This window comes from Pogona vitticeps, chromosome 3, assembly GCF_051106095.1.
Source record: "Pogona vitticeps strain Pit_001003342236 chromosome 3, PviZW2.1, whole genome shotgun sequence".
NCBI lineage: Eukaryota > Metazoa > Chordata > Lepidosauria > Squamata > Agamidae > Pogona > Pogona vitticeps.
The window spans coordinates 5,071,562-5,143,073 of NC_135785.1; the positions used below are offsets into that span (position 1 = coordinate 5,071,562).

A 71,512-nucleotide genomic window follows, 5' to 3' on the forward strand; every position below is an offset into this window, starting at 1 on the left:
CGCTGGGAGGAGTGAGGAAGCAGACAGGCACCGTTTTCACTGGCCAACAGTTAACGGAAAGTTCAAATTTTGCACTTTCCCTGCCTCCCACGTGGTTTTTTTTTCAGTTCTTAACTCAAATCTAAGTATGTAAGTCAAGTCAATATTTTCCTATGAGAGTGGTTTGTAAGTCAAAATGTTCATAACTCAGGCTGTTCGTAAGTCAAGACCCCACTGTAGTTAAGTCAACACCTTGGTAAAGCATCCGTGGAGTCAGCTGGTCTCCTCTAAGTGCTGCACAGGACCTGCCTGTTCAAGCTGCCGGTGAACAAGACACACAGCCGGCTTCTTTCTGGATCCACCCCTCGCCCGGTTTTTAACGTCTTCCAACTGGCAGACAACATTCTGTAACCAGGGCGCTTCCTCGGTGCCGGCTCTCTTGGGATCTCTTCCATTCCCCCCTCCCTCGAAAATGTGTTTGCTGGATCAATATTTCTGAGCGGCTCCTCAGAAAGAGCACAAAGTCTATCCGCCGTAACCAGCCGTTTAGGGATCCAGGCCCGAGTCATTGCGCTCGGGTCATCTGAGACTGGCCCAACCTTGAGTTCACCCTTGTTTGGCATTGCCCACAGGCTGGCTTACACCCTGCCAGGAGCAATTCATCATCGTAATCTCAGAACCGCCAAGCTGGGAAAGGGACCCTATGAGGTCATCCAGTCCAGCCCCTGTCAAGGATCCCTCTGAACTGTGGGGCTGACAACATCTGACATGGCGGGGTTCTCATCAGCTGCTCCCCTGCGACAGGGGTTGTGGCAGCAGACCGCATGGCAGGGCTGTTGGGCGCCACCTTCTCAGCACAACTGTTTCCGTGGCGATAAAACCAAACCACTGGCCCAGAGCTGCAGAAGGAGTATGTCCTCCCCACCAGCAGTTCATGAGCCCCTAGGAGGAGTTGCCCTCTGAAAGCACTCTCTTATAATTTTAATATGTGGGCTACACCTTGCTCTTCCAGTGAGCTGGTTTGTTTGTTTGTTTGTTTGTTTGTTTGTTTGTTTATTTATTTAATATCCCACCTATCTGGTCGGTTACGACCACTCTAGGCGGCTTCCAGCAAACAACCAAACAGAAATATATATATATAAACAATTTCTACATAGTAAAAACACATTTCACAAGATGGGAGTAAACAATGGGAAAAGGAAGGGAGAAAGCATCTGGTTTCTCAGTTTCCTGACCTCGGAACCCAAGTCATGAGCAGAGTTTGAGATGCACTACTGCAGTTTAACTGCCGTGCCTTGAGGCTCCTTAGGTAGCTATCCCAGGAGGATCAACTCGTACTCCACATCTCATGCAATGTTTTCTGAATGTAAGGTAAAAGTAAAGGTTCCCCTTGACATTGAGTCCAGTCGTGTCCGACTCTATGGCACGATGCTCATCCCCATCTCCAAGCCGTAGAGCCAGCGTTTGTCCGAAGACAGTTTCCGTGGTGACGTGGCCAGCGCGACTAGACACGGAAAGCCGTGACCTTCCCACCGAGGTGGTACCTATTTATATGCTTTTGAATGGCTAGGTTGGCAGGAGCTGGGACAAGCAACGGGAGCTCACTCCGTTGCTGGGATTCGATCTTACAACTGCTGGTCTTCTGACCTTGCAGCACAGAGGCTTCTGCGGTTTAACCTGAAGTGCCACCCATTCCTTTTGAATGTAGTCTGAGTCTTAACGAACAGGCCTCCAATAACTGTTCTGTTCCAAATGGTCTCACATTCTGTTCCAAATGGTCTCGTGCATAACCAAAAATGCCAGGATTCACAGCCTCGCCAAAACGGGATACTTTTCCACCATCCTTCCGGACCGAATAAAGATCCGCTTCTTGAAAAGGTTGCAACCATGCAAGCTGAGAACCAGAGGAGGCTTTTAAACAGCTAATGGCTAAAGAGGCCTCCTCTAATGGGCATCATAAGCTGAGTCCCTGCTTCCTCAAATAACCGCTGATGGTTAGTCGTGGCTATTAGCAGCCGCAAGACGTCCTCCCGGCACAGGGCAATTTGAACATAATCCGAGGGGAATAAGTCGAGACTCTTTGCAGCTGGCTGGCACAGAGGCGGGCAGAAAAAGGCCAAGGGCATGCCATGAATTACTCCTGTAAGAACAGATTCTACCCCAAAGCCTCTCCTTTTGACTATTCATCTCCCTCACACAAGCATGATCTATTTCTTTTTTTAAATAATATTTTTATTTTATTTTAACTACAACATAAACACACACATAAAATACATAAACCAAAATACGAATCGACTGTGTTCTCCACCACCCTAGTCGGGACCTCTTGCAATAATCCTCCTCCTCCTCCATCTTTATTCTTCTTCTTCTAGCATTATGTATTTCTAAATGACTGGACGTTGCAGGCACTGGTGGGGAATATTCAGTCTTGTTTTGCATGTTTTGGACTTCAGCTCCCATAATCCTGTATAAGGGGTTGGGTGTGGCTGATGGAGCTTGGAGTCCAGAGGATCTGGAGAGTGGGGGGAAGGTCACATGTCTTTGCTTAGTGCTCTCATTTGGATAGAGGACCAACCCCGTAAAAGGTATTCCACCCTGTCTGGAAAAGGGAAAGCACGTCTCTCTGCCTTGTCATTAAAAAGCTGGCAACCTTATCAGCTCGAAAGAACGCCAGGAGCATCTACAGGTCCGTGCTGAGAAAGCCCATAACTCACCAGGATGTGGCTTTCTCCATGGCTTTTGAAGCAATTGCATTTCTCCTCATGCTGGTGTACTGGTGGAGTGAAGGAAAGACTCACCACCCACCGCCCCCACTCCATGTCTGCTGTCCCTGTTGCTCTGCTTTCTATTTGGCCTGGTCTTGAACAACATATTAAGATCCATTAGCTTTACAAAAGACCCGTTCCAGAAGGAGATCATCAAAAGCTGTTACCGCTGGCTTGTGGGCGTAAACGAACACAGAGATCTGAATGTTGAGATTCTGTTTGTGAGTCTGCCTAGGAGGAAGGACAGGAGACGTGTTTTTACCAGCTCTTGCCATTATGCCACCGTCTGTGGTATCGGTGGGGCTGTCACCTTGTTAATCTACTGTGCTCTGCTTATCCTTGATAAGAACCAGCAAACACCACAGACCGGAGGAGAACGCAGACATTTGACTAGCAGGGAGTCTGTAACTGGGGCAAATCCCCAGCTGAAGGTTGCTAGACAAATGTAGGGCATGTAGAAAGCACCGGAAGTTTCTCTGGCTTCCGAAGCAAACAGCAGAAGCGAAAAGAGACCTGTGTAGCCACGTAGCTGATTCTGTGTTCACTCTCCAGTTGGAGCCTGAAAAATCACTTTTTGAAAACGACACTTCCCAAGTCCTACAGAGGCCGCATTTCCAAGCTTTGACCGCTACTCAGAGCAAAGCTTGGAGGTCACTTTTTATCAATGATGTGTTACTTGCAATTTATTTCTTCCCCCCCTAACAAAAAAAAAAACAAAACCTGTCTGTTACAGCTGTAACTTAATGAAGGCTAACTTCATTCCAGTTGTGGGATAACTGTAATTTTTTAAGTTACTCTTGTCGTTACAGCTGTGCGGCTGGACAAAAGGGTGAGGGAGGCATATCTCACAGATCAAGGACTGGCTTGTGATGTGCGACAGGATGGCCTGAGCAACCGAGGCACCAGTGAGATGAAAGGCAAGAGAATGTCTTTGGTACCAAAGGGAAAAGAGTAGTAGCATTCCGCTTGGTTTTTAAAAAAGTAACTAACACTACTAATTCCTTTTGTAAAGCAGGAAAGCCTTCATTTTTAATTGCCGCTCTACAAAACTGCTGGAAACAGAACAGTAACTAATTAGTTTTGAGGTGACTTCCTAAACTTCGGGTCAGGTCTGAGAAACAGAGGTTATGGACTTAAGCAGGAAAATGAAAAAGTGCCTTCACCACAACCTCCCCCCCCCCCGACATAGATACAGCTTTGGAGGTTTTGGTGCTATAGGTACATTTGATTTAAATGGGATAAATGGTGTTTTCTAATTCCATCATTGCTACACTTTTGAGTTCCAGTCTTCTTCTGATTTCTCGGCTGCCGTCTCCCTTTGGATTGATTCTTGAACTAAGATGCACAAGCTCTCTAAATATTTCAGTTTCTTCATTCTTCTGCTAATAGCATCAGTGGAAAAACCCTATAAATGAGAGGTTTGTGACGGTCTTATGGGGCGACTGCTGTACTGTAGAAAAGGGCTGCCCCAAACCTTTAAAAAACGGAACGGGAATTGGACTCTCAGCAAAATTCAGCTGGAGGCTTTCTTCTTTTTGAAATTTTGCCTGTTTTCAGGGCTGGTCTCCCCTCCGGTGGACCCTGAGGGTGCAACGGCAAGCGTCTACATTGCCCATTTTCCTTGTGGCGCCCCTAAGGGCTTCATTCGTTTCTTTTGGGGGTGATGGAAAGAGTTTTGCAGCTCCTGGTTGCTTTGGTTGCTAGCATCTCGGAACCTGGAAGATTTGCGGGCAGAGAGAGAGAGCTCTCTGGTGGCCGAGCGGTTGAACCGTTTCCACGAGGGCCTACCGTCTCAGTTAATGGATTAATCAACCAGTGACTCTAAAGCAGGTTCAGAGACAGTCATAGTACACTAGCAGTGTTAATCCCTCTGCTTGGCATAGTTTTTTTTTTCCCAACCTGGCAACCTCCAGATGTGCTGAACTGTAAACCCCATCACGAGAACCAACAAGAAAACAGGCTTAACATACAATCCCACCAAAACAGAGTGTGTGATGCTACCACCCTTTGAACCTCTCGCAACCTCGTCTGAACGGCTTCACTCATCTAAAGTTTTATTCTTGGTAGCTGTCACATCGGCACGTAGAGAATCCGAACTTGCTGCTCTTCGAGGGGATTCCCCATTCTTGCAATTTCACCCGGACAAAGTCACGCTCTACCCTGATATCTCCTTCCTGCCTAAAGTTGTTTCTGATTTCCGTGTCCGCCAGCCTATCATCTTACCTACCTTCTTCCCGCAGCCATCGGCAGATCTTGAACGATCCCTCCATCTCTTGAGTGTCAGGAGAGCCCTAGCATTCTATGTGCAAAGCACGGCGTCTTTCTGCAAGGCGAACAGACTGTTTGTTTCCACGTAGGGGAACTCAAATCTTCCCCCAAACTATCTCACGTTGGCTTGTCCACATCATACATCTTCCTTATGAACTTGCAAAAAACCCGCTTCCTCCAAACATTAAGGCACACTCCAACAGAGCAGTGGCTACTTCTCCGAGGCGTACCCGTTCCTGACATATACAAGGCTGCTATTGGTCCACTCCGTCCACTTTTGCATCCCACTATTGATTGGAAATGTGGGCCAAGTTGGATGCTGCCTTCGGACAAGCAGTTTTGTCTTCTGTTCTTCCCTGACGTCCCTCCTCCTGCCAGGTAAGCTTGTTAAACACCCATTAGTGTGCATTCACAGAAGCAGAGACCTCACCTTGTCGACAAAGGTCCGCATAGTCAAAGCTGTGGTTTTTCCAGTAGCAATGTGTGGAAGTGAGAGCTGGACCATAAAGAAGGCTGACCACCAAAGAATTGATGCTTTTGAACTGTGGTGCTGGAGGAGGCTCTTGAGAGTCCCCTGGACTGCAAGGAGAACTAACCTATCCATTTTAAAGGAAATCAACCCTGAGTGCTCACTGGAAGGACAGATCCTGAAGCTGAGGCTCCAATACTTTGGCCATCTCATGAGAGGAGAAGACTGCCTGGAAAAGACCCTGAAGTTGGGAAAGTGTGAAGGCAAGAGGAGAAGGGGACGACAGAGGACGAGATGGCTGGACAGGGTCACCGAAGCGACCAACATGAATTTGGCCCAACTCCGGGAGGCAGTGGACGACAGGAGGGCCTGGCGTGCTCTGGTCCGTGGGGTCACGAAGAGTCGGACATAACTTAACAACTAAAAAACAAAGTGTGTATTCACAGAGACCACGAAGAAGAAAGAGGGGTTACTTCCCTGTAACTCTGGTACTTCGAGTGGTCCCCTCTGAATTCACACTTTCCGCCCGTCCTCCTCTCTGTCTGTCACATCTGTTCATTTTATACAGTGGAAGGCTGTTTGGGAACTGAGGCAATCTCCAGGACGGGCGGACCACGTGTATTGGGGGGGCAGGTCCTGGCGAACGCATGTTTGAGTTCTAGAATATTCCGGAGATCTCTGTGCAGGCGCAGATTAACCCATTAGTGTGAATTCACAGAGGACCACTCGAAGAACCAGAGTTACAGGTAAGTACCCTCTCTTTTTACCTACATTCCCAACTCTTAACCAAAGTAGTCAGTTACTGTCTTAATTAGAAAGTTATAATTATATTTTAAAGTTGCCTTTCTTAATTCGGAAAGGAAACCAGACTCTGTGTGTTTACACTTTCCTCCTGTCTGCCTTGTCCTTCTTCCAATACTCGAAAGAGAGCACAAAGCAACAGCATAAGCCGGCACTTGCCCCGGGTGGTGTTCCTCCTCCAACGTTTAGCAAAGCTACTCCCCTGTAACGATAAAAGGAAACAAACAGTTTGCACAAAAGAGTGACATGAAGAGAAACGAACGGATGCCTTATTATGTTTAAACGTAATTTTATACCTTTCTCACTGGGGAAAAAAGAATTAATGACAAAGAACTTCTAAATAGCCACGATTTGGCGGAGCGTCTCTCCCTACGTGACCAGATCTCCCGACGCCACCAGATCCTCACAGCCATTGATCCCCCAGGTGGTCACGCCAAAAGAGGCCAAGAAAAAAAATCAACCAGAAGCAGGGCCTCTTCCGTGGTAGCACCAGTCCTCTCGAACTGACTCCTGGTTGAGCTACATCTGATGTCCCTCCTGCCCTTTAGAGATGCATTTGACACCAAAGAAGCAACCTAGATTGATCACCATCTGCTGATCTATGCGTGTGTAAGTGAAATCACAGTGGCACATTGCCACTAATTAACAAGGTGCGGGTGGCACTCGTGAGTGTCAACCTGGTTAAGTAAGGGGGTCCATATTCACAAATGCAATTAGCACTTTTTAAATAAGTTGCACATTTCCACCCCAACTTAGGCTATTCCACTTATGCAGGTGCAAATCAGCAATTAGATTCTGGCCGTTTCGAGGTATCGTTACTTCCAAACTTGATTTTTAAGGTCTCGGGAAGGTCACAATCTTTTGCAAAGTATTTTCTGACGAGTGCCACTTCTCACGCCAGATTGTGCCATTGGTTCACGGAGAGATGAATGGGTTTCTGCTGTGTAGATGCCAGAGGGGGCATTGAAGGCAGCTGACAGCAGAATATATCACACTGGCAGATGGTAATCTCAAGATGCATATTATTAGGGTGCCTGCCGGGACCTTGAGCATGTGAGAATTCCTTCAGTTTTTCTTGCATTTCTCTGAATTATCTGAAACCCACCGACATTTTCTCACTCCTTGTGTCAGATTATGAGACTTAGCTTGTTTTCTTCCTGTACTGAAGTTTGTGTGCATTTTATTAAACATGTGTTCCCAAGGTGCAAACTTACTTGTTAATTTTTGCCTGGTTTATGCCATGTTCCCCCTATTGTCTGAAGCCTGCTTTGTTTCCCCTTTCGATCGTGGCCATTTGAGCCATCTGTATTTTACATTGGGTCCCTTTACGGAGAAAGGCCGGGCAAAACAGCCAGCCAGCCAGCGCATGGCTTTGTGTGTGAAATATTCCTCTCACATGCCCTGTGCTGCTCCCACATGGGCGGGTTTCTCGCGGAGGGGCACATTTCTTCTTGAAACAGGTTTTAAGAGGTATTAACACAGCTTTGTTTGAGGGTGTCCGTTCCCAACAAAATCCCACCTCTAGAAAAGATCGAGGCTCAGCCTCTGGGAATCCTAGGAGGAGGTCCGGTCTTTATGTGTCTGTGCACCTCTGACCCGAGGCCTTGGAGGAGGAGGTGGCCTTTCCTAAGAGACGCTCTGCATCACCGGTGATAAATCAGAGCAGCTTTAGCTGGGAGCTCCAGGGGAGAAGCGATATCGCCTGTCATTTTTTCTCTAGCACTCTCGCCAGCTGTAAACACACCAACGCCTCATCAGTTTAGCGTTGTCCCTCCCAGCCTTCCAAATATTTCAGTTCAGGGATGGTGGCGGCTGGGATTAGATTTCGTCCCTTTCCCCATCAACGAGGATTCTCGCTGCCACTTATCATGGTCCACCCAAGACATTTTGCTGCCTGAGGCAGGAGACAAGCGGACACTCCCTCCTCTCTATTTCATGCAGACGTGCCAGCTGGTCGAGCTTCTCAATCATAATTCAAGAGTGGTAAAGCAAAGCCAGCTGCTTATATACCGCCTCACAGCACTTTCTCTCTAATGATGGAGGCTACACATCCCCCCCCCCCACTTCTGTCCAGCAAGCAAGTTGGGTTCTCAATTTATGGACCTTGGAAGGATGGAAGGCTGAATCGTCCTTAATCTGGCTACCTGGAACTGAACCCAGGTCATAAGCAGAGTCTGGACTGCAGTACTGCAGTTTAACCCCTGCGCCTTGAGGCTCTAGGCATGATGGAGTTGTGGGTTTTTTTGTTTTTTGTTTTTTAGAGCAGAGCTTTCTCAGCCACCAAGTCTGGCTGCAGGAGTTGCAGTCCAACCGCCCCCCCCCCCAATATTATTTATTTATTATTTGAGTTTATATGCCTGCACCATCTGGCAACCAGGCCACTCTGGGTGGCTAATAACAATATAAGGGAGAGGGGGGGGGATTAAAAACACAATAAAAATAAATTACGTCCCTAATATAATACATAACAAATAGGGAAACTAAAACAGATGGCAGTAAAGGCGGTCAAAAGGGTGATGGAGGAGATGGCAAAAAGAATGGTAAAAAGGGTGGGCGAGATCCTAGTGCTCCGGGAAAGCCTGGCGGAAGAGCCAGGTCTTCAGTGCTCTTTTGAACCCATCCAGCAAGGGTGCCAGGCGGCAATCTCAGCAGGCAGGTTGTTCCATAGGCAGGGGGCAACCACCGAGAAGGCCCAATTTCTTGTTCTCTCCCTCTGGGGAAAGGCCCTCAACCGCCCTGCCTGTGAGGAACGGGTATTACGGACGGATCTGGCCAGGAGCAGGTGTTCTGATCGGTCCCGAGGTCCTAGACCGTTTAGGGCTTTGAATGTTATCATCCTAACCTTGAAGTCCATGCGGAAACAAACCGGTAACCAACGAAGGGCGGCAAGAGTTGGGGAGAGTTGCTGGAATTTCTTCACCCCGGTTATTAATCTGGCCGCCGAATTCTGGACCTGTTGAAATCTCTGCATCAGCCTCAAGGGTAGCCCCATGTAGAGAGCACTGCAGTAGTCTATTCTTGAGATTACAAGAGCATGAATCAGCGTCATGAGTGCCCCCACGTCTAGACAGGGATGCAGCTGGGCAATCCTCCAGAGATGGAATTGGGCTGCCCGGACCACAGAGGCCACGTGGGTTTCCAGGGTGAGATTCCGGGTCCAGGCAGATGCCCAAGCTGCGAACCTCACCCTTCGTGGGAAGAGTCCCTCCCTGAAAGGAGAGGGAGCTTCCCAACCCACGGACGCCGGGGCCGCCCACGCGCAAGATTTCCGTCTTGTCCGGACTCAGCCTTCAGTCCATTGGCCCTCATCCACCCCGGAACTTTCCCAAGTGTTACACCTAATAGTGAAGTAAGAAATGGAGAACACCAGGCTCATGGGCACGTAAGAAAAAGATGCAAAGGTACTTTTGGAACATCTGTCTGTCTGTCTGTCTGTCTCTCTCTGCAGAACCATCTTTGAAGCTGATGGAGCTGAAATTGTGAAATCTTTGGGTACATTTATGGAGCGAGAGTGACCCCTGGTGGCTAGAACGAGACCTGCTGGAGCAATTCCTTGTTCCTTCCAGCACAAAAGCCTTTCACTCGTTTCCTCCCTCTGAGAATTTATGCTCAAATGTATGGCTTCCCCTCTATCCCAACCCGCTCCTTCTAAAATATAATAAAGGTCTGTTCGTGCTTAGAAACAAGCCGGCCTTTCCATTGCCTTTCTGTTCGGTTTACACAGCCAAGGAGTTTCCCCAACCAAGGAAGGGGGAAAGCCATCCACTCGGCTCAGAAAGAATCAGGATAAGGCCCCGGGGGGGGGGGTGTGTGTCCCCAAAAACCAAATGAAGGCAGGAATGGATGGTACCTTTATTGAACCATTAGGAAAATAATGAAATAAATAAACAAAAATAAAGCAAGCTTTCAATGATAATTCATATTCTTCAAGCTGTGCATCACGTTTTCATGGGTAGCTCTAAAATGTGCATCCGTCCGTCCTTTCTTCCTTCTCCATCATCAGCTCCTTCTCCATCATCATCAGCTCCTTCCTTCTTTTCTTCTCCATCATCAGCTCCTTCTTTATTTCTCCACCATCAGCTCCTTCCTTCTTCCCTTTTTCATGAGCTCCTTCCTTCTCCATCATCAGCTCCTTCCTTCTTCATCATCAGCTCCTTCTTTTCTTCTCCATCATCAGCTCCTTCTTTATTTCTCCACCATCAGCTCCTTCCTTCTTCCCTTTTTCATGAGCTCCTTCCTTCTCCATCATCAGCTCCTTCCTTCTTCATCATCAGCTCCTTCTTTTCTTCTCCATCATCAGCTTCTTCCTTCCTTCCTTCTTTCCTTCCCTCTCTCTCTTTCTTAAATGAGCATCCGTCTATATTTATCCTAAAGTTCCAAAAGTTTCAGGGCCACTGATGGGGGCCAGGTGTACCTTTTGAGATGGAGACCGCTGTAGGGGAAAGGTGTCTCTCTGAGCAAAAGGTGGCCAGCATTCTAGCCCCTTTCCTTTCCCCCCCTCTCTGCCTTCATTTGAAATGCAAAAAGTTCCAGACTCAGAGCCCAGGGTCTCATTTGCTTATTGAGGAAGCTGCCTGGGTCGTCCAGCGAGTTATATCTCTGGCTGCACGTCTGGAGGTTGGGAGTTCAAATTCCCCCCGCAGTGCCTCCAGGGAGAAGAGCCAGCCTGGGTGGCCTTGGGCCAGCTGCACACAGTCCCCAGAGCGCCCCTAGAGGGAGGGGATGGTAATACACCTCTGAGTATTCTCTACCTAGAAAACTGTGAAAAGACTGACCATAAATCAGAACGGACTTGACAGTGAATGATGATGATTATTTGTTTATTGCACTTCCAGATCCCAGAAAGAGGAGACACCCTGGAATAGCATTCTTCCCATCTGTGGAGTAAGCGGGGGCTCCTTTCACCGTGGATAGATGAAGGAGGGGAGGTAGTGGTAGCTCATTTGAGGTCACATACAGCTTTAGGAGGACCAGCATAAAAGATTTTAAAAAATGGGAGGAAAGCAAAACCAGCAGCTCTTCAAAGACTAGTAAATATATTATGTTTTAAAAGGTAAATAAAATCAAGACTTAAAACACATTTAAAACCAAGAAGGCCCAACCATCCCATGTATAAACCCCTCTCAAAGGACAGCACACAAGGGATCCAAGAACCAAAAGATGCTCTCTCCTTAAAAAGATTAAACATCACGATCATGATCATCCTCATCTTAGAACCGCAGAGCGGAGGAGGGGACGCTATGGATCTTCAAGCCCAGCCCCTGTAAAGTAGGTCCAGTGGGGGCTTTGAACTCGCAGCCTCTGGATCCTCGGAGTCCGTGACCTTGCACTGGATATCATGAAAAGGTCAGAAGATTAAGGGGAATTTTGCTCTTTAGCACTAAGGTCCTCTTTCAGGTTCAGAAGACCCCTGCTTGGAGTTTACAGAATACAGAAATGCTGTATTGGAGCGCCATCTTGTGGTTACGGAGGATATGGGGAGAGGGATCCTTGAACCACTGGAGGAGCAGCCGGGATGTGGGGGGTGGGTGGGCTGCTTCCATTCAATTTTCCGCCCAACGGGAAAAGGGCAGGAAGGCAAGGCCAGAATTTTGAAAATCTGGAAGGTATGTTTCCTGCGATGGAAATGTGCTTCAGATGGTTGAACGCCATGGCGGGAGGAGAAAGGGCATGCGCTCTGCGTGTGGTTAGAGGCGCTCTTTTATGTTCCCCTCTGTTCGGCAACGGAAAGGCCTCACCTTGAGCAATGTGTCCAGTTCTGGACCCCACACTTCGAGAAGGATACTGACAAATGGGGACAAGTTCAGAGGAGGGCAAAAAGGAGGATCAGGGGGGCTGGAGACCAAGCCTTAGGAGGAAAGGCTGAAAAAACTGGGCATGTTTAGCCTTGAAAAAAAGAAGACAGAGGGGAGACAGGAGAGCACTTTTCAAATACATAAAAAGCTGTCCTACAGAGGAGAGGGCAGGATCTGTTAAGCAGCATGCTCTTTCTCAACCAGGAAGCCAGATTTCTGTTGAATATCAGGAGAAAAAAAAAACTTCCGCAGTGTTTTAGCAGTACAACAATGGGACCCATTGCTTGGGGAGGTGGTGAGCGCTCCAACTTTGGAGGCCTTTAAGGGCAATTTAGACCACCCCCTGGCAGATACCCTTTGATTTGTATTCCTGCCTCGAGCAGGGGGTTGGACTGGATGGCCTTTAGAGGCCCCCCTCCGACTCCGTTGTTCTCTGATGCTGTGAGTCTTAAGTCTTGGCACTGAGGGTCAGGTGCCAAGGCTTAGATGCCAAGGCTTAGACTCCAGGATCCAAGTGTGCCTTCGCCTGCTGAGTTGGGCGAGCGGATGTCCTGCGCGGGGGCGGGCGGGCAGCGGCATTTCTCTGTCTCAGCCATGGCATCAACCTCGCCAGCCTGTGCCAGGGCACCCGAGCTGCAACAGTCGCTGTGCGGGCTGCGGACATAACGTGCCCATGGGCAGTGCAAAGACGCCTTTTGTTCTTTGAGGATTTCCACGTTGCGGATCATTAACTGCATTAGGAGGCACAATTTAACCAGGGTGAGACTGATCAGGCAGGACAGGGCTGAGGCTGGCTGCCAACCAGCCAACCAACCAACCAGCAGACAGATACACAGGGCTTTGGCTTTTTGGCATCGGTGCCAAGACGGAAGGCAGTGGCTGCTACCGGGTGCCTGAGACCGAATGCGGAAAAGCGTGCCGTTTTGGATCACCCTTCCCCTCAAATCCCCCACCCAATACGGCCAGTGGGGATGCTGGCTTGAGCATGGCAAGGAACTGGAATCCAAAAAGACTCATTTTTCTAAACTTTGGTCTGAGAGGGCAAAGTAAGTTGAAAAGTAGCAGATTGGATAGATTGCAGCCCCTGGAACCCATTCTGATCTGTTGGACTACAAATCTCATCCTCCCCTTGTAATGATTGGAGGTTATAAGGTTTGCACTCCAACAATGAATGTTAGGAATCAGTGTGGTATCATCTGCATATCTGAGGTTGTTGGTATTTCTCCCGGCAATCTTACTTCTGGCTTGGGATTCCTCCAGTCCAGCTTTTCGCATGATGTATTCTACATATAAGTTAAATAAGCAGTGAGACAATATACAGCCTTGTCGTACTCCTTTCCCAATTTTGAACCAATCCGTTGTTCCATATCCAGTTCTAACTCTTCCTTCCTGTCCCATGTATAGGTTTCTCAGGAGATGGATAAGGTGGTCAGGCACGCCCATTTCTTTTAGGACTTGCCATAGTTTGCTGTGATCCACAAAGTCAAAGGCTTTTGCATAGTCAATGAAGCAGAAGTAGATGTTTTTCTGGAACTCTCTGGCTTTCTCCATAATCCAGCGCAAGTTAGCAATTTGATCTCTAGTTCTTCTGCCCCTTCGGAATCCAGCTTGTACTTCTGGGAGTTCTCGGTCCACATACTGCTGAAGCCTACCTTGGAGGATTTTAAGCATAACCTTGCTAGCGTGTGAAATGAGTGCAATTGTATGATAAACATGCTAAACATGCCCAATTCTTTCAGTTTTTCCTCATAGGGCTTGGTTTCCAGCCCCCTGATCATGAGTGGTCCTCACCGACCAGATAGGCGGGGTATAAATTAAAATTTAAAAAATCCTTGTTGCCCTCCTCTGTACTTGTTCCTGTTTGCATGCATCCTTCTTGAAGTAGGGTGTCCAGAACTGGACAGAATACTCTAGAGTAGGGGTCCCCAACCTTTTTAACCCCACGGACCAGCTGGGGAAGGCGGGGCACCCCCTCACGCTCGTGCTCATGCGTGAGGGAGCTGGAGGGTGCTCATGCGGGTGCACACACATGCTCGTGCGCATGCGCAAAGGCAGCACAGTGCTTTTGTGCATGTGCAAAAGGATGAGGGAGTGGGCGTGCGCATTTGCAAAGGGGCTGTGCGGGGGGGGAGTGTGTGCTGTGTGTTGGTGGGAGGTCTGTCTCCACGGCCCGGCCCGGCTCAAGCCATGGACCAGCACCAGGCCGCAGACCTGGGGTTGGGGACCTCTGCTCTAGGGGAGGCCTGACCAGTGCCGAACAGAAAGAAACCAAAAACCTACAGTATTTGGAGACTACACTTCTATTAATACAGCCTAAAATCGTATTTGCCTTTTTTGCAGCCATATTGCACTGTTTCATCAGTATCTTCTCCTTGGTAGTAGATTCCAACTACCACATTGCTTTCATTTTTTGTACTAGTTATATTAATCCAGATGCTTTCCACGGGACAACCAAGCTCATCCTCCTGTATTTTTATGTAGGAATATGTATTTTCCATATATAGTGCGATCCTAACTTCTTTCTTTCTGTTCTTTTTGAAAATTTTCTGTCCTTAAATTATTCCAGTCATGGGAGTCATCCCACCAAGTTTCGGTTATTCCTACCAAGTCAAATTTACCGCTCCTGAACTAAGATTTCTAGTTCTTCGTGTTGGCTTCCCGTCCTCCTGTTTTAATTCTTCCATAATTTCAACAATTGTTTTCCTTTCTGGGTCATATATTTTGCATAGTTTGGCTTTTGCTTTTTCATTTTAAAGTTTTTTTTAATCTTTGAAGTGTTTTAAGTTGTGATGTCTGCATATAATTTGTTAAATTTTTTTCCAGCTGAATTTTCTATTTTGGGGTCCCATGATTTTTCTGGGGTTTTGGCATCTTGTCACCGAGTTCCATGGTTATTATGGTAGCTGTGCTATACATGAGCTGGTTTGTTTCCTTTAGCGTGTTGGTTGGGATTGTTCTGATGACATTTGCATCACTCAGTAGATCTTCTACTGATTTAGTTTGCAATTGGTGCAAATTGGGGAGCCTTTGGCTTTCTGTGTTCTGGCTCATACGGGTTACAATTTTTCCCCCTCAGTGATGTCTGCCATTCTGTCAACTCATAATCTCTGGGTTGTCCCATAAGTTGTTCCTCTATTGATACATTTTCTTCCACTATTGTGCCTACCTCTACCCTACATTTGTCTTCCATATTATGGTCATTGTCTTGTGTTGGTTTTGCCACCTTTTCTAGTTCTTGCAATTCCAGTTCTGAAGACAAACCTAGGACGGGCTGTTTCTACAGTTGCCAGAGGAGGGCAGCAAAACACATTGCCAACTTGGAACCGCTGGAATGCTGGCAAATGGGACTTAATTTGCATTTGGTTGCAAAGCTCAGAGTCACTGAAAAAGCAGTGAAGTAGCCTGCAGGGGTTGGCCCCTGAAAAACAGCAGCCGCTCTCTTACTCCAGCATGAAGCTGAATAGCTGGATTGCCTTGGCATGCCTTGAGCACAGTGAAAGGAAGCCCGCGACTATAGATACAGTTGGACTGGGGCTCCCATCATCCCTCACCATTACCTACCTTGGCTTGGGATGCTAGAAGTTGTAGTCCAGCAACATCTGGGGGAGCCCACCTTCCCTGTTCCTGGCATTAAACCCCAGCCTTATGAAAGTGAAAGGAGAGCCGACTGTCACGGATGACTTCCAAATAACAGGGCTGAGCTCTTCTTTATGAGTTGTGCCTTCCGGGTGAAAAATGACTCTTTCAGGCGGCAATGCCTGCTCTTCTGCATATCAGTTCCTCTGCGTTCTGCAGACATGGAAAAGATCCCGTGCTCTGGGTAAACAGAGAGAAGACTGCCTGCACAGTTTGTTAGTAAACCTGACAGCAACCCTGCAGTGTTGGCCGGCCTTATTGCCACTGTTGGCGTCAACTGCCTGGAGGGCAAGCTTGCGATTTTTTTTTTTTTGTCCTTGTGGCAGGCAGGTGAGGGGAAGCCGCCTTTTCCAGCCAACTTTATTATTGCTGCAGTTCTGAATCGATGGGGACGGCTTTTATTATTTACTAGTGTTCTAATGGATTCTGGGCTTTGTTTTCAACATGCTTTTATGGTTTTTCTTTTGTTTTTAACATCACAACAGTCAGCGGTGCTGAGTGCCCCCAACCTGGACTTGGGGCCATATTGGGCCAAACACGAGTGGGTAAGAGTGTTATTTTTTTTTTTAGATGGATTGTTACACATTACTGTTTTGACTGGATTTTTAGGACTGCTTGTGTTCTCCATTTTTGCATGTTTCATTTCTCAGAGTGGCAGTGTTTTTTAAAAAAAATATTTTTATACTTATTGTAGGCAAGAAAGTCTGAAGGCAAGAAGAGAAGGGGACAAGACAGTTGGACAGGGTCACCCATGCGACCAAGATGAATTTGACCCAACTCCAGGAGGCAGTGGAAGACAGGAGGGCCTGGCGTGCTCTGGTCCATGGGGTCACAAAGAGTCGGACACAACTTAACGACTAAACAACAAAATACTTACTGTTCTTAGCTTTAATATTGCCTTTTAATGGTTTAAGATGCCTCTTTACTCATTGTTCTTAGCTTTAAATATTATTGTTTATTGTTGTATTTGTCCTTTAATGTTGTAAACCTGCCTTGGGTTTTTTCCAAAGTGAAAGATGGGGTAAAAATGTTTTTTAAATAAGTAAAACAAATTAATCATCACACCGGCTATGTAGCAAACTAATGCTTGTCAGCACCTGAGGAAAAACCTTCTGCTTAACATAGGAGTGTGAAGACTACTCACTGAATTCATCGCTTTTCCATTACGGTTCCTGCAATTTGTGTAAAACTAGCTTTTTCTAGAGATCAAGCGCAGACAGGCCATCGGATTGTCAGGGAGGAGGTGAGAAACCTATCCAAGGCTTTAAATTGCCTAAGATCCATGAGTGTATAGCACCGTTGTCCCAGTTTTGCATGCAATGCATGCATGCATTGCTCCAAAAATTATACATGCAAGGACAGGATTGAGAACAAGAGGAAAATCTCACACAGCCTTGCTTGCAAGAGGGAAAAATGATACAATCCATTGTTCCCTCCTACAGTATGAGAATAAGACTGTCCCCCTTGCTTAGTGTCACAAGTTTTTCCCTTGGCCACTATCCTCCTTAATGACCCTTCAGGTGGATTGACTTAGCAATACAGTACCTCACTTTGGGAGAGATGTATGTGCGAAGTGGGTGGGCAGGTGTCTCCAAGTCTGTAACTAATAGAGAGATCTTTACGGATCTAAAATCAAAAGCGGTTTCTACCTTCTGTCCAATTCACGGGACTCTCCGAGGCATATGAAATGTCACATGATTGATTTGGAACCTCCCACCATGGTTGGAAATTGGAAAGTAAAATTTCCAAGCTTTGTCCTTTAAAAAAAGAGAGAGAGAAATTTAGCAATACTAGAATTATGGAAGAATTGAGTAGGAAGGGGCCTATAAGGCCATCCAGTCCAACCCCCTGCTCAAGGCAGGAATCCAAATCAAAGCAGATCTGACAGAAGGCTGTCCATTTTTCTCTTGAATACCTCCAGCACTGGAGTGCTCATTGCCTCCCGAAGTCATTGTTTCCGTTGTCGTACTGCTCTAACAATTAAAAAGTTTTTCCTGATATTCAGCCGAAATCCGGCTTTCTGTGACTTGAGGGCCCCTTGTGCAGTCCTGCACTCTGGGATGATCAGGAACAGATCCTGGCTCTCCTCTGTCTACCTTTCAGCTCTCTGAAAAGTGCTCCTTCAGTCTTCTTTCCTCAAGGCTAAAGAGGCCTAGTTTTTGCAGTCTTTCACTAGATTGAGACGGAAACGCTGAAAGACACAAGACGACAGTTCCCCTTGGCCAATTTTTGGGAACTGCACCAAAAGACTTTCACCATCTCTTAAGGTTTTAAGTTCACCAAAAAGGGTGCCTGCTGGAGTTTTTTTTGATCATAAATGAAATGTGCCAGGCCTGGAATCTCCCTGAAGTCCAGAAACATAACTCTTTTTTTTCCCCTGGAGGAATACCTTTGCTCCGGTCACAAAGACGCCATCATGGTCTACTTCTGCACCGCTCAGTCACCGGGAAGTTCACCCGAGAGGACAAAAGGGTGCCGAGAGCCTTCTTTTCCTTCTGCCCTCCATCTTCCCCTCTCTACCCATTCCCTGACCGCCCCAGGCTTGCAACCACCAGCTGCTCCCGGGCTGACTCCCTTCTGGGGGCAATTTCGATGCAGCGCCATGGCAACCGTGTGCAGAAGAAGGCAGCAGCCCTCAAAGGATGTGGGTCTCTTGGGAGGCAGTTTCTATAGGAACTGAGAACACGGCAGGATGGCAAGGCACCTATAGAAAAATCCTCGAGGAGGCCACATCAGGGACCTTGGCGTCGCTGCGGCAGCCACAACTAGCGTCCAGAGGGCTCTGGAAACAATAAGCCAGCTCCAGAGGCTGAGCGATTCTTCCCCATTTTGGTTCCCTGCGTGGGAACAGAGGAGGGGGACAGCTAAAAGCACAGGCTGGATGGAGCCCCTTCGGGTCCTCCTGCAGGGCCCCCTTCTTTTCCTGGCTGGTGCCAGGCAGGCACTCAGACCCCCACCCACCCACTCACCCACCCAGTCCCCCACGAAGGCAGGATGCACATTTAATAAACAGAGGTCCCTGGGCCGCTGGTTCTCAACTTTGGGTCTCCAGAGGTTCCTGGGCTGCAACTCCCAGAGTACTTGTCCAGCACGGCTTGTGGTGAAGGCTTCTGGGAGTTGTAGTCCTAGACCCTCTGGGGACCCAAGGGTTGGGAACCGCTGCACGACAAGGTCTGGTCCCTCCCCACGAGGTCTTTTGACACCTTGAGAGACCATGGTTGCAGAAGGAATGCCTGGTATCTCAGGTAACGAATGGCTTTTGTGCAGCAGGATAGCACTGGCTCAGGGTGTGTGTGTTTCCTAAGGTTCTCACATGCAACGGTATTTAATCTGCTACTGGGGCAATGCTGTTGTAAGCCACAGACAAAATTATGAAAGCATCCCCACCCCATAGAATAAACGTGGAAGTCTTTCACACCTCAGAATGCCTTCCTGTTAAGGGGAGGCAGCCTAAATGTCTCTGTACGACGTCCAGTTCTGGCTCGGGTTCTCTCCAGACAGCCTTCCTAGGAAGTCAAGAATTCTATGACTCTGCCTATGCGAGTCAGATTATTTCACTGCTTCTGATTCTGGATAAAGGCCAAGAATGTTTGGCTCACATGAATGGCTGCGTGCTGGACGAAGCAGGTTGTGACAGGCTTGCCACACGCGCGCACGCGCGCACGCGCGCACACACACACACACACACACACACAAAGCGAGCAGGCACACAAAAGTTGCAAGACCTCAGAAGGGCCACTCTGAGTCTGACTCAAAGGCACCCTTGCTGATCCATAGCAGGAGCTTCAAGATGTGTTGGGCTACGATTCCCATCATTCACAGCCAGCACAGGACGATGGGAATAAGGCAGCAACACACCTGGAGGGCAAGACACGTGGAACCACGACACCGCTTTTAATGCCGTTGAAGGTTCCGTCCCCATCCTCTGGACCGTAGGAAATGGTTTTGCACATCCATGAAGCCCGGAAGGGAGCACAAGGCAGACGGACGAGGGAAGGACGAGGACAGAGCAAGGGAAGGAAAATAAAAACCTACAGCAAGCAGGCTTCTTCTGTTGCCCTGCCAGGGGTGGTGGCGGCCCCTTCTTCAGGCAACTCCTCTGGAATCCTACCTGGACCCCATGTCGTAGCTGGCATGTTGCTGCCAGCCCATCTCTGGTGAGCCAGGAATTGCCTGGTGGAGCAGAGGAACATATTCGGCGCACATTAAACTTTGAGAAGAAAAGCCCAGACTGGTACAGGTCAGGGGAGATAGTCGGTGGGAGACAGGAGCTGCCTCCAGAACAAGGCTAGGAGGATAGTGAAGACGCCGCCGTACCTGTCCCTCTCTTACCTTATTCAAGCCAAAATGCATCTCTGGCAGGAAGGGTGGCGCTGGTGCCTTGGGGTGTGCTATGCCAAGCAGATGCAAAATCATGTTCACGGGGGCTAAGGAAAAGCCCACCACTGGGTTGCAAAAGCACCTGGCATTCTGCATCTCTGCTGAGTCAAGGCATCACAGGGCTGGTTTTCCCATCCCAAGCTGGTTTCCTTCTGGCACAACACTTCTCATGGTGCGGAGCAGGAAAGGGGAACAAGGATGCAGGGGAACTGGCAGGGTATACAGGCACACACAAATACACAGATTTTTTTTCACATCATAGACGCCTGCCAGGCAGTAATCAGCCAAAAGGTGACTGGCGAACAATTTCGTAATCTTGAATACTCCAGCGGGAGTCTGGGAGGTACAGACCAATAACCCCCCCCCCCCACACACACACAACCCAACTTTCCTAAGTGCTCTGAGCCATGCTACAGCCAGGATATAACTCAAGGGGTGAGTGGCACCCCTATAAGAGTAGAAGGGCTGGTGGGCTCGGCGATAGCACACACAAGAACCATCCAACCAACCGATACGGCCTCTTCTGTTTTACTGCTTGGCACCACAGATCAGTCATACAAGGACGAATGCCAGAAAGGGTGGGTTGAGACTGTTGCCTGCCGAGTTGGTCGGGATCGCCAGAATGCTACTTTTCTGAAATTTTGGCTTGGCTTCCGGCCATCCAGCGATCTTTCCTGCTTCATGAAGACTCCCAACTCCAGCCATCCGCCATCACTGGGCACCTGAGGTTGTGTTTACTGAGCTCTGCTTATGGATGGCTCCAGGTACTCTCTTTCAAGGTTTGACCGCCATCCGCTGCACGGAAGTTCTGCATGGCACTGAGGTCAACCAATGAGCAGCTCCTATAGAAGGTCGAGGGTCTCTCCTGTGTGGTTCCTCACTTCCTCCCAGCCCTTCCCCAGCGGGAAGAACCCACCGGCTCCCCCCCCCCGGACTCTCTCTGTCTCATGGTCTCCAGATTCTAAGTCACCTCGGCTGCTCGCGGAGGGAGTCCCCAGCCTTGGAAGTTGTTAGAATGAGACGAGACACACAGGATCCAATCGCACCCGAACCTTGAATGATAGGAATATTTGCACTCTCTCTCTCTTCTTTTTTATTCAGAAATTTACCTTAATTACATTATGTAACATTACAGTCTACTTTACAAGTTTAAGGAACAGAACGGTTGGGGACCGAAGTTCGGACCGGTTATACAGAAACAACAGATGGAATTAAAGAAAAAAAAAAAAAGGAGAAGACTTAAACATAAAATGTTAATTTAAAAACAAGCAGAAACAATGAAGAACTGAGGAGATAGGCCATTTTTGCCAAGAAAGGGTACTAAGATACAGAGACAAAGGGTTTATTTGTTTTTTATATATAAAAAACAACAGCACTAATTTACAGTCTTGATTCTTCATGCCCTTTTGGGAGGGGGCACGTGGGTCTCCAACAGCACCATCATCCCCTCCCCGTCACCCCCTCCTTTTCGGAGCAGAGGTTGACTCGTGTCTTGTGGCTCGGCCTCATCCTGCCAGGAGGAGGAAAATGGAGAGGACCGGCCATGTTCACAACTTCACAACTGAGCTGCCGCCGCCTAAAGGAAGAGAAGGGCGAGAGTCTTCCACTGGAACTCGGTTCGGGTGGGTTGAGGATTCGGCACCAGGAAGCAGTTTGCTTGGAGGTATTTTGGGGTGGGGGTGGGGGAAAACTAAGCCAGGTCCACACCCCGCCCTAGCCTTCTCTCAAACGTAGAACAGTCTTACTCTGGAAGTGCTTACGAGGAGGTTGTCGTCAAAAAACTTGGTCTCTATGATGACGTTGCCGCTGCAGAAGAGGAAGAAAAGGGGAAGACGAGGGTCAACGGAAAAGCAACAGGGCTCGAGAGGGGATGCTGCGAAAGGCGACCCTCGCTGAAAGACACACAGAAGAGCACTAGGAAGTGAAACAGGGCCTGTTACATGGAAAAGACAAGATGGCATTCACAGGGCGGTGGAAACCCTTCCTGATTTGCTAAGAGAAATTCTACACGTAGCACATAAGAGTCGCAGCCTGCAAGGGAGGACAACGTAGCGCTGGCGGGGCTCCTGGGCGCATGCCTCACATGACCAGACAGGGGCCCAGGGAACCAACCTCTTGTTCATGAGAGCAAGGGGCCACCAAGAGCTGACACTCTTTCCCTTACACAAGCGTTAAAATAAGCAGTAGGGTTCTTTCCTAAAATGTTTCTTTCCTAAAATGCCTCGTCTACTTGCATCTGGAAGGAAGGGGAGAGGATCTAACGTTTCCAAACCATCCTCTGCTGCCACAAGATGCACGTGGAAGTGAGAAGGGGCCAGTCTTTCCCTTCCCCACATGCGTTTTAGAGATTGTGGGTCAGAGAGGTGAAAGAGAAATATAGCTGCCTCCCGCTGTGATGTCCTGTTGGGCCCTAAAGGACCTAATGGGGCCTGTTGGTGTGACTCTTCAGAACTAGGCTCCCCCCCCCCCGGGAGAGGACAGACAGACCGTTGCAAACATTCACCATTAAAGTAAATACTGAAGAGGGGTGGCGCTTTACGGTATAATTGCACCACAACTCTTATTTGATATTTATCGTGCGGTGCCCTTATAGGGTAGGAATCCTCTATCCATGGGATCAGTATCCACTGGTTCACTTACCCACCAGTGGGGGAAAAAACTAAATACAGTGGTGCCTCGCACAGCGAGGTTAATCCGTTCCGGATTAACCCTCGGTGTGTGAAAGCATCGCTGTACGGATCAAAAAAAGCCATTGGAACGCATTAAACAGCATTTAATGCGTTCCAAATGGTCAAAAACTCACCGTACAGCGCTGCTTTTCTGGGTCCGGCAGCCATTTTCGCGCCCTCGGTAAGCGAGGGAAGGGCACGAAAACGCTGCGCGCGGCCATAGGAAACTATAGACTCTACTTGCAAACGCGGAATCGTGTTACGAACCAAAAAAGGGGGAAAAGAGCGGGGGAAAAAGGAAAAAATTCTGCCCCTAGTGGTAGGAACGGATTAAGCAGCTTTGCATTAGTTCCTATGGGAACTAATGAATCGACTTGCGAACCGCACCTTGACTTAAGAACCAAAAACAGCCGGAACGGATTAAATGGTTTTCAGTGCATTCCTATGGGAAATGCTGATTCGAGTTACGAACTTTTCGGGTTACGAACGGACTTCCGGAACGGATTAAGTTCGTAAATCGAGGGCCCACTGTATAATATTCAATATTTTTTCCACATTTTCCAGCATCTGAGGGGGGTGGGGCAGGAAGGGTTCTCGGAACTGGTCCCTTGCAGCTAGCACGGTCCTCGTGTATCTGTGGCAACAACCAGGTGTGCCAGAGGCGTGGTTCCCAAACTCGGATCCTTCGGTGTCATTTCCCTCCCAGAAGACCCAGAGAGAACTGCCAATGGTTGTTCAAAATTTGGGAGGACCCTTGTGCTGGACTGTGAACCCTTCGCCTGCACAATTCCTTAAACTGAAACTGAACGGGGGCTTCCCTAAAGCAGGATCCGTTTCTTTCCGTCCTGCCCATGCTGGGAGAGAAACACGTACGAGGCTCTCTCTGACCTCACACCTCCGTTGACTTGCTCCTAAAGGAGGAAGGCTTGGTGGGGTTCTGCCGTTTGGCACCTAGCCCACCTTCCCCTGAAGACGCCCCCACCCACCTGGAGCCCAGGCTGCCACACCTGGATGGCACTTCATTCAAAAGATGCAGACTAAAGCCATTGGAGCGCTCGCCTCCCTCACCAACTACACGAAATAAAGGGGCAAGTTGGTACCCCCTTCAAAGCAAAGAAACAGAAGAGAACAAGAAAACAGGAAAAAATAAGGGATCTGTATTCCATAAGATTCAGGAAATCAAATAGATTTTTAAGTAGAACTTAAGGCTGCCAAAAGACCAACTGGGAGGAGGGCATGTTATCCAATCAGGATAAGCAAAGAGAAAATGGAAACAAGACATTATTCCTGGGTTGCAAATATTAAAGATTATAACTACTAGCAAGAACGAGTCATTACCTTTAAAAATAATGGTTTAAATTGAGTCTTACTAACTAGTGATTTAAATCATGATTTACAATGACTTGATTTAAATCAAATCCACCCTGGTCTAGATGATGAAAAATGATGGATTGTACTCAGAGAAATGGATGCTCTACAAGATGAGTAATCTATACTATGGAAATGAGGAAATGCAGAATAATAAGGAAGAGTACCATTTTGAATTGATCAAGGTGTCAGAGAAGAGAATATTTTATCTTCCTCTCTGTTCAATTTATAGGCGGAACACATCCTAAAAAAAGCTGGATTAGACTCAGATGAAGCAAGAGGGAAATGGAAGAAACATCACTAATTTATGTAGATGACATCATCCTACCGGCCGAAAATAGTAATGACTTGAAGGGACTACTGAGAAAAATTAACGAAGAAAGTGCAAGAGAAGAAATCTAGCTGAACACTAAGCTGTGACCAAGATCATGGACTACAGAAGAATTAGATCACTTTTAGGCTGACAATGAAGTGTTAAGGATCTTCTGTTCCTTAGCTCAACTGTTGATGCAAATGGAGAAATCAGAAGACAGAGACTTGAAAGGATAGATTAAGAAGAAACTAGAAATGATTCTTCAGTGCCACTGGAGACCAAGAGCATGACAGTTTGCACTATAGTATTCTTGATTACTACATAGGTACGTGAAAGCCAGACAATGGCAAAAGCTGAGAGAGATAAAATAATAATAATTTGAAAAGTGGTGCTGGAGGAGAGCTTTGAGGGTAGATACCCCGGATGGCCAGAAAGACAAACAAGTGGGTCTTGGAACAAATCAAGCCTGAACTCCTTCCAGAAGTTAAAAAAATGACTAAAACAAAATCTATGATACTCTGGATATTTCATCAGAAGAGAAAATCTCTGGGAAATAACATTGGGAAAAGTGGAACACCACACAAATTAATGATGTTTTAAGCTTGTGGCTTCATTTACGGAGTCAGTCCATCTCGTATCGGGCCTTCCTCTTTTCCTCCTGCCTTCCAACTTCTCCAGCACTCTTGTCTTTTCCACAGAATCCTGCCTTCTCATTATGTGCCCAAAGGAGGACAGTCTCATTTTCCCACGTGTTTGCCTCCAGAGAGAGCTCAGGCTTTGATCTAGGAACCACTTGTTTGTCTTTCTGGGAGCTGAGGGTATCAGCAAAGCTCTCCTCCAGCACCATATTCCAAACAAATTATTTTTTTTCCTTTCAGATTTCTTAATTGTCCAGTTTTCACACCCATATGTGGTGATCGGGGGTGGGTGGGGGAAGAGTGTGGGAGATCTTGGCTTTGGTCTCCAGTGACACATCCTTACACTTGGTCTTTTCTAGTTCCTTCACTGCTGACTTTCCGAGTCTCAATCTTCTGGTTTCTTGGCTGCCGTCTCCCTTTGGATCGATGGTTGAACCACGGCATACAAAATCTCTGTTTCAATTTCTTCATCGTCAACATAAAAACTGTATAGTTTCCTTCTAGTCATGATTGTTGTCTTCTTAACATTCATGGGCAGGCCTCTGCTTTGGCACCTTCCCCTAAATCAGAAGTGCTTGATGGTACATATGAACCACAGAGATTTCTAGGCTAAAACTGAAACAAAATGTTCTGAAATGTGAGAGCAGAACCTGGGTCAAAACCTCTTGGGTGCATGGGTAAGAGAGACAGATCGGACCTGGATGTCCCTGAGGGAGGTGGGCTGCTCCGGAGCTCTGAACAGCTGCTGCCCCAACTTCATAACTAGCAAAAGCGAAATTCTGCAAAACAGGCACATCAGAATAGCACATAGTTGACGTGGCCCAGAAATTGACTCTCTGGAGCCTAACTCTGACCCCTCCAGACACAAAATAAACAGGCCTGGATGTGACACTCCACTCTCACCCTGTCCAACCCCTTCTGTGTCCAACTGAGGCAGCCCTCGGGGTTCAGGCACCCAGCAACTCACGTCAGAACGTTTGCAGGCATCATCTGTGACTCTGGCGCGGCTTCTATCAAGGATTGCCAGGTATTTGTGGAGTTAGGGATCACGAAGCCAAACTCAAAGAACCATTCTGCAAAAAGAGGGAGAGAAAAAAGGGAGACGGACCTTTTAAACATTCCCTGGTTCCATTCCCCACCCCTCCCAGCGTTGCAGAGCGAGAGTCCATTGAAGGAGTGGAGGAACCATCCTCAATGCCCTTGAGCAAAGGGGTCGGAGGATGCTGTGACTGGGTCTCCGGACCTGAGACAAAAGAGTTCTCAACAAGGGCAATCAAGTCGCACTAAAAACACGGCCTAATTCCTGAAAACCGATTGGTCTACAAACTACAATTTCAGACGTTCAAGCTATCAGACAAGGGAGAATGTACAAAAGTCCTTCCGGTTGTAAATGCCAACTTTATGTATTTTTAACATAAAGGAAATTCGTGGACAGGGATTTTTTAAAACTTTAATGAAGATTAGGAAGAGCTGGGAAAAACCACCACAGAATGAGAAATACTTTGTGACACTGTACCACTGAACTGGGGGAGCAGCTGTTAAGAAATACTGTATTTTTCTGTGTATAAGAGTCCAGCCCCTGCCAAGGAAGCACTGTGAGGGATCAAACTCCCAACCTCTGTTTCCGCAGCCAGAGACCTAAACCCCTGAGCTATCTAGCCGTTCTGCAAATCATCGCTGATCTAACGGACACCAAGGATGGAACCTGAAACTGTCTGCATGCAAAACATGTTTCTTCACCATGGATCAGGCTGACTGGCGATGATGGCTTGCACTTTTAATACTTCAAATGCTGGGGCGGCTGGCATAGGATGGCAAGATGCCCACATCTGACTCATTTGCACCAAGACAAGGGTGACCTATTGAGAGAACAGTTCTGATCGGTCCTCCTGCCTCTCCCCTTCCTCCTTCCTGCAACCCCCAGAGCAGAACCGTACCTTCTAGACACTGTCCTTTGAAGTACACTTTCTGTTCCAGACGGAATTTCTCCATCTGTTCCGTGGAGGAAAAGTTTAGCTCCCGAGAGACAGCCTTGCATTTCAAAATTTTCTTCGGAACACGAGCTAGTGGAGAAGAGAAAAAATATATAACTCAGAGCAGGAAGAGGCCACTTGCTGTTGCCCAAAGTCCACTCAAGGGTAAGAAAAAAGCAAATACCCGCTTTTGCAGAGCAGACGCGAGTGTAGGCTTTCCCACCCATCCACCCCCAAAAATGTATAGGCCACGTGCACATCAAGCCTCTTGTGACAGGTACGAAGCACCTTCAGAAGAGATGGGGAAGGTGGTTTCCTGGAAGCTGAAAGAAAGACAGCTTTGGCTGTGCTGTTGGGCATTTACGCTTCCCTGTTGCAACCCAGAGCCAGGATCGCAGCACCTCTGGTTCAAGGGCTTCCACTGAACATGTGCAAAACTCAGGACAGGCGGGAGTGTGCTTGTAGCCGCTCTGAGGCTCCACAGAAGCTGATCACAGGGATCTTCAAGAAGGAAATCTGCAAGGATAGGCGAGCATCCTTGAGCAGCAACTGGCCTTACCCTTCGGACTAATTCACTGAACATTTTTTCTGCCTGCCAGGACTCTCAGAGCAATGCACATGATATAAAAGAAATGGAAACCTTTGTTTAAAAACATTTCCAAAGGCTCATTTCAAAACCATTTCCAAAAAGCACGTAGAACAATTTCGTCTTTGCCCCTGCTGGAAACTCAACAAGAATGGTATGAGCTTGACACTCCCCAAGAGGGAGTTTCACCGCCGAGGGGCCGCTACTGAGAAAACCCTGCCTGGTCTACTCCGAGACTTAGCCTCCCGAGGCGGTGGGATACAAAAGAGGGTCTCCACTGAGAATCTCACACTCCAGGAGGAGTCAGCCTTCGAGATACCCTGATCCCACTACTGTCAGCAGCACCAGCTGCTGGGTTTAATGATGCATTCTGGCAGGTCTTCTCCCCAGAAGTAACTTTTCTAAGCTCTGGTGGGTAGAAGGCCCTTTGTAAGCTATAGGTAGACGGTGGGGTGATTTGCAAGCCACTGGCCAAGGCTTTCTGGCTCTTGGTTGTTTAAGAACAGCACCAGAAAGAAGCAACTTTCTCAACTAGATTATTACCTTACTGAACCTCTAGCAAATCAGATCATTAGAATCTCTGATTTGCAAAAACTCCAGTGTAGATTTCTGCTTGGTTATTATATGGATCAAGCTGGAATACAGCAGATCACCCACTTTGCTGCACACATCATCGGGCCCATTCTTTGGCACCTAGCTCTCCACCCCACCTCACCCCCTGCACCTCCTTTGTATGCCGGTTCCCACATTTTAAGGGACCTGACAAAACATATCTTGCAAGCCTAAGGGGCTGCTCACACACCTGTTTGCAGAGTATCTCAGCTCAGGTGAGGCAATAGCAAAGGCTGCCTATCCCTCCTTCCCCAAATCCCGCATGCTGCATACTGGAGACACCCCTTCCCCACCCTCTTCCAAACCTTCTGGAAACCATTCAGATGCATGGCGAGAGCCCTCCGAAGGCAAGAAGCACAAAAAAACTGTTCAGAAGCCTCCTTTTAGGGGCTCTGTGACAAAAGCACTTCGCAGGAGGAGAAGAAACAAAACGTCAGCCTGAGCTTGGAAAGGTCACCAGCTCCCAAAATCCCCTACCCGTCATGGCCATGGCAGGCCTAGCTAGGGGATTCTGGGAAGTGTAGTCCCTGGAGGAAACTCCTTCAGACTCTGACAATACTGCCTAGAAGGGCACAGTCAGGTCTGGAGAACTGCAACCCATTAAAAACTTGCCCCTTTGCACCCATGTGGAGAAGAGACCGTTTCTAGAAAGGAACGGCCGCCGTGTCTGCCCCAGCACCAAAAACACCCAGTTGGTGCCCATTAGGGTCACAACAAATTAGCTCAAAGCCTTCTAAGGGTGGGATGATGGCGAGCATCACACCAGACGGGAGGGTAAGAAGAGAAACTTGGAAAGAGTGAAGGGAAAAAGGCAGAGGCTGGAGAATCTGTTCTTCAGACTGGAGTTCGGAAACAGGCAGGGGACCCGGAAACCCCAAAAGGAGCAGAACCAAAGGTGTCCGTGGGACTTTTGGGGAAGATAAGGCGGTGCATGGGTGTCCAGCGCACATCCCTGCCACAGAACGTGTCTCTGTCTGGCTTCCCCCCTCCCAGCCACTGCGAGGCTGAACCCTTTGGCTGCAGGCCTTCCCTTTCAGAACAGGCAAAAGGCTGTTCCTCAGCCATCTTCATTACTGAAGTCATTCCATAGCTTTTAGTCATGCTTTTAGCTTTTTAGCCAAGGCATCATTTAGACGCCACCTAACCCATGCACGTTATTAAGCAGATTAGCACAGCGATTTTTCTGCAAAAACCACTACATTAAAAAGAAGAGAGGGGGGGAAAAGGCAGAGGGACCTGGAAGCTAAAGTGGATCTTGGACAAAAAGCCAAAAGCCAGATTAAGGGCTTGTCGGCAGCACTGCCGCCATCTGGCTTCCCATTTCCAAACATACCCACACATGTTCTTATTCAGGCCAAAAGACTCATGTGTGCCGCACGGGGAACGTGACAATAGGGCTGGAGAATCCCGGGGAGAAATCAGCTCTTCCCCTCGCACCAGAACCGGAGTGCAGAGGCTTGAGCCTCGGAGGGCTGGCCTTTTCTTGCTTTGGAAAAAAAAAGGCCTACGCTTTGTGTACCTACCAACAGGCATACAGACCCTCTGCTTCTCCAGATGTGTTCATAGGGAAAGCTTAAGATACAGGTTCCTATCTGCACCGTCCTACTTAAACCACCAGAGTTGGGACACTTTAATAAGAAACAAGTTTCACTAGGCAGAGAGAATAAATAAGATATAAAAAATATCTCAGAGAGGAAGGAACATGAATGAATGAATGAATATATAAATAAATAAATAAGGAAAAAGAGGAATTGTGGCATTTTAGAAACTAGAAGATTTCAGTCTTTCTCTTTTGCGGATTACAATCTACTTCCTCAGATCACAGGAAGTGTCTGAAGCAATGGATTATAATCCTTGAAGTTTCAAATCAGAGGGAATTTGCCCACTGCAATCCCCTTGTTGCACCGGAGGGAGGGAGCTGTAGTCCATCAACGGTTATGCCCGATCACAAGTCACCAGCCTTTGCCAGGAGATTCCCAATGGTTTTTATTCTAATGTACTAACACAGCTACCTCTCTGGAGACTTCTCAGGTGAGGAAAGGGGCCTGGGTGCTTAGATTTTTTTTATTTTACTTTATTTTATATCTCTCTATCTCTCTATTTATCTATCTATAATTTATATATATATATATATATATATATATATATATATATATATATATATATATATATATATATATATATATATATATATATATATATATATATATATATATATATATATATATATATATATATATATATATATATATATATATATATATATATATATATATATATATATATATAAACGCTCCTTAAAAAAGGGCCCAAGGTGGCTTACATTATTAAAGACGCACGATTAAAAGTCAAAAACAGGAAGCAATTCAAATATTCAAAAAGAACATTACATTTAGGACATTAGGTAAAAGCATTACTAAAACAGAGTTCAACGCGTCAAACAGATCAAGGCGAGGCTGATGGAGTTCCAGTCTTCCCTTCCAAGAATTCCCACCAGGGACGGGCCAGGGGCTCTCTATTAGAGGGTGACTTGCCTTCAACCCTTCATGGCAGTGGACCGTGAGCGGGACTTTAGCCAGGGAGAACCAGCACGCAAATCCCGACTTAGCGACAATATTCACCGAATGAACCTGAGCTTTGGGCACGGTTATGAAGAACTGGGCAGGAGGAGACCAAAGGGCGCTCTAGTCCGACGCTTTACTCTCACGGTGGCCAGCCATATATGCCCACAGGGACCTCGCCTGCAAGGCGAAAATGCAATGGCACCTCCCACCTCAAGTCTCCAGTGGTCTCTGGGACCACAGGGGATTTATAGCCACCCTAACAAGTAGCTACAGATGGTCTCGTCCGCCGTGAATTTATCCAGTCTCTTTCTACAAAGCTGTCCATGACCATGTCGGCCACGATCATGGGAATCCCTAGCAGGGAATTCCTAGGAAGCAACGCTTCTGGTTTTTTGCCCTGGATCTTCCACACTTCAGCCCCAATGGAGAGCCCTGTTGGATTCTAAGATGGCGAGAGTTGGAGAGAAGCTTTCCATCCATCTTCTCCAGGCCACCCAGAATTTGGTGCCCCTCTTCATTGCCCACCCCAAGGGTCATTTCCCTCCTGAGCTAAATAGCTCCAAACCTTATAGCTTTTCCTCACAGAGGCTGGGTGCTCTTTTCATCCGGCCCAAACTATTCCAGAGGTTTCTGGCAGGAGTCAAGAGAGCTAAAATTCAGTTATGCCAGCCAGATCTCCACGCTTCAAGGGCAGGATGCTTTTTCTATATGTCTAAATTGACAGTTCGTTGCCGTCCCCAGAAGATGACTCTGAGGATAGCTGAGTGGCCCCTACCCTTGTGTCAAAAGCCTTGCGGCACAGTGGTTAAACTGCAGTACTGCAGTGAATGCTTCGATCCTGGGCTTAAGTAGCTGGTTTGACTCAACCTTCCATCTTTCCAAGGTCAGTAAATTGAGTACCCAGCTCATGGGTACGAAATTGCATAAATAAATTGTAAACTGCCCAGAGAGAGCTTTAAGTACTCTGGAGCAGGATAGAAGCAGCACACTTTAAGAATATGTGCAGTTTTAATTCTGCAGATGGAGGAGGGCTGAGCTCTGCAGATTACAATGTATTGCAATGAAGCATTGTTCAAGAATCCACTTGCCTTTTTAAATGATCAATTAACCAAACAATTAAATGGAAATAAAGAGACTTATTGACAAAACAACAATGCAAATTAAGACTCAAGGAAGCAGGATGGAATTTATAGTTTAATAAGCAGAAGCAGCCATTCATCACGACTGGGCCACAATGAATAGGTTCTTTTTCACTCCCGAGATGGGAAAATGTAACCTCAGTAACTCTGTTTGCTTCACTTCTGCAGCAAATTCCCCTTGTTTAAACGCAACAGGCAATGCTAACAAGAGGTTGCCAAGGTGGTCTGTTAAGCTAGTTCAGATATTTAGTGTAAACATTCTGGATTATAACTGGGAGGACAGTAAAGAAAGACACCAGCAAACAATGGCGTTCTGGATTCATAGCCCTGTCACTTAAAACCCCCTTCAAACAAATATGTTTGCTAAAGGTGGGAAGACCTTAAAAGTGAGATAAGAATGGGGGTGGGGTCCCTGCTTGCTTTTGGGCAGGACTTTGGGGGCAAAAGGTTTTGCCATGTCTGAATGCCTGCCAAGACAAGAAAAGGAGTGAGGGGACCAGACGAAAGAGTGGCCACCGTGGCTGGAGCTGGTTTGGAAAATAGCAAAAACGGAACAGGGAAGGGATGTGAGAGCTGCATAGAATTATGTACTAGGTGAAGAAAGGCTGAAGGGAGAAGCCCTGCCTATTTCCCCTCTTGTCTCTAGAAACTGGAGTCCTCCAGTGAAGGTGAAGGATCGGAGATTTCAGGAAACTGGAAGGGAAGTCCTCTGGACAACACAAAATTAAATAATGGAATGGTTTTCCCCCCACAGGCTTTAGCAATGGCTGCCATAAAGATTAAGCCTATCCAAGGCTATGGGTCATGACAGCGATGTATTATTTACGGCCACCAGCATGTCTTTCGCTACCAGTTGCTCTCCTGTGCTGCTGGGGAGGGGGCATCTTGTAGCATGTGGTTACCTGATTTCTTCAAAAGGACACTGGACTAGAGAAGCCTTTGGTCTGATCCACCACAGCTCTTCATAGATACTTTATGATCTCCAAGAAGAGACCCAGATGCGGCTGAATGCTGGTGGCATAAGAGCAGGCAGAAGGGAAGGGAAGGAAAAGGAAGGGAAAAAGGGAGGGGAGGGAAGTGGGAAGGAAGGAAGGAAACCCTGCTGTTTCCTTAAAAGTGCTGCAACATGGCTGATATGCACACAGCTCAAAGCAAGCCCTTTTGCTTTAAAACAAAGTGCACAGGAAATGTCAGTCTTGTTTGTAAACCAAACTGCATTGCAGAATGGTGATCAGGCATCAAAACAAAGCACATGTTCCCCAAACACCTTGTTTAAAGTGGGGAACAGTTACTCCTAAAGTTTTTTCCCCTCCCCTGCTGCTGTCATGCTGTGATGGTGCTGTGTTTCTTCTCCCCTGGTGGGTGAAGGTGGCCATGGGACCGCTTGACCACTGGGCCTTGCCAAGGCATCGCTTTCTGGCCCACGGCCCACCCCATGGCCTCCAGAGTGAAATATCGGCCCTTCCCTTCTGTCGGGCACACGCTATAGGAAGGAGCTGTGGTCCAGGAGGCGGCAACTCATCGCTCCTTCTGGCTACATGCAAGCCTGTTTGTAATGCCGTGAAACAGACGCCGAGGGCCACCTCCTGTCTGTTCATTACAGAAACGGGCTGTTTTGAGGACGGGAGGAAGTGGCAGGCAGCCAATTGTGTGGGGACACCCCTTTTCTTCCTCCTCTTTCGCCAAGCATACAATCACATTTCCCCATTCATTTATTAATCTCCCCGTCAGCCACGCACAGGGAAAACACCCCATTCCATTTACCATTTCAGGAAGGTAAAAACGAGACCGTCTCAAATGCCTCCTTCTCCTCCGTCTCCCATTCTCTCTTAGCCTCTCCAGGTAGTCTAAAGGAAGGGGCAGAGAATGCCCCAGCATCTTCACCACTTTCCTTATGGGGAGGGTGGCTGCCTGAAGGGGAGAGGCCCCCCCACTCCCTCAAATCTACTAGCGTCCTCTGTACTTTGACGAAACTTTGTGGATCTTGATGATGCTAGATCAGGAGTGGGAAGAGTCAGGCGCAGCAAACATGACTGGTCCACAACCACCCACATTCCCCACTAGTGACCGGCACAAACTTTGGTTCGGAGGTTCGTGCTGGTTTGTATGCCTGGCACCGCATGGTCCCTTCTCCCCCCCTCCCCAGCCAATGACCCACTCACCAATGGGACTGTGCTCCTCTCCTCCTCCTCTCTGGCTGTTCAGCCAGTCCCCAGCAGGAGTCTGAGTGGGCAATCGGCCAAGGAAGTGGGGCAGGGAAGCCTGTGCTCCTGCCCGAGACTCGCTCAACGGCTGAAGAGGAGTGTGCGCCAGCTGGTGCATGGGGGGGGGGAATCTAGCCAGGGAGGCAGGGGATGAGAACACACAGCGCCTGTTTGTACACCATGTGTACAAACTGGCACAAGCTTCTGGAACTGAGGTTTATGCCCATCTCTATTCCACTGGCTCTGCTGGCTGGCGTCGAGGGGAGACACAGCCCAACGTCATCTCAAAGGCCATACTCTGCCCGCTCCCGAGCTCAATGCCCAGCAACAAATCCAGTTAGCCCTGCAGAGTCCTTTCCCCCTCTCGCTGGGATTTCATCACACGCATCTTGGTCCAACCATACCTTCATGCTCTACTCCGGGGACGGAAAGGTCTTCTGTTCCTTGCCAGAGAATTTTCCCTGTTTCGGCATCCCGGAGATTCATCCAGTTTCTGTTTGTGCAGCAATTAAGGAAAAAAAGGAACCACATTTCTCAAATCTATCCAGAGTCCCCTTATTCTACAGCTCAGTGCTTTTTTCTGTTTCAGGAAGGAGCTCCTCACATCAGACCCAAAGCCACCGGGCTGCATCATCCTGCTCCCAAGCAGCCCGAAAACAGGGTGGATGATTCATAACAGGAGGCCAGTGTTGTTTGCCTGGCATCACTTCCCTCTATGGAAGGATTTCTCCCTCTGTATCTCACTTCCCCACCACCAAGATTCTTGACTCAACAGTCCAGAAGAAGACTACTTGGTAGATAAGAGTCAGGAGAAATGTTGGCCCATCACTTCTATTTCATTTTTTAAAAAAACATTACGGCTTTTGCAAAGAGAAAAGGAACAACACAGAACCTGTTTAATAGGTACAACTAATCTGGTCATGACACTCAGGAGGGAAAACAAGAAATCTTGGAAGGGGATGGAGACCAGTGGCAGACAGGGCACCTCCCGCCTAGTAGATTAGCTAACAGCTTATCTAGCTGAGAAGAAGGTCAGGTACTAAAGCATGTCACACAATGCAGAAATTAGACATCCTGAACCAGATCCACATGAGTGGTTATCCCCTAATGTGTTTAATTGGTTTAGCAGTTCTTCTATCTCGGCAAGAGAAAGAGCGCTGTTAAAAATAGAAAGATCCTGATCTGCAGAGGAGCAGAAAGGAGCTGTAGGCAGAATCCAGAGGGCATTAAGTAACACTAAGTGAGTGACAGAGGCCACCGTGTTATGGCTTGAACAGTAGATGCTCTGATTAGATGAAGTATTTCAGAGAAGCCTGGATGGTGAGAGGAAAAGTCCCATATCTGGGAGCTGAGAAAGGGGACAGCCAGCAAAACAAGCGCCTTCAAGAGCACAGTGCAGGAGGGTGTATGAGAGCATTCCTTCGGCCCTCGAAAATATGGAAAATATCTTATGTGGCCCTCACTGTGCAAAATTTGGAGACCCCTGGGCTATGCCAATGACTAAAGGCTTATCTCTAAACTATGGATCTCCCTCGCAGCCTTTGAAAACTGGAACTCACGTTATCCATTGGCTCTGAGGTTCCTTCTTTCTGTGTTTTAAAGCAAGAGTCAATAGCAACATCTAGCAGAGAAAAGCTGTCAAGCTACAGACTTCAAAGGTCCAGTCCCTTCCATTTCCTCCAATTCAGCAGGGAATTTTCTTATGACCAAAACCTGCAAGAATTTAACTGCAATGCTCACATGCGCATGTGATCCCTGAGCAAATTAGCACTACACAGAGGTATGCCTATTATTATTTTTTTAAAATGTTTACATAGTCACTTCTCCATTCCAGAATTCTCAAAGCGGCAGATAGCAGAAACATACAAAACCAGCAACATGAAAGAAACAGAACCAAATTTAAACAATCCGTTCTTTTGTAGCAACAAACATCAAATCCATTAGAAGTTCCAGAACTATATACTGTACCTTCTTCTGTTACTTTCTGGAAGTATTAAACCAGGGAACCCATAAACAGATAAATGCAGAGAGCTGAAGGGGCAGGACACACTCTGCCTGTCGTTGCTGTTTTGTTGCCCATCACACTTTGTAAGGTGGGACACCTGATGTGTGGGCCTTGTGGGGACACCATTAACCTGGCATGTCTGTATGGCAGCAGGTAATCCTTCATGAACGCCTAGGTATATCAGTCGACTGAAGAGGCCAGACAGCAAACCAGGGACCTTCATACAAGAAAAACTAGAAATGTAATGCTCCAGATATGTAATTAAACATAGTTTTTGCCTGCCTCTAAAGCAGTGGAGAATAAACAAAACCAATGATCTCCACCTTCCCTGGTAATACTAATTTCACTTTTCCCATCCTCATTCAAAGGCTGTCAAAAGGGTACAAAACAATCTTAAGAGGAAAAATAACATGGGGAAACAACCTCCCCAAACAGCTAAATGATAACTGAATAGCACCGTGCATTGTGGGGGGGGGGGATGATGAATCCCAACAGCAGGGATGGAACGGAATGGAGAGGGAGGAAGGAGAGTGTAGGCTCGACTCCATTTTCAAATCAAGCCTGAACTATCTTTAAAGCTCCTTCCATGGTTGACCCTTAAAAGTTATTTAAAGATGTTCCGGAGGTGAAAGTGGGAGGTGCCCATAGACACCAAGGGACAAAACCAAGGTTTTAGCCATAGCTGGGATTCCCGCAAAGTTTCACCAGGCTTGGAATCGTTTGGTCATTATTACAACGATGCAACTACAACTATGCTGTAAAGGAAGGGTGAGCAGAAATTATGCTTCATGAAGCTATTGCTCTTGAACTGTACATAATTTCCAATTGGGGTTATTATATGCATGCACCAATTTGCACAACATTATCAGCAATTTGTACAGTGGGAACGTCACCTTCACCCTTCTATAAAAAGAAAGTGTTCTTTTAAATACTTACGCTATACACATATCAGTCTCTTGGCTAATGTAGTAGCAATCAACTTGTACAAAATCAGCTTCTAGTGAGAATAATTCTTTTCTGTATTTACCAAAACATATACCAAATAGAGCTACCAGAATATACATGAAAAAGGAACATCACTTCTTCTCCTTTTCCTGCAATACTGAAACCAAAAAGAAGTTGAATCGGGGCATGGTTACAGCTCCAATGTATTTTAAACCATTTTTAAGTCACACAGCTTTTGTATTACTGTGAACGTTTCTTTTAAAAAGCATTCTTTGACAAGAACAAAACAACCATCGTGACTGAAGCCACCAAGCAATGGGACTGTATGATTCCCCCATAAAGTAACTTCCTCCCCGCACCTTATTTATTTCAGAAGGACCCATCTCAGGAAACGTCCACTTTCACAAAAAGGGTCTGGGGCACGGTCTGTCGAAGGAGTTGGGATGCTCTCCACTTTTCCATCCCTGTTATAAACCACACCCTAAATCCAGTTTTGCATTTTAAAAAGTCCACATTCTCAGGCTCCCTGAGCAAATGATGCCAACAGAGCAAACTTTATGAGCATAATTTAGTGGGGACTGTTATTTTTCTTTAACGTTTTGCAGAATTTACTGCAATTTACTAGTCTCTAGTCAAGAGATGGGAGCAGTAAGGGGCTATGCCAATGTCTAAAGGCTGATCTCTAAACTGCAGATATCCCTCGCAACTTTCAAAAGCTGGAACTCATGCTATGCATTGGCTCTGAGGTTCCTTCTTTCTGTGTTTTAAAGCCCAAAGCAGCCTTCAAGGAGAACAGCAGCAAGAGGGAAAAAGTCTTCTTAACCCATTCTTTGTTCAAAATTTCTCCCCTCTCAACCTGTTTTCTCATCTCCGGGGGCGGGGGGGGGGATTTCTCCTTTCCTCGCCAGATTTGAATTTTTAAAAAGCCATGAAGGCTGATTTTACGGTGGAAAAACAAGCAGGGAAATGAATGGCTTTTATACACAGACTGAACAACACTGAATATTTTAAAAGGCAAAGAAGGAATCATATACTCCTGCACAGAATGAACCTAGGAGTTCAGTAACTGCCACATAAGTACAGTACACTGGCAATGCAATATGCATATGTGTCATCTCCTCCCCAGTAGTTGAGTTAGATGTACCAGCCAAGAGTGCAGGATGTTGTCTAAAGCATATCTTCTCACTGAAAGGGCTAACAAACAAATGAACAAGAGAAGACAGATTTTCTGGAAACCAGAACTTGGCCCTATGCCATCCCAGCCAACATAAAAGGCTAAAGCAGAACTACAAAAGGCCGGTCAAATTGCATCCCCAAAGGACTCAAGATCAAGCTGCTGACGTTTGCAGCAAGCCCAAAACATCGGAGAGTCTGTGAGCCTTATAGGAATTAGCTGCTTTCAACTCTTCACATTATAATCGGAGGCAACATATTATTCAGGAAGTCCAAGGTGGGGAACAACATGGGAGGAGAAAGAGAAGAGGGAGGATTTTGCTGGTCTTTGCTCCAAGTCCCTACCCTTATTAATCCCCTGAAGAATTAGGCTGCAAGAGGATGTTTTTGCTGTACAGCAATAACAAATGCTCCAATGTTTGGATTTCAGCAGGGAATCCAATTGTGTAAATTGCTTGCTTTATTCTGTTATCCCCGCTCTGGCAACAGGGTGCGTGTGTGCAACAGAGAGAAGATCTCCAGTGGATGCTGCTGCCAAACAAGCTTTGCTTGAGATGTGCACTTTCCAAACATTGATTTGTAAATTTAGGGGAAAGCCACATATATAAGAGAACTGCTCTTACAAAGCAGATCCCCTGCAGTGCAGCAGGGTGTTGGACTGGGGGATTTGAGAGACTCAGTTTTTAGCCCTGCATCTCAGCCGTGATCCTCGCCAGATAACCTCATCCCAGTCATTCTTTCTTAGTCTATGGCACCTCGCAGAGTTACTGTGAGAAGGAAGTGAGGAGAAGAGATAGGAGACATGTTTAACTAATAAATATAACTAGTCATGAACATAGTGCAGCAAGCTCAGAGAGAACAAGACGTCAGCCGTCACCTCTTTCAAACATGCAGACGTTTAGGAACTTTATGGCCCAGTGGTTTCCGACCTTGGTTAACCTACGGGTGTTCTTGGGCTAAAACTCCCAGAGACCTTCACCACTAGCTGTGCTGGGAGTTGTAGTCCAAGGACACCTGGGGACCAATGTTGGGAACCACTGATCTAGCAAACTTTGGCAACTGGGACCCTTTCAAGGAAAAGGAGCTGCCATTGCCCCTAATGCATCCCTTATGCATAAATGGAGCTCAGCCCCTATTGTTAGACGAAACCCCTCTCTTTCATGTGTATTCTGTTGGAACCCTCACAGAAGTCAACATCAACCCCTTGGGATATCAGGAGCCCACCCCATCCCACACTTTGAACAAGCAATGTCAGCTATAGCAAATTGCTTTTTGGAAGCAGTATTTCATTTCATCGTTCCGTTCGTTTAGTCATTTAGTCATGTCCGACTCTTCGTGACCCCATGGACCAGAGCACGCCAGGCCCTCCTATCTTCCACTGCCTCCCGGAGTTGTGTCAAATTCATGTTGGTTACTTCGCAGACACTGTCCAGCCATCTCATCCATTTCATTTCATATGAGAGGCCATTGCTGGAAGATATATATATTTTTAAAAATGCTTACTATCCACCCCACCTTAAGGTAAGAGAACTAGCTTCGCAGCTCTCTGCATCACACCCAGCCTCCAAAAATGGACCCACAAGGCTCAGCCAAAGAGAAGCACCAGCTTGCCAGCCCTACCTTTCCCTCGGGCACCCTGAAGTCAGAGCAGGTGATTCTCACCCAACCCCAGTGGATGTTTAATATGCACATCAGCACAGGTGAGGGAAAGATCAAATTCCTATTTGTAATATCCCAGATAACTAGATGTTGTTTCCAGCCTCACACATCAGACATGGGTAGATGATGGATGGGACTGGGGGAGGGCATTTTCCCAGTCCTTGGGGCTAGCCTCACTTTTTCCGAGAGCCTGCCTAAGAGTTTGAGAAACAGCTTCTCCAGATCACAGAGTGACGTGTTCTAGTTCCTCAGTGCCAATGCTGACTTTCCAGGGGCCTAGTTACAATTGGTTTTGGTTACGATTTAAGAGGCAAAAATTCCTCTTTATTCCCCTGCTCAGAGTTTCCAAAGATCTTCCCCAACTCACTCACGTCTTTCATCGCAGCCCGTTGGGGCAAGCCCCCAGCCTCCCCTGCCGTCCCTTTGTTAAGCAACACAAAAAGCAAAGGCAGTTAGGATTACTCTCCAGGCTGCTGCGGGAGACAGCGTTTCCTTTCCGCAGGGCCAGTTTTTCCAAAGTCTGTGTCGAATCCATTTCAAAACCTTCACATTCCTGGCTTCAAAGAGCAAAATCAGAGACTCTGTGAGCATGAGGAGGAACCAGAGGAGAGCTTCCTCAGAAGGTGGCTGTCGCCAAGAAGAACAGGATGCTGAAGCCGCCGGGCCTGCTTCTCTCCCAAAGTCTATAAAGGCTAGAGCTACGCCAGCAATGAGCCACTGCCTACAGTTCATCTCATTTACAGTCACTTAGAAGGAATTATGCTTATGAACAGAATCTGGCATGTTATTTTTTTTTTCAAAGTTCCACGCAAGGCAAGCTTTTAAGACCTCAAGGTCTCTTCTTCAATGTTACCAACATTGGGGGAAGAACAAAAGTCCCAATCAATGCCTGAAGAAGGTTCCTGGAGGGCTCAAAAAGTTGCTTTTGTTGTAACTTTTCAACGAGAGAACAAAGATATTTTTGTTGTTGTTCAGTCGTTAAGTCGTGTCCGAATCTTTGTGACCCCATGGACCAGAGCACGCCAGGCCCTCCTGTCTTCCACTGCCTCCCGGAGTCTGGTCCAATTCATGTTGGTCGCTTCGATGACCCTGTTCAGCCATCTTGTCCTCTGTCGTCCTCTTTCTCTAGCCCTCATACTTTCCTAACATCAAGGTCTTTTCTAGGGAGTCTTCTCTGGGAGTTGTAGTCCAAGACTACAATGAGACAACAAATATATTACCCAACTCAAATTTTCTTTTTATACCTAGATCAGATGACTACCTTGATTAAAAGAAAAATTAAGGAAACCATCATTCATTAGTCTGAAACAGCCAGGGTGGCATTACAGTTAGTCTTTTGAGAAAAGAAAACTTACTTCCTTGTTCTACTGTAACTACCAGCACACCAGAAAAAATACAGTACAGTGAATACTCTCCAGTCCCCTCTAGTGGCAAGATCTGATACTGCACCTTGAAAATACAAGAATACTGTACAAAAAGAATATGATGGATGGACTGAAAATTAGGATGGACTGAAAACAGAATGGCATAAAACTTTAACAGCTCCCGTTTAAATGTTTCAAAAATGCCTTAAAAAGCCTTTGGAAACTAACTTTTAAAGGAAACGAGAAAATATTCATTCCAAAAGATAACATCGTAACTACTTGTTACATTGGTTTTTGACGAGTACACTGCCAGAAAAAGTACAGTTACCATTAACTATGTAGCTGGCAACTAGTCACTGCCGAAACCTGCATGTGATGCTCTTCCCAGAGTCTCTCCACCTGGATAAGAGGGATGTCCAGCACACGGGGACACGTTTTCCTCCCCTGGTATTAGAAAGGGACAGTTCAGGGCAGTGAAGTACACATTTTCATTTTACAAAACAATCAAAACAGGAGATACCACCATCTGGAGAAGCTCGGCTTTTTAATTAAAACCCTAGACTCCCTCAGTCTGCATGGTCAAGTGTCCCAATTAAACAAACAAACCAACCTCCAGATACTCCAAGCTCTGAATTTTGAAGAAGAAAACAACAACAACACTTCCCCATTTTGGGTATCAAAGGAAGCTGACTCAGCAATGAAGCTGGGACCATCAAGTGTGTCTTATGCAGAAAGCCTCCTTGGCTGTCAGCGGGAAGTTATGGGCAAAATCCGGGAAGATCTGTGGACTAGAACTACATCACTAGCTGTGTGATGATGTGTGTTCCTCAGCTGGTCCCTCTGTGCCTGACTATTGACCATTCTACCGGCCATCTGAGCACATATCAGTGGTTGCTAGTAACAGGCTTCACTGCACTTTTAATATAACATTTTATTGTGTTTTTAAAATATTTTGAAAGCCATATTGGGGAAAAGGCAGGATGTTACACAAATCAAATAAAATACCATGCATCTGATAAAGTAGACCCTAGTTTACAAGAGTGTTCACCACAAGAGGTATGACTCTGAAATGCTACAACCCTCCTTTCTGTTTTTTAGAAAATATTCCGAAATATACGCTGGTGATGGACACAAATCAACACTTTGGTGGTTTGTGTCAGTTTTATTTATTGGCTGAACTGCTGTTTGGCACTTCTCTGCCCTGCCTCCTCTGCTAGGCACCCACTCAGAGGCAGCACCCCGGCTTCCCTGCCCCGCCTCCTCCAGGCATTACCTCCGAGTGGGTGCCCGGCAGAGGAGGCAGGGCAGGGAAGCACCAAACACCTGTTTGACCAATAAACGAAATGGCATCAACTGCCAAATGGTTGGTTTGTGCCCATTTCTAACCACAGCTATCCAGCTGAGGAATTCTGGGAGTTGTAGTCCAAAAATGTAGTACTTACAACCTCTGGTAGCAGGGTGGATGTGCCTTCAAGATAAAAAAAAAAGTGTCATTTAAATCAATGTGATTTAAAAAAATATGGATTTTCATCCACTCTGCCTGGTGTTGTAATAACACTCAAACTGTGTCACAAGTATCTCAGAACATATATGTGCTGGCCGTCAACCACAACATGATTCAAGTGCCAACTGCTAACCAGAAAGGGCAGAATGCCACACACCATCCTTTTACTTCTGTGCTTATCCCAAGCTACACATGTAAAAGTCTACTTCTCCAAACCTAAAGAGAGAGGGAGGGAGGGAGAGGGAAAGGCTCATCCTTATGAAAGCAGCACCAACTCTGCTCCTTAACTTCAAAGCAAGACTCTCTCTCTCTCTCTCTCTCTCTCAGACACACAGGTAGCACCATCAGTTTGCTCCAGAGGGATTGCAACCTCTACAAAGCCTCACGGAGAAGTGCTGCTTGTGTCGCTGATGTGGGCAGCGCATGGCTAACGTGGCATTAGGGGGCCCAACAGGAAAATGCTCTGCATCATTGAAAATGAAATACGTATCTGGCTAAACACAGCCCAAAAACTGGTTGTCCCAGGCCAAGATGCATCTTCTCTTACAGCTAATTGGTGACGCAATCAAGTTTCCAATAAGCTGTGAGGACTGACATCTGCAATCACTTTTCTCCCTGGAAAAGCCCGGGAAGTCTTCTGGGAATAGATCAGATGAACAGGGCTGCTCCCGGAGCAGCAGTGGTGCTAATTAGTCTGTGCAAGCAGGGCAGAATCTGGGCGACTGCAGCCGAACGCACTTCCCCCCCTTTCCCCTTTTGACATCTCTTCTCTTTCCCACACCCCCAGAGAGTGCGCCAGGTTGTAGACTTCATCTCGCTCAACCTGTGTCTTAAAAGGATTGTTTCAAGATGCTGAACTTCACTGACATTCAAACACACTCTTTCGATCCGTTTCCACACAAACCCTGCTTCTGGGCAAGTCCAGAGAATGCAGATTTGGGGAGGGGGGGGTCTCTCATGACCAATTTAATCCTGTCGAAATTTCATAGTGGGCTCAGGCTGAGTTGCAGCATCTAATGAGCAAAATAAAAATTCAGATCAGCTTGGAGACTGACTTGAGGCCAGCGCGCCGCGGAAACCCGTGCCAACAAAGGAACTGGAACGGTCTCCTGTTTGCTGACAAAGCACCAAGCCGGACAAGCTGCCTTTGTCAGCATGCACACCCACCAGTGTGGCAAGATCCTATGCGCTTTGCCCTGAGGAAGACAATAAATCCTACCGGAGAATATCCCACAGGACAGCCTACAGCAGGATATTCAAGACTGCACTGAACTCGTTATTTTTGCACGCCTGTTTTGGCTATGGCTCCCCTGAGAGAGTAGAATAGGACTAGCATCATATGCCATTCTGGCCTTTATCTGATTAGTGCCCTCCAGATGCATTGAACTCTTAGGACTGGTTGACTCCAAGGATTGGACTGAAAAAAAAAATATTTTCCAGTCTCCGACGGCTGCATACCAGCCTTCACTCTGCCCGCATCTTCCGAAGCCAGCTTGTGACCCTAGTGGAAATCTTCCCAGCCCCATTTTCATACACCAAAACATAAAATATTTTCTCTGCCACAGCCTTTTTCATACAGCTGCTCTTCTGAATTTTTATAGATATCATAAAATAAGGCACCTGGGATTTCTCTTCCAAGAGGAGTACCAAACTAATTCTCCAAAAGCATACGGTGACAATGGTCAATCCAAACGGAGGCATCCTGGCACACAGACGACTGGGTGGGTGGGGGTGGGGGGGTCAAAGCAACACAATACCCTGGAACAAATCAGTACCATTCTGAAAAGCAGAACTCACTCAGAAGCAGAGCACAAAAAGAAACAGCTGAGGAAGAGGAAGATGTTAACACATCACGTCCCTCCCCTCAGAAGACAAGCGCCCAAGCTCTTCCAGTAGAGCGGTGGTGGTTCCCAATCTTGGGCCCCAGATGTTCTTGGGAACCACTGATCTAGTAGATTCTGGCAACTGGGATCTCCTTGAAGGGAAAGGAGTTGCAGTTGCCTGTCATGTACCCATCCATCCATCTCTCTATAATAGCTCAGGGTGCCAAGAAAGAAAGACTGTCCTCCTTTTTGTTCTTACCAGCCTCTGAAGCGGCTGAGAAAAGAGCGATGGTCCTCAAGGCATGATAAAACTTCATGGCTCAGCAGACTCTAAAACAGACAAGTGCTGAAGCTATTTCACTAGAGCGCTTGTTCCCAAATTTGGATCTCTAGAGGTTCTTGGGCTAAAACCTGCAGATGCCTTCGCCCCTAGATGTGCTGGCCAGGGTTTCCAGGCATTGTAGTCCAAGAACATCTGGGGACCCAAGGTTGGGAACCACCGCTCCAGAGTTTTCCATCAGCTATGAGCCAAGAACACAGCAAAACATTCCAATACCCTTCAAGAATGTGCACGACAAGCAACTACGTCGCCAGATGCCATATTCATCACAACCGTGTCCTGTGTGTGATCCAAGCCATTTAGGGCAGGGGTGCGGAGGAGAAAGCCATGCCTTTCAGGAATTCTGCTCTAGTGCCGAAAACAGTAGAGGAGAATCTCCTGCCTCCCCCCTCCCAACACGACACACTCCTTGCTATGTATCCTGGCAGGATTTAGCTCACTTGAACAAGGCTGCTCTGTTAAGCAAAGAACAGGCAGTCCAGGGAGCTTCTCCAGCCCAGCAGTAGAGCTTGGGTTTCCTAAATTGCCTCTCGGACTTGAAAGGACCAAAATCAACTGCACAGTGCCTGCAGCCTAACACTGGGAAAGCGAAGAAAGAGAGCAAACACCGAGAAAGTGGAAGGACAACGGGCCAAGAGACCAGAGCCAGAACCCGCCTCTGACTTTTCCCGAGGGGGTGGGGACAACCCTGTCATCTCCGGTGGGCCAAACGCCTCATCCCCACACACCTGTGGTGGACTACGCAGAGCTGCCAGGTGGTCTGGGAATGCAAAAGCAAGGAGCAGGCACCTGGGTGGGAGACAGCAGGAGGAAGAGCTCCACCAGGAAGGCGGGACCAGAGCAGAATGGCAGGAACTGGGCTTAAATGGGAAGCAGGAGGAGAAGGGGTCAGCTTAGTCAGGATCAGAGGGCCGGTCTGTGGCTTGGGAAGAATGACTTCTATCTTTGGCACCCTGTGAGAAAACCAGCCCCTCTTCCTCCAAAAGGTTTTGGTTGAAGGCAAGGACAGGGAGAGCGCCCCTTCGGCTTTGCAAGGGCTTAGCACCTGCCACTGAGCCCCGAGGGCAGCTGGCGAGCAGCAAGGGTTACGCCTCCCCTGTCCCCACACCTTGTTCTCCGTCACCTAGAACATGGAACTCATCATCGTTGGTTCAGAACAGAGGGTGATGCTCGCATTTCCCCCGGCTCTGCTATCAATCTCCGTGTGGCACCTCCTTCACAGACAGCCTCAGTCAAGTGCCCGCAGGTTCTCCTCCTGTATCCAAAAGGAATAAAGCGCTTGCCAGCTGCCCACCTAGTCATCCACCCACAACCAAGAAGGCAGGCTTATCCTGTCTTTAGGCTAATGAGATACACATTTAGTAAGGTTAATGCTGCAGGGGGAAGCATTGGTGCACAAGGCGTCCGCTCCCCAGCACCCAAGAAAGTGACAGCTTGGTGAAGTACTTATTTATGAACCACCTCGTGCCAGCTGTTATCGGTGCCATGCCAATCCTGCCTGCCTGCCTGCCTACACATTCCTGAAAAGTGTGCCTTTTGGTATTAGGTACAAAAGAGGGAGAAAGGGAGGTGGGAAGACTAGAACACAGAGATATCTCTAGTGTTTCTCTGGAAGAGGAAGGAGCTCAAGCCGCCACCCAAAGCCAGAGGGGCTAGAGAGCGTGGGGCAGAAAAGGCCTATTCCAAGGCAGGGCTGAATTAGAGGAAGATGTGATCCATTTTTTAAGGTCCCCATGGCCTAGAACAAGACTAGGAGGGCAGAGGGGGAGCAGAGAAACAACTGTGGTCAACAGGTTCTTGCTCGCTTGTTCCAAGCTTCACGGAGGCTCATTGTTTTGTGAACGATAGACACAAACTGAAAGGCAAGGGTAGGGATGACAGCTAAGAGGACTTTGTGGCTTTGCCTTGACACCACCATGTCAGATCTCTCTCTAAACTGAAGGATGCCTATACACCATGCCAGATCCTATATGAAAGAGCACCAAAACAGCAGATGGGCATGGCTGTCAGCTTGTTTCCGTTTCTCACCTAAAACCATAGATTTAACCATTGGACCAGGGATTTAACCAGCCACAAGGACCAGGGATCATTGCACAAAAAAGACCAGCTAACGACACCCATCAATCACAGTGACAGATAATCTCTCCCCTCTTATCACAACAAAAACACACTGATCACCCTATCTCCTGAAAAAGGACCAAAGCTGTTCCCACAGCTATAAATACTCAACTATCCAACAAACAGCAACAGAGGAAACAGTGGTCGCAAGACCAGATAGACGGGCTAAAATAAATAAATAAATAAATAAATAAATAAATAAATAAATAAATAAATAAGAAGAACACGGACAGAGTTCCTACTCCAGTCCTCTGAAGATGCTGGCCACAGAGACTGACGAAACATTAACAAGAACAAACTTCAGAACACGGCCAAAGAGCCCGAAAAACCTACAACAATAATCAGATCCTGGCTGTGAAAGCCTTCGAGAATACTCCTGATGGAGTGTTTTTTTTTTTTACCAACAATGTTCAGCCACAACCTCAGACGCCTTCATGGTCCTTCTGCCCACTCCAAAAGGCACATTTTGTTCACTCATCATTCAGGCAACAAGAATGCCCATGGAGTACATATTATTTACATATTTTACTGCACCATAAAGTACAATTCAAGCCAATGTGGATCTATAGGGCTCACAGACAACCACAAATGCTTTCAACATTTGCCTGTCTCTCTATATCCCACTCTTCCTCTTAACCTTAGTCCCATAAACTGGTCGAGGCAGTTATCTGCTCTCTGGTGGAAAGCACTAGTGTTTTGCTCTATGCAAGAAGTTCAGAGGGCAGGCGCCTTGAGCTGCATGTTCTCCCCATGGACCATGTCTACAACAGCAGCTAATAAGGCTTCGTTTCTCTGCAACGCCTGTGCACTTTGATTTCTGCTGTTAGGACAGAAGGTCAAAGCAAGGGATGAGGGCCACACATGGGGAAAAGGGATCCTTTCACCAGTGGGAGCCAGTGGGTCAAGATAAGAGGCATGAAACCACCAAGAACGGCCTGCCAGGATGCAGTGAGAGGAGCAAGGTGGGGACCTCCATCTCATTGGTGAGAGAACCACACAACAGGGCCTTGATACAATAATGGGGCATTCTTTCAGTAACCCAGAGCCAGAACCTCAAAAAACCCTTCTTGGAGCCAACAGCCATGGCTGTAGGCTGCCTATGGTATTCCACTGGAGTGTGGTATTCTCTGCCTGGCCTCAGATTTTCTCTTTCACAGAGCAACTCAACTGAGCAACTGTGAGCATGAGTTTGCCCTTGGGGACTAGGAGTCAGCAGAAGCCGCTTAATCTTTTTTTTTTTGGCTAATATTTTGGGAAACAACATGATCTGCTTTATTTATCAAGCCGACGCTCACAGCAATCATCAGAAGCATTTCAGCTGGACACTTTCGTGAACAACTAATATGAGATTAAAAGCTCAGCCTCCTGGTGAGCTGCTCTTTAGTGTGGGTTTGCCTTGAATTCTACGGCTAGGTGGATCCCCTGCTTTCAAAGAGAAAAAAAAGTGATGCTCATTTACCAGCACAATGCTGCGGGGTTCTCGCATCCTGGGAGAAAAACAGACGAACAAACGAAAACAACCACCATGGTGGAATCCCCATTATTTTGAACTGCACTGCCCAGGAGGGGGTCGCCATGAACAGGCCAAGCTCCCGTGTGCTCTACCTAAGATGCCCTAAATTTGTAAAATTTTGTCACAAATGCGCTGATCTATGACACTTATAACAGCGACCTGCAGGACAGCAGCACATGGACACTCACAATGGAAACCTTTAAACAGATATAAGTCCCATCAAGTTCAACGGAAATTGGGTGGAAGACTGTGGCCTCAATGTAGTTTTTCATCTTGGGAAATGAAACAGGGAATCGCCAGAACTCAGTGGCCATCCTCGCTGCAGGAACTCTGGAAGATGGCGTCTAAAATGTAAGATTCTCAAGGGCTGACGAAGAACACACACACATGGCATGTACAAGACAGAAGGCCCAGCTCTCTCAGGGCAGAGTAGGTTGAATCTTCAGTGGGGCCCATGAAAACTCTGGGGGTGGTGGGGGTGGTGGAACTGGTAAAATCACTCCTTAAATTCTCACTTGCCATGAAAGCCTTATTAATCCATGTGCATTTTATGATGCTGGCAGACATGGCTAATCCTAGGCAAGTTTTGCTCCTGAAAACTACAGCACATCCTGGTGAATTGCTGACAGTTAGCTAAACAAGATCAAAAGCATTCACATGACAAATCTAAAATGTGGGGAAGGAAGGACTGCATTGCGCTGCTATCATGGAATCTGATGTGACCTAATATAGAACAGTGCCCAAAAGCCAAACCATACATGGCAGCACCATGACATACATACATACATACATACATTTATTTATGTATTTAACTTATATGCCACCCACTGTACCCAAAGGTCTCTGGGCGGCTTACCACAATGCTGACTTGAAAGGTTTCAGATTCCCAGGTATGTGTCAGTGAAGGGACTCTAGAGCGGCTGACTGTGAATGTTCCTCCTTCCCAAATTTCCAAAGGATGTTCCAACATTTCCCACGTAAGTCAGAAGCTGAGCACGTAGTTATATGCAAGGTTAAACACATGTGTAAGTGGTTGCCTGCCTGAGGCTCCTAGCTGAGAAATGCGTTTTCAGGAATCTATTCAACTGTCAGTCCTCCTTTACATCAGTAGCTTACACAACTTAAGGCCATGCTTTGCAACTCAACAGGATTTCTATTTAGAGCAAAATAAAAGCATTCAGGATCAGGCATCCTCAAACTGGCTGTAGATGAGGCTTAGACATCTTATGGAATGCTTCCAAAACAATGCCTTCCTCCAGAATACTTTGACCGACTGTGCCATAGAACTACATCACTCAAAACAGGGCTTCCCCTTTTCCCTGTCCAGCTAGGCAGCATATTAGCATATTCAAATCTCCCTACAACCAAATGCCAACAGATGAAGAGCAAAATCTATGAAAATACATATTGTACATTAAAAAGAAAAACCCAATGTGGTCTGTGTTCACAATCCAAAGAGAATTGTAGGTGATATCTTAATCATAGTACTAAAAAATCACAAACATAACCTGCACCACTCCCAGCTCCAAAACGTCCAGCCTGATGAAGAGTCACACAGAGTCAAAAGTTATTTTATATTTCTGACTTTTTTAGTGGTCTAGTATAGGTAATCATGTGGACCAAGAACTCCGAGAAGTACAAGCTGGATTCCGAAGAGGCAGAGGAACTCGAGACCAAATTGCTAACTTGCGCTGGATTATGGAGAAAGCCAGAGAGTTCCAGAAAAATATCTACTTCTGCTTCATTGACTACGCAAAAGCCTTTGACTGTGTGGACCACAGCAAAATATGGCAAGTCCTTAAGGAAATGGGAGTGCCTGACCACCTTGTCTATCTCCTGAGAAATCTATATGTGGGACAGGAAGCAAGAGTTAGAACTGGATATGGAACAATTGATTGGTTCAAAATTGGGAAAGGAGTACAACAAGGCTATATATTGTCCCCTAGCTTATTTAACTTTTATGCAGAATACATCATGCGAAAGGCTGGACTGGAATCCCAAACCGGAATTAAGATTGCCAGAAGAAATATCAACAACCTCCGATATGCAGATGATACCAATCTGATGGCAGAAAGTGAGGAGGAACTAAAGAACCTTGTAATGAGGGTGAAAGAGGAGAGTGCAAAAACAGTCTGAAACTCAACATCAAAAAAACTAAGATCATGCCCACTGGTCCCATCACCTCCTGGGAAATAGAAGGGGAAGATACGGAGGCAGTGACAGATTTTACTTTCTTGGGCTCCGTGATCACTGCAGATGGAGACAGCAGCCACGAAATTAAAAGACGCCTGCTTCTTCGGAGGAAAGCAATGACAAACATTAACAGCATCTTAAAAAGCAGAGACATCACCTTGCCAACAAAAGTCCGAATAGTCAAAGCTATGGTTTTCCCTGTAGTGATGTATGGAAGTGAGAGCTGGACCATAAAGAAAGCTGACCGCCGAAGAATTGATGCCTTTGAATTGTGGTGCTGGAGGAGACTCTTGAGAGTCCCCTGGTCTGCAAGGAGAACAAACCTATCAATTCTAAAGGAAATCAACCCTGAGTGCTCACTGGAAGGACAGATCCTGAAGCTGAGGCTCCAGTACTTTGGCCATTTCATGAGAAGAGAAGACTCCTTGGAAAAGACCTTGATGTTGGGAAATTTAAACTGCAGAAGCCTCTATGCTGCAAGGCCGGAAGACCAGCAGTCGTAAGATCAAATCCACGCGACGGAGGGAGCTCCCGTCACTTGTCTCAACTCCTGCCAACCTAGCAGTTTGAAAACATGTAAAAATGTGAGTCGATAAATAGGTACCACCTCAGTGGGAAGGTCACAGCGTTCCGTGTCCAGTCACACTGGTTTTCTGGTTCATGAACATCTCAAATTATTCTTACTATTCCCTTTTGTATAGCTTTACTTTTTATAATTTATTTGCATTTTAATGGAATACATCAGTTACACAGTGAGAGACAAACAATACAGTTTGTTACAACTGATAATTTGAGATAATATAAAATAAAAAGGAACTCCAAGGCGGCAAAGGACATCTGGGCTGAAGGACACTGGATTTTGATGCAGCCCATCCACACTGATTAGAGCTGCCACATCCAACGTCAAAAGAGCCATAATGATGTCCAGCCTCTGGCAGGAAAAGAAGAACAGAGGCAAATGTCAGGATATTCCTGGGTTTCAAGAGACTTTAGAAATTACGAGCTCAAGAACACAGTTATCATGTACTATTATTAGTCAAGGCATGTCACCGCTGATCTGATTATGACAAAAGATTTTTTTAAAATAACATTGATCCTTCCAATTCAATTGCACTACCTAGGAAACCTTCCCAAATCTCATTTCTTGTTATGGTTTTACTGGCGCTTGGAACGTCCTGGCTGATAGTCTTCTATTCCTGTATCATCTTATTAGACTAACAGAGCTACCAGAGTCTGACATTGCTGGTATTATTTTATGCACTTCTTCCAGTCCTGCTATTAGAGAAGGTCCATTAAACAAGGCTCCTATTCGCTGTTAAATAAATTCTCACAGACTGGAGTTGCTTGTGAATCAAATATATAACATTTTGATCCCAAATTTTATTATAATCACCTTATTACATTCTCTAACTGTTAAGCTGGCTCACTATAACCAGGACCCGCCCAGCATATGTGATAAAACCACCCAGATTTTGAAGGGGTAATAAATGAGCAGCAAAGAATGTAAAGGACAATGTATTCGCGAAGGCTTTCATGGCAGGGATCTAATGGTTGTTGTGGGTTTTTCGGGCTCTTTGGCCATGTTCTGAGGGTGCACAGAGCACAGAGTGCTGTCCTCTGAAGATGTCGGCCATGGAGACTGGCGAAACGTTAGGAAGAACAACCTTCAGAACACGGCCAAAGAGTCCGAAAAACCCACAACAACCAATGTAAAGGACAATTTTAAAATAGATTCAATCACTTAGCAGGACAAGAGAACAATCATGTTGATCACAAGACAGTTGGCTCACACATAAAGACTTGTAAAGGCACTCTGCATCTCATAGGGTATAAATTTTGGTGTACTGCTTTAGGGAGAAAAACGGTCCAGTTCAGTGTAACCCTTACCCCATTCCTTATTACTGGAGAAACAAGACAATTACTATGACTAATAAAGCTGACTGCAAAGCCTCACTTACAGAGCTATGAGCGAGCTCATAACCTGCACTGCCTGCACTTCACTTTATAAATGCCCTCCAGCTTCATTTGAAGAAGGGCAAATTCCCAGCCACAAGTAGCTGCCTATATGCTTCTTGAAATCTCACCTGTGGTGGCCACTGGCTTGGGGCGGGCTATCACAGGAAGGATTTTGTTCTCTGCAAATGCAATCCCTCCAGTGTGTGCCCATTCAAGCTTCAATCAAATCTTGAACATAGTGGGCGGGGGGGGGGCACAAGGCTGTTTACAGGCTGGACGCCACCAAACACATGCTCAGACAGCTACGTCAATGGACTCCCAGCATGAAGAGGAACAGTAAGCCACTCAACTATTCCTAACTTTTCCTGATCACCAAGATCTCGCTTGGGCACAACCCAGCCAAGCGAAGCCATAAGCACCACTTTTCACTGCCCCCACCTCTAAAGTTCCAGACATTTAAATCTTAGCCGTTGGACCAGCTCAAGGCTACTTCCTATAACAACATCCTGTGTCACTTCTACTCCAGGTAGAATATTTGCACACAGACATCCAAATCAGATGACAGGCTCCCTCAGCTATATCGAGGTCTTCCATGTTATGAAAAGAAAAGATCATGAACAATGTAGAAAGAAGTAGAAACAACCAGCGAGAAAATGGAGAAGTTTTCTCTATCATTTTACACAAGCTGATATTCTAAAGCAGAAGTGCCGGCCAAGGGCCCCATGCAAATCTGCCAAAGGCTGATTCTGCACCCGTTCACCAACCCACTCCTCTACCCTGCCCAGTCATTAGGACAAAAAAAAGTGCACAGCCTTTCCTGCAAACCTTCAGGTGTTTGTTGGTTGTTGTAGGTTTTTCGGGCTCTTTGGCCGTGTTCTGAAGGTTATTCTTCCTGACGTTTCACCAGTCTCTGTGGCCAGCATCTTCAGAGGTCTTGAGTAGGATAATTTGATTTTCTACCTAACCATGGTTAGGTTAGGCAACCATGGTTAGGTTGCAACAAAAGCATGTAACAAAAACAGACATCTTATTCTCCCACCTCCAGCTCTGATGCCATTTATACAATTCCTGTTAGCAACTCATTTTGCCAGAGGACAATTTGGGGCACAGGGGATGGCAGGTCAAGGGGCCGAACGCCAAGGGGCCTGCCTGCCTGTTGGATTTGTTGTCACATTTTCCAGCCCACTCCTATCTCAATTTTCTTGACTCAGGGGCTGGGAGAGTGGCATGATGGACTTGAGGATGCCTCTTCTTCTTCATAGCAATGGTCAACACTGTGCCAAGTTGTTATGTTGGCAGAGAACTCACTGATGAATTGCTGCAAGTGAAGAAGTTGGCATTTTCTGTTTTGCATCAAGTCACACAAATTGTTGCACAACAGCAAATGCCTGCCACTGAGATCTGCACCAACTTCACTATGCTGGTGGGTGTCTAATTGGAATATGATAGCCTAGTAGTTTAGGCATTTAACAGAGACTACAGTAAACATCAATGTCTTAAGGTTTAAGAAAACACACCTTGCACATGGGGAGAGATGCAGCAAAAGCCACAGAACAATATTAGCAGATGGTTTAGATGCTTAAAGCTGTAACCTCACACCAGCTTAATAATAATAAATGTGTGCCTTCAAATCAATCCTGACATATGGTGGCCCTTTTCAGGATTTTCTAAGTAGAAGTTCTTTATCCTTTCCCCTCTTCAGTAGGCACCTTGGGGTTGTGCAGCTTGCCCGAGGCCACACAGACTGCCTTTTCTCCTGGGACACACAGAGGGGAACTGAACTCCCAATTTCTACCTAACTCGCTCAGCTTTCTGGCCAGCTCACACACCATGACCTAGAAGCAAACTCCATAGAATTAAGTGGGACCTATTGCCAAATAGTCATGTGTAAGACTATGCTATACACCTATTACCATAAATGACTTTCTAAAGATGACAATTAATTAAAGTTACTGGGTTTAACGTCTGAGTTAAGGTATTTAAGACTCCATTTCACATTCTAAGCTGCTGCGACTACATGGCATTGAGGGTGAAGAGAACGGAAATGACAACAGCTGAGATGAAGGGCAGGAAAAAGACTAGAAAATAAAACACTTCTATTGCATGGATACAATTCGCTCTTCTTTCCACCTGGCCTACTCTCTCACAGCCAACAGTTAGTTCCACTAAAACACAGCCAGCATTCCAAAACCACAACAATATTTTGGCTTCAGACTCCGAAGCATCACGTCAGGAATAAGTTTGCCGGCCGATTGCATCATAGCCAAAAGGCCTCTGGGCCCACTGTGAAGGATGACATGAATGGAAGAGGACTTAAAAGCCCCTTCCTGGACACTGGATATCCAGTGGGAAGATTCACAGCAGGAGGCTGTGACCTCAGTGCCTTTCATTACCAGGAAGGTGGAGAGGGCAGGTCTCAGAGGCTTTTCCTAAAGACTAATACAGTAGGGTTTTGTGCAGTTTCTTATTGGCAGCGCACATGTAGCTCGCTTTAAGTCTCTCTCTGTCAAGCCAGCTCCTGTCTGCAGTGAATTAGCTTACCCTATCTTCTTCCCAGTGCCTGATCTCTCAGCTATAATCCCCTTAACGAGGAAGGCTATCTGGAATCCATCTGGAATTCTGCAGGTTCTACCACAATCAAGGAGTTTGGAAATCTGCAGTAGCATTGCAGCTCGTCCAAGGTCACGGCTTCTTCCCCTTTAAAATTTATTTTCCAGACTTCATCACAGAGAGGAAAATGGGCAAGTCATTTCTGCTAGAAACTGGAGGTGGCCTTGTAGATATCGCAGAAATAATTAGTAAGTAGCATCTTCTACATCAGACCCCTTTGACATCTGAAGCGGAGTGAAACAGGGCTGGGTCCTTGCGCCAACCCTGTTTGCGATCTTTTTTGCTGTCATGCTGAAGCAGGCCTTGGGAACTGCAACAGAAGGTGTCATCTCCGGACTAGATCAGATGGAAAGCTCTTTAATCTCTCTAGATTGAGAGTGAAGACCAAAGTCCAGCTGAAATGCATGCGGGACTTCCTCTTCGCCGATCATGCAGCCATTGTTGCCCACTCTGCTGAGGACCTCCAACAACTCATGAATCGTTTTAGCAAGGCCTGCCAAGACTTTGGATTGACAATCAGCCAAAAGAAAACACAAGTCATGGGCCAGGGCATGGACTCACCTCCTCTATTACCATCTCCACACGAGAACTGGAGGTTGTTCATGACTTTGTGTACCTTGGCTCAACGATCTCTGACACTCTCTCCCTAGATGTCGAGCTGGATAAACACACTGGCAAAGCAGCTACCATGTTCTCTAGACTCACAAAGAGAGTATGGCTTAATAAGAAGCTGACAGCATATACCAAGATCCAGGTCTATACAGCCTGCGTCCTGAGTACACTCCTGTACTGCAGTGAGTCCTGGACCCTTTGTGCACGGCAGGAGAGGAAGCTGAACACCTTCCATATGCGTTGTCTCTGGCACATTTTTGGTATCACCTGGCAGGACAAAGTTCCAAATAGAGTAGTCCTATAAAGAACTGGAATTGTTAGCATGTATATATTACTGAAACAGTTACGTCTATGTTGGCCTGGGCATGTTGTCAGAATGGCTGATGGTCGGATTCCAAAAGACCTCCTGTCTGGAGAATGAGTGCAGGGAAAGTACCCCAGAGGGAGACCACAGCTGTGATACAAGGAGATCTGCCAGCGAGGAATGGACCTCAACAGATGGGAAACATTGACATCTGAGTGTTCAGCCTGGAGGCAGGTGGTGCATCACGGCCTCTCCCAATTTGAAGAGACCCTTGTCCAGCAGGCCGAGGCAAAAAGGCAGTCACGAAACCAGCCAAATCAGGGAGCTGGACAGGGGGCAGATTGTATTTGTTTTCAGTGTGGAAGGAATGGTCACTCTCGTACTGGCCTTCTCAGCCACACGAGATGCTGTTCCAAGTCAGAGCACATTGCCATAGTCTCTTGAGACTAAGGGATGCCTAATCCAATCTAAAAAGCATTTTCTAATCCATCCACACATACAAAAGCTATGTCATTTGCCATCTTTAAAACCCTGGTCAAGCGGCCTCGTCTGTTTATCTGAGAGTAATTTTAAGTCACCAGAACCAATAAGGCGAGTTGCCTATTTAGCAGCTCAGCTGCCTTCTTGTTCAAACATCACATGAATATGTTGCTGAATTTTTAAAAGTCTCAACACACTGCAAAAGAAGGCCACCTTCCAGAAGTCAGGGCCTTTTAAAGATCCGTTTGCAACACCATGTGGAGCTGCTACGATTCATTCAAACAGAAAGACAGAAATCCAAGAACTCCAATTCAAGTAGGTTGCTCAGAAATTTTCTTCACCCAACATTACTGAGTGAGCCACTCCCTTAGGCCTCTCAGCCATGCCCCAAGAGAAAAGCTATTCCACTCCTGCAAACATTCAGTTTCCAGTTCTGAACACCAAACAAAAAAACCCAGCCTGTTGTGCAGAGACTACAAATTAAGTCAACATATTGCAGCTTGTTCCAGGATTTCTCAAACTGGGCCATGGCAGGCTTTGCCTCAGCAAGAAGACTACATTTAAACCCTCCCACGTTTTAAGAAGATCATTTGGGCCCATTTGGCACGTACACAACCATCCCAAAGCTGCCCAATGTGCAGGGTTCGTACTTAAAAAAAAACCAGACAGGTAGCAAGAACCTCTATTTCTATCCTCCCAAAACCTCCTTTTCTCCAGATTGCAGAGACCCAGATTCTCCAGAATGTGACCTCCTTGAACTGAGAGGTCAGTATTTTAGTGACTGCCTCCAGCTGGCAAAAGATAACATCATGTTATATTTGCTTTCTTTCTACATTTCTGTCTTATGGATATACTATGTAGGACAGAGAAAATAAAGTGTTTTTGTTCATTGGCAGACGTATGCATACTTATTTCCTCAAGAGCGGACTGTGCCTGTCTTACTCCTCAATGGCTATGCCCCGAATGGCAGTCTTAGACCATTACCAATGCATCACCATCATCTCTCAGATTAGGAAGGTGGCCTTCTTCTCTTAAATCAGGCTGACTAGCGCCTTACAGCTCCCATCCTCTTGCCCCAGTGAGTCTGTTTGGCCCATGTGTTCACACGCTCTCCAGCTCCCATCCTGCAAATCTTCACTGCAATGCACCCACTCCTGCTCTTGGCACTCACTGAGGTGGATTACGCGGACGAATCCCGCAGAGGTTCACATCTGTAGACTCCAGTCTAGACCCAAGTTCAGAAGAGAAGAGAGAGCTAGGTCCCAGGAGGAGCGGCTGGCTTTTCCCTGCTCTACAGTCTGAATCAGTTTGCCTTCTGTTAAAGCCTGGCAAACCTGCCAAGCCACAGAGCACTTTGGCGCCAAAGCTATAAGCAGATGATAGTATGCTTCCCTGTCTGAGTACAGGCTCAAAGGACAGTCATTTTCAGCAGAGAACACTCTGTAAGAGTCTTAATTTACATTACCTGAAATAAATGTGGCCTGCTGAAAGGAGGGAGGTACCATCCAGACACAAAACTGCTGCAGACAGCAACATTTCCAATCTCTCTCCTTACTTCCGGGACCATAAAAATTACTACTTCTTCTTGCCCCGCCGAAGACCCACTGAATCAATAGGGTTCACACCACTGTGGACTTTTTGTCCTTATGTGTGCTCAAATCACTTTCACGTTACGGTGACCTTGCGAATTAATCACCTCCAAAAGGTCCTATTCAGGTCTTCTTGTCAACTATGCAGTGGTTTCCCCTTACTGAGTCTGCCCATCTCACATTAGAGGTCTCCCTCTTTTCCTGAAGGCATCACTGGGCACTGGATTCAATGGGTCTACTCTAACTGGGGATAGCAATTTAATCCAGGCAACACCCTACATCCATCCATTAAGGTCCACTCCCACCTCTCATAAAAGCACCACATTTACCCCCAGTATGACACCTCCTCCCACTTAGGATTTCGCACCCAATTCCCCTGCCTTCCAAACTAGAAGCCGAGACTGGAAACAGAACAAGGCACATTTTGAGAACAGACCACAACCCAACAGAACTTTTTTTTGGGGGGGGGGACTACAATTCCCAGAAACCCTTAGCCGGCGATGCTGCAGGGGGATACTGGGAAATGTAGTCCCGTGAGCTGGCGAGGCATACCGTAATTGCCCAAAGAAAGCCGCACACAACGAGCTACGAGCGCCTTTCCACCCCACCTCCTCATTACCGTATTTGTTTCGAAGCCCCCACCCCACCCGACCGTATTCCCCTTCTCTCTGGTGCTCCGCATCAAGACCGTGGCCCCGCGTTACCGTATTTCCCCCTTCACTCCCGCACGTTCTCCCCTTTACCGTATTTCCCCCTTCACTCCCGCACGTTCTCCCCTTTACCGTATTTCCCCCTTCACTCCCGCACGTCCTCCCCGTTACCGTATTTGTCCCCCTCCGCCGCCCTCCCTTCTTAGCTCGCTCAGTCCCGGGCCAGCCGGGTCGGATACAGCTTGAATCCCCTCAGGATCTCCTTGGCCCGTTGCTGCAGGGGCTGCGGCTCCTCTTCCTCGGGGCCCGACATGGTCCCGCTCCGGCGGGCGTCGCGTCGTGTCTGGGCCCCGGCCCGGGCGGAGCTCACAGGCCTGAGGCGGGTGGGGGGGTGAGGGGAGCGGCGGCAGCTGCGAGAGGGAGGCGGGGGTCGAGCAAGCGCCGGGTCGGACCCCACCGCGCCCGCCGCCGCCGCCGCTACCCAGCAGAACCAACCACCCAGGGAAGGGCCCGGCCTGCCCTCTCGGCCCGACCAATCGGAGCCCGCCGCTGCCTCGGCGGGCTGCCCGATTGGCAGCACCGGCGACCAATCGGAAAGGGGAAGAAGGCCGACGCCTTAGCTGGTAGCTAAGGAAGGGATGCCCCCCACTCCCTCTCCGCTGAACCTCAGACGGTGGTTGCGAGGGGGGGGGGAGAACGGCAGGCGTCGCGGGACAATCTTCAGCGGGAGGCGAGAGCGAACGAGGAGGCGATGCTGAAGCCGTGGCGGAGGGAGGTGGGGAAGAGGTTCTCTTTATAAAGACACCACTTTATACAGTATACAGTATCCCATTGCCTTTAGCGGAGAGCGCCCCCTAGCGACCAGAGAGCAGAAGGCGGGCGCGTGTTCCCCTGGTTTCCAATCACGGCAGGGGGAGAGCGAAAGAGCGCGCGCAACTTTAAACACGCGGGTCACGCGTTCAAACGTTACAACCCAACAGTTTTTTTTCTGCCTGGACTGCGTGGCATTTTGTAGGGTTGTGGGATCAGTTCTGGTTGTAGAGGCGTTGGGAGGTTTCCCTTTCAGTTAATTCATTATAATTAATTAATCATAACTGTTCTTAATTCCTTTTTGTGTGTGTGTGTTTAGTCGTTTAGTCGTGTCCGACTCTTCGTGACCCCATGGACCAGAGCACGCCAGGCCCTCCTGTCTTCTACTGCCTCCCGGAGTTGTGTCAGGTTCATGTTGGTTGCTTCGCAGACACTGTCCAGCCATCTCATCCTCGGTCGTCCCCTTCTCCTCTTGCCATCACACTTTCCCAACATCAGGGTCTTTTCCAGGGAGTCTTTTCTTCTCATTAGATGGCCAAAGTACTGGAGCCTCAGCTTCAGGATCTGTCCTTCCAGTGAGCACTCAGGGTTGATTTCCTTTAGAACTGATAGGTTTGTTCTCCTTGCAGTCCAGGGGATTCTCAAGAGCCTCCTCCAGCACCACAATTCAAAGGCATCAATTCTTCGGCGGTCTGCTTTCTTTATGGTCCAGCTCTCACTTCCATACATCACAACAGGAAAAACCATAGCTTTGACTATTCGGGCTTTTGTTGGCAAGGTGATGTCTCTGCTTTTCAAGATGCTGTCCAGATTTGTCATCGCTTTCCTCCCAAGAAGAAGGCGCCTTTTAATTTCAGGGCTGCTGTCTCCATCTGCAGTGATCATGGAGCCCAGGAAGATAAAATTTGACACTGCCTCCATATCTTCCCCTTCTATTTCCCAGGAGGTGATGGGACCAGTGGCCATGATCTTAGTTTTTTTGATGTTGAGTTTCAGACCGTTTTTTGCACTCTCCTCTTTCACTCTCATTACAAGGTTCTTTAATTCCTCCTCACTTTCTGCCATCAGAGTGGTATCATCTGCATATCGGAGGTTGTTGATATTTCTTCCGGCAATCTTAATTCCGGCTTGGGTTTCTTCCAGTCCAGCCTTCCGCATGATGTATTCTGCATATAAGTTAAATAAGCTGGGGGACAATATACAGCCTTGCCGTACTCCTTTCCCAATTTTGAACCACTCAGTTGTTCCATGACCAGTTCTAACTGTTGCTTCCTGTCCCACATATAGGTTTCTCAGGAGACAGATAAAGTGGTCAGGCACTCCCATTTCTTTAAGAACTTGCCATAGTTTGCTGTGGTCCACACAGTCAAAGGCTTTCGCATAGTCAATGAAGCAGAAGTAGATATTTTTCTGGAACTCTCTGGCTTTCTCCATAATCCAGCGCAAGTTAGCAATTTGGTCTCGAGTTCCTCTGCCTCTTCGGAATCTTATTTACCGGCTCTCATACATAAAAAAAAATTAAAGAAAAACAGCATATACAACTCAATGAATATACTCTATTTTCCTTCCCTGTTCTCCTTCCAGAAATACATTGACTCTTGCCGAAGGAGGCACATTGTGCTTCCCCTTATAGTGCTTTTATAGATAGTGCTTTTATAGATATGTTCTTTAGTTGTCTGTTTAGTACAGTGATGGTGAACCTTTTTAAGCCTGAGTGCCCAAATTGCAACACAAAATCAACTTATTTATTTCAAAGTGCCAATACTGCAATTAAAACCTGAATGCTGAGGTTTTAGTTTAGAAAACAACAACTGTTCCTGCACTGCAAGGGTTAAATGCTTGTTTCCCCCCCCCCCCCCATGGCCGGTATTACCAAATAAATACTTACTGGTGGGGCAAATCTGCCTTCCAGTGGGAGGGAGTTCCAAAGCCTGGGAGAGTCTTTGAAACACAGCTGCATCTTTGATAGTGCAGGGATGGTGTGAAAATACTCGTGTTTCAAAAACTTAGGTTGTTTTCTTAACAGGCTCCTTCTAATATCTTTTTCATGGCAAGGGCAAGAAAAAAATATCCAAAAAGAGGCAAAAAAGGGTCAAAGGCTTCTCTGTGTGACTGTGCCCATCCTTATTCATTTATTACTTTCATTTTTCCCCCTAGCTCAGAGCTTGGGAAAGTTCCTTTTGGTGCAAATGTAGGAAGATAACTTTTTGAAGCACCAGCCTAGAATCCTGTCAGAAGGCCAATATATGGGGAGATTTAACCATCAGAGGGATTGGTCACAGGGGATACAGTAATAGGCCACAAATTTAAAAAAATTATGCAAAATGCAAGCTTTTGTGGATGAATGACATGATCGGAGGGACTGCTGACATCATCTTCAGGACTCGGCCAATCCCGAGGGTGCTGCTGCTGCCGCCTTGGGAACCCAACCCTTTTACTCCTGGGTCTTTGTGACCTCACAGGGGCCCCACCTCTCTGCTGGCGGAAGCTTGGTGGATATCGGTGGATGGAAGCCCCGGTATGTGTGTGAATGGCTGGTGGAGTAAAGGTGTATGTCTGTCAGGGGGGCTGGTGTGTGTGTCTGAATGGGTGTGTGAATGGGCTGGCTGGCGTTCCATGGGGATTTCACCGGGGCATCTGTGTGATCTAAGCATTCGGGAGCTGGTTTCAGAAGCGGAGTGGAAGAGATGAACAGGTGGATATTCCTGGTGGAAGCCAGTGGATGTTGGCATGTGGAACTTCGGGATGAAGTTGCGAGAACATTGGTGGGTGGATACGTCTGGGTTGAAGCCGGTTGACGGCAGTGGATGAGCTGGCTCCTTAGATTTTTTTCTCTCTCTTTCTCTTGCAGGGCCCAAAGCTTCCTCTTCCCCAGGGGGACGCGAGGGACCAGAAGGCAGCCGTCCTGCTGGAGCTGAACCAGGCCCTTGTCTCCACTGAGGATATCCGTTTAGCCTCTTTCCCAAAACCAATAAAAGAATTCTTCCATAATGTTTTAGAGGTGTTGTCTTGTTTGTCAGGGGATGTCACAGGATTATCTTCCCCATCCCCTCATGATATCGAGGGCCCAATGCCTGGAGTGGGTCTTTGTGAAGACATGCTGTGGGGGCTTGTGATGTCACAGGAATTGGGAACATAACATTTTTCCATGTATGTGTGAGGGAGTGAGCTAGGCATTGTGGGTTCCCTGTCTGAGCTCCCAAGCAAGTATATTATGCATCGTGTTGGACAGACGCAGGAAGCCAGTGTGCCCTGGTGCCATTCGGAGAGGGTTGGAGTTGGGTACCCAAACACTATGGCCACCCCGTAACAATAAACGAGACTCGCTCCTTCCCTTCCCCCACTGCTCCTGACATTTGTTGGCCTGGCCTGGAGATTCAGGGGAACCCAGCCATTTCCTGGCACAGCGGCTGATTCTTTGAGACCTGGCAAGCCTCATCTTCATCATCAACATCACGAGTACCCCATGGACCGCTCCTTGCAGAGTACAAGTGAGGAGAAAATATGCCACCTCAAAGAAGCTTCCAGTACAACCTCTCACGCCAGTGCCACAACCGAGGATATGGAGATGGGCAATGATTTGGAGATGAGCGTACATTAAAATTCATGTGGATCTATGCCATGGATAGATGGCAAAAATACACGTGTACTGCAAAATCTGCTGCTTGAGGGCAGTGGCTGCCTTTGAGTGCCTAGTGCAGTGATGGTGAACCTTTTTTGAGCCCGAGTGCCCAAAATGCAACACAAAATCAACTTATTTATTTCAAAGTGACAATACTGCAATTAAAACCCAAATGCTGAAGTTTTAGTTTAGAAAAAACAACTGCTCCTGTACTGCAAGTGTTAAATGCTTGTCACACACCCCCATGGGCAGTATTAACAAATACAGTAAATATTTACTGGTTCTCCAATCCCCCATTAGGTTAGACCGGTGATGGTCACCATTGCACCCCTCCAGTGGACCACTGCACCTGCAGAGGGGAGTGCCGAAATCCAGGATTGAAGGATGGGTAAGTATTTCTCTATGGCGACTTATGGCTTGTGTGGCAACAGTGAGGGCTCTGTGTGACAGCTGTGGCGCACGTGCCATAGGTTCGCCATCACTGATTTAGTAGGTTTGTGAATAGTAAGACAGTAAAATAGATCCAAGAAACCTGGAGTCTGACTACCTCTGACTTGAGCAACAGTTTGCTGTTTGGAAGAAACCAGTTTATGTAATCCTTATGAAATACTGCATCCTCCTAAAGGGGTGGGACAGAAAAAGCAGGGCTGGGAGTAAGAGGTTTGAATCACAGAAAGAGTGGAAGAGGCCAAAACTGCTGTTGCCTCCTGGACTTCTGAAGCCCTTGCCAACCTGGTTTAGGTATAATTCCTATATGTATGTGTTGGAAGGGTGAAACTATATAGTGGATTTATTTGTACTGATATTTTATTTTAGGGTTTTGAAGATTCTCCTGTGTTACGGATACCCAACCTAGTTGAGGATGATGCCTTGAATTTTTGTCTGACATTGAAATCAAAGGGACACTTGAACTTTGCAAATTCGACAAGCAACTCCTGTGTTGGTACCCTTGCTAAGGACTTAGGTGCACAAACTGCCGCATTGTGTTGTTATAATTGCTCATGTTGCTATTACATCATTGCAAATAAGAAGAGATTCATTTTGTGAAATTGTGTTTCCAAGGTTCATCAGTAGTAATTTCAGTCAAAACTGAAAATAATATCAGTGGTGGACGTTTGATATTGTAGGCTCATTACCACATTAAAGCATAATCATGTCCAAAAAAATCTGCACCTGCGGTCACTTCGAAGCATTGTTTCTAATTTTGATTGAGCGAAGGGATCATTTTTAGCCCAGGGACCAAATTGCAGTTTGGGAAGCATCTTGGAGGCCACTTGTCAGCAATTGACAGAGCATAGGGCACAGGCAAGACTAAAATAAAGTCAATAGGACCAGATGTAATCTAAAATGTGGCCCTGCTCTGGGACTTCCAAAGGCTGTTTCTGCTGTTAAAGCAAAAAAGTAAGTCTTTGTTCCCGGAAGTCTCAGGAAAAACAATTCACTTTATAAAGAAAGCTATGGTTCTTCCAGTAGCGACGTATGGAAGTGAGAGCTGGACCATAAAGAAGGCTGACCGCCGAAGAATTGATGCTTTTGAATTGTGATGCTGGAGGAGACTCTTGAGAGTCCCCTGGACTGCAAGGAGAACAAACCTATCCATTTTGAAGGAAATCAACCCTGAGTGCTCCCTGGAAGGACAGATCCTGAAGCTGAGGCTCCCATACTTTGGCCATCTCCTGAGAAGAGAAGACTCCCTGGAAAAGACTCTGATGTTGGGAAAGTGTGAAGGCAAGAGGAGAAGGGGATGACAGAGGACGAGATATTTGGACAGGGTCAGCGAAGCTACCAACTAGAATCTGACCCAATTCCAGGAGGCAGTGGAAGGCGGGGAGGACCTGGCGTGTCCATGAGGTCACGAAGACGTTACCATCGTCTCTCGAGACTGAAGAATGCCTACAAAGACCAAGAACATCTGGGAACCCGAGGCTTGGAATCAGTGATCTAACCTAACAGGACCACTGTCCATGACGGCAGCTGGGACATTCTGGGAACTGAGATCCTAAATATTAATAACTACTTTTCCAATCTGTGCACAAGGGGGAGGAAAACAGGCTTCCTCTTCCTGAGCACCCACCCTCTCCTCTTTCAGCAGTCTCAATGCAAGTGATCATTCTAATAACCTATAAAGCCCTAAATGGCCTGGGTCCAAGCCATCCCAAAGATAGCATCTCGTTTTATGAACCTGCTTGAGGGCTAAGAGGCCTTTCTCTTGGTCCCACCACCTTCACAGATGCATTTGTTGGGGACATGGGAGGGAGGGCCTTCTCTGTCATTGCTCCCATACTGTGAAACTCCCTCCCACTGGAGGCCAGCCTGGCCCCATCTTTGCTTTCCTTCTGCAAGCCAGCCAAGAGCTTTTTCTTCAGGAAACCTTTCCCTGAGTGACTGGCAATCTGAGTGTGATTTTTAGATGGATTTTTATACATGACTGCTTTGACTACATTTTTAGGACTGCTTGTGTTTAACCATTTCTCAGAGTATTTGTTTCCTTTTAAAAAAATATTTTATACTTAATTGAGCTTTGATATTGATATCAGAACAGGGCCAAACAGCCCGAAAAACCTACAACCACTTTGATATTGTCTTTGAATGATGTAATCCACCATCGTTTACTCATTGTCTTCGGATTTTAAAATATCATTGGGTCCTTTTGAAGGAGAAAGGCAGGGTAAAAAAAATATTATGAAATAAAAATAAACTGAAGGGTAGGGTAGGGGCGGACCAGTCCTTCCCCGGAACCTTTCGTGTGGGGGGAAATCGGTTTCCGGCCGGGCCGCCAAGTGGCGGTCACGCGCGCGCGGGGGGGGCTCCTGGCGACGGCGGAGCCTGAGTAGCGGCGCACCGCCCCTCCCCTCCCCTCCCCGCACGCGTCCCTGGTCGCTGTCATGGCGGCCTGAGGTTCGGCGCGGGCCGAGGCGGGAGGAGAGGCAGGCGGAACGGAGGAGGCCGGCAGCCGGTAGGTCAGGGGCTGAACGGCGAGCCTTCGCCTGGGAGGGCGAGAGCGGAGGCCCGGGCTGGGCCGGGAAGGAGGGAGGGAAGGAGGGACGGGGAGGGAGAGAGAGAGGGAGAGATGCCGTAGGGAAAAGGATGCTCTGCCCCTCAGGGAGCTCTAATTGGGGGGGGAGGGAGGGAGGGGAGGCTTTGTCGCCCCATAGATCCGTCGAGACCCCTCTCCACCCTCTCGTGGGCATGGCTTTCCTCGCAACAGCCCCCCCTCCCCGCCAAGAGCTTTCTTTGGATTACCCGAAAACGTGCCTTTTGGCCCCAATGCACTTGGGGGGGGTTGTTTAAGGTGGGAGTGGGAGGGGGGGTTAGGACCTCTCAGGCCTTTGTACTCTTTGGCTGCTTTTTCTGGCCTGGACGGGGTGGGACCATGTCAGGGAAGGGGGCTCAAGGCTCGTCTGAACGCCCCACTGGGAGTGGAGGCATTTTGGGGGGGCGACCCACACGCAGAGGTCGGGAATGTGCCTTATCTGGATTAAAACAGCCGGGAAAGCTGATTCCTGACAGGGTGCCGCGGTGCTTGCCAACCTCAGGGCACTCAGGTGTTCTTGGACTGCAACTCCCAGAAGCCTTCAGCCCTTGGGTGTGCTGGACAGGATTTCTGGGAGTTGTAGTCCAAAAACATCTGGGGGATCCAAGATTGGGAACCCCTGGTGTATAGGGTCCAGATGTGGGATACTAAGAGTTGTGGTTTTTTTAAAAGTAATCTGGAAGTGGAGTCTGAACTTCCAAATAACCTCACCTGGATGAATGAGAATCTTCACAGATTGAAAAAAGTAATGTTTTCAAGCTCAGCAGATGCAAGCAACAGCCCCCCCTTCTTCACGAGGAAATTCTTAGTGTGGCTTGTTGGTGAATTCTGAGTAGCCTCAGAAACGACTTCTCTGTGTCTGTCCTGCAATCCTCCAGGTGCTGTTGGACTATGTCTCCCCTCAGTGACTCTTAGCCGACGGTGAGAAATCAAAACCAGCAATCTTTTGAGTCCTGCAGGCTCCTTATTTACTTAAAATACTGTATATATTACCCTGCCTTTGTCCATAAAGAAGAAGCTGGGCTCTGCTACTCCTCTCTAGCTATGCAGTGACTACCATAAAGAAGAATCCGGCAAGGACTCAAAGGCTCACTTGGCTTTTGATATTTCAGTGGCCCAGTAATGGTAGTACCCACCTTTGCTTTTGCATTTTGTATAACCACAGGGCTGTTTCTGATGAAGATGTGTCTGTATGTGACTGCCACTGTATTGTCAGATGTCCTGGAAGCAATTTAGTGGTCTGGGGAAGACCACAATGCAAAGAGTGTTTACTGCTGGGAAATGTTATTTCTGTTAAATACAGCTGGCTGGATAGCTCAGTGAATTAGGTACCTGGCTGCGGAGCCAGAGTTTAAGAGTTTGATTCTCCACTCTGGCTCCCAGGGGAGAAGCCAGCCTGTGTAGCCTCAGGCAAGCTGGCAATCTTAGAGTGGCATCAGAAGAATGGAGTGTTTCTTTTAAATATTGTTAAGCCAGCCACCTTGCATCCTTTGGGAGAAAAGGGAAGGAAGAAAGGTGCTGGTCATCCTATCAAGTGTGCATAGGATTGCTGCATAAGGCAGTGACTTCCTAGTAAGCTAGCTACGACATAGCCATTCAGATATTACTGGACTGTAGTTCCATCTTTCACCATTGGCTGTACTACCTGAGACTGACAGATGGCTGGTGTAGTCGAACTACGGCTGAAGGGCTGAGTTGTGTAGGGCTTGGAATTTCACTTTTTAAATATTTAGTGGATTAATGAAAGCATTATCCAATCTTGGTTTTGAATTTTATACTGAAAAGTGTGTGTGTGTGTGTGTGAGAGTGAGAGAGAGAGAGAGAGAAAGAGAGAGAGAGAGAGATGGGAAAAGAGAAGTAGAAGGGGATGAAAATTATTATTTGTTGACCATCCTTAGCTTTTCTGTAAATTTAATTAAAACAGTTATATCCTTCTCATCTAGCTAAAAAACAACAACCACTCTAGTCAAGGTAATGTCATTTAAAATATTTATTTATTTATTTATTTATTTGATTTATTTGATTTATATCCTGCCCATCTGGTCTGGTCGACCACTCTGGGCGCCTTACAATAAAATATACAATAAACCATAGAATATACAAAAAAAATACAATAAACCATAAAGATTGCTGTTCTGTGACCGTCATTTTAAAAATAGCCCAGTGAGACAGATCTAACAGGCAGTACCAAAGGATGAAAGCTATCAGCCACTTTTAACACAAGCCTCTTGGAATAAAAACATGAGTGTAAAGTGAGAGGCACTGAGAGGTTGGAGTGGCTGCATTTCATAAAGAGAAATATTCCATGATTTGAGTTCTGCCCTTTGGGAGGCCCTCCCTTGACAAATTCAAACGTGATTGCACTTTGGATGGAACATGGAGACAGGCCTTTCCCTCTCATCCTACATAGGAGGCAGGATGATGTCGAAGAAGGAACAATATCCTTAACCTGAGCCATTTAGGACTTTAATTATTGACAGTTTGAGTTGTGTTGGGACACGGACTGGTAATGAGAGCTGCTGCTGTAAGCTTTGTGGGATGTGATCTCATTGGGAATGGGCAACACAATCAAGAATGGTCACAACTGGTGCATTAGCCTCAGCGGACAAAGGCATCGCTGGCCACAGCCAACACCTGTTCACGTGAATGTAAAGCCCATTCCAAAATGCCCCTGGACTGATAACCTAATGCTTTAGGAAATGTGCTATTTTATCTGAGATTAAATTCCAGAGCCTACCATCTTTCTGACCAAGAGGCTCTTTGTCTCAGCTGAATTAATTTTGTTTCTGCTAGATTCCTGGTACTAACATTATAGAATTATCTTCCAATACAGTATTCCACTCCACTCCAACATTTATGGCTTACAGGCTATGTAATCCCATTTCAACACATAAATGGGCCTTTGAAATGTTAATTCAAAAGAAACTGATTTGTAGGATCAAAATTGCTTCTCAACATTTAGAATGAATGGGAGTTAAAACCCATTTTTTGTACTCTTTCCCCATTCTCTAAAGAGATGTGTGCTGAATTTTTTGTGTGTGTCAAGGCTGTGCTGTTTTTTGTAAAAACAGGTTTATGGTTTTTCTTGGATTGTGATTTTTTCCCCCTGAAAACCCTTATGCTTGCCAACATGCCATGCTTCCATAGGGCTCCTGAGCTGCATGTTCTATAGCAGTTAACCATTCTTTCTCTTTTAATAGGTTACATGATCTAGAATGGCAGGGGAACAGAAGCCGTCCTGTAATCTCCTTGAGCAGTTTATTTTATTAGCCAAAGGCACCAGTGGATCAGCTCTAACTGCCCTTATCAACCAAGTGCTGGAGGCTCCTGGGGTTTACGTCTTTGGAGAGCTGCTGGAATTAACTAACATACAAGAGGTAACTATATTATATTATCTTAATTATTTCCTTTCTCACCCTTTCCTTTGTGCCAGAGTTTTGCAGAGTTACAGTGGTAAACAAAGATCCCCCTTTTCAAGGCAGGATCAAGAATGTATGCTTTTTCTGGCCCGAATTATGACACCAGAGACTCTTGAAAAGTAGATTCATGTAGTATATGTGGCTGTTATCTAACTTGGCACAGTGGTTAAAACTCTGCTCACAACCTGGGTTCAATCCTAGGTAGCCAGCTTGAGGTTCACTCAGTCTTCTATTCTTCTGAGGTCAGTAAATTGAGTACCCAGCTTGCTGGGGGGGGAGGAGGGATGTGCAGCCTGCATATTAATTTGTAAACCACCCAGAGAGTGCTTTAAATACTATGGGGTGGTATATAAGCAGTACACTGTGCTCTTTTTTCTCCCCCCCTTTTTCATTTTTTTTAATTCACACCCCCATGTTTGGGGTTTGTAGGTAGCTGCTTACAAGAGCCCTTGAGAAGAATTGTGGTATACGTTAAACACATATACAATGAAGTCATAACAGATTAGATTATTTTTCTGAAAGAGTCAGTTTCTCACACACACAACCTCCCTCCCTCCCTCCCTCCCTAAATTTTCAGCAATCATTTGCATCAGTTCAGTAGGTCCCTGTTTCCTTTCATTACATTTAAACAAGCTGATGAATCCACCCGTCCCTCTCTCTCACCTTCCTTCCCGCCTTAATTGGCGCTTTCCTTCCTGCTTGCAGTCACTGTGTAGCTCCAATGTCCAGAGTGTCTGGCAATTCCAGAGGTTCTTAAAATGGGCTCTAAGGAGAGATGTAAATAATTGTCAGAGTAATCTCAGCTCTCCTCTCCAGGCCCCAGTGTTTCCTCAGTGTAACGTAGGCCACTTGGCAGCACTCTGGTCTTCCAGCCTCTATAAAGCATGGATTTTTGAGAGGTGGCATAATGTCGTGGCTAAGAGATGGGAGCAATTAATCAGGAAGTCTTCAGTTCAGACTCCTCTAAGCCATGAAATTCTTAGATAGCCTTTGGCAAGTCCGAATTCTTCTGCCATAAGACGATGATCGCATTGACTTACTGGGCAGGAATGTTGGAAGGCTGACAGCTAGGTCAGCGAACATCAAGCTGGCACTCTCCACACGTCTTGTAATCCCTGATTATTGGCCATGTTGGTTAGGGTCGATGGGTCTTGTGGTCCAAAACGTTTGGAGAGCAGCAGTTTGGGGGAAGCTTGAATTACACAAAGTCCCTGAAACACTTGAAAGTGCTGTATCACTATTGAGCATGAACAAAGCACTCAGGACCATGTGTGTGTGTGCTTTTTCGGAAAGAAAAGCCAAGGAAAGAGGCCATAAAAGAGGCCATAGTATTTTATGTAGGTGTCTGCTTCCCTTGGTCAGGAAAAGAGGGAGTCGTGGCATCCGATACCTGCCTTTATTAACTCACAAAGTGCATCCGCAGCCAGGAGGGGAAAGGATTCAACTAGGTTTTCCTAACGGTGTTGGTTTTCTCAAGAGCTTGGACTTCAGGTCCCTTATTATTATTCTTGACTCTTGACCAGGGGTAGGCAGTTCATGAGACCCAGAGGCCCAAACACTTGGAAGGCCTTTGGTTGAGAAGGCTGGTTTAGGTCCAGTGCTGCCACCACATCAGTTTCAAAATTAGCAT

General features: G+C 46.9%; 2 protein-coding genes across 2 annotated transcripts in view; one reads left to right on the plus strand and one right to left on the minus strand.

The window, feature by feature from the left end:
* Positions 1–21,169: 21,169 nt before the first annotated feature.
* Positions 21,170–59,611, minus strand: PDE6D (phosphodiesterase 6D). The gene is made up of 5 exons (XM_020814679.3): positions 59,237–59,611; positions 34,564–34,652; positions 27,019–27,144; positions 26,049–26,154; positions 21,170–21,899 (listed from the first exon to the last, which is right to left on the minus strand). The coding sequence occupies exons 1-5, from the start codon at positions 59,308–59,310 to the stop codon at positions 21,818–21,820; spliced, it is 477 nt and encodes a 158-aa protein (XP_020670338.1). The 5' UTR covers positions 59,311–59,611; the 3' UTR covers positions 21,170–21,817.
* Positions 59,612–66,246: 6,635 nt separating this feature from the next.
* COPS7B (COP9 signalosome subunit 7B) overlaps positions 66,247–71,512 on the plus strand; it is an 11,384-nt gene continuing 6,118 nt past the window's right edge. The window contains exons 1-2 of the mRNA XM_020813965.3: positions 66,247–66,385; positions 69,664–69,840. Of these exons, the coding sequence (XP_020669624.1) occupies positions 69,679–69,840 (162 nt within the window). The 5' untranslated portion in view covers positions 66,247–66,385; positions 69,664–69,678. The remainder of the gene's footprint in view (positions 66,386–69,663; positions 69,841–71,512) is intronic.

Bases quoted from the DNA above. Each gene is read 5' to 3' on its own strand.
- PDE6D (XM_020814679.3), bottom strand. From the start codon at position 59,310: ATGTCGGGCCCCGAGGAAGAGGAGCCGCAGCCCCTGCAGCAACGGGCC. The intron at 27,145-34,563 runs GTATGGTTGGAC...CTTCTCCACTAG, and splicing joins CCCCGGAGTAGAGCATGAAG to CTCGTGTTCCGAAGAAAATT. The intron at 21,900-26,048 runs GTGAGTTGCTGG...CCTCTTCTGCAG, and splicing joins ATGCCTGCAAACGTTCTGAC to CGGCAACGTCATCATAGAGA.